Raw genomic sequence first — 72,089 nt, forward strand, 5'->3', positions numbered from 1 at the left:
AGATTACAACACAGAACATTTCATACATCTCAGAGTAATTGCAGCGGAAAAGAAATTTATTACAAACCATGTTCCGAGTAGTGAAGTACTACAGAGTTCCATCTACTCAATTATTCAAGTCTCATTGTTCAGCAGAAGCATTAAAAGATAACTAGCGAAATAACGTGACGCATCGATAAAGCTCGTACGAATGCGTCACTCAGCGGGAGGGTGATTAGCACCAGCTGAAGGGCCATCCCACTCAACAGACCAACCCGGAGGCAAGGTACACGGCCAAGTAAGACTTGCAAACAGATCCTCAAAGTTAGTACCTGAAAACAATGCCACAAGCAAGGCTGAGTATACTAATACTCAGCAAGACTGACCCGTCACCGGATATAACATGGTCCGATAACTAGACATGTAAGGCTTTTGGTTGGTGGGGTTTGTTTTGCCAAAAACACCACTAAATGCTAATCCTTAGTTTCGTATTTTATTTATCCATATTCCAGTGGGATTAACCATTCTAAGTTTGCATCTAACTCTACACAAACATGGTAGAACAACCATTTAATCAACCAGCAGTATTATCATCATTAGGTTCCACTTGTTACTCTATGTGACCGAAATCATTAAGCAATCTCATGCCGTGAGAGGCGGACGATTCCGAATCGAATTTCAACCTGGCCAGGGAAACCTAGACCACACGCATGGGGATCGACTTCGCTCCCGCCCACGCTACTCTTCCCCTTTCTTTCCAGTCCGTGGATCCGAAACACCCTCCCCGACTACAGAGTCCGACCACTCTGCACCCGTACGTCGTGACAAAAATATAAACCCTACTTCTATCAGGAGGGTGCGAGATCGTTCCACTCGCCGGTCCAATCAGGTACTTAAGCTTACCGATTACCATATTTCTCGGTATGTGGCTAGTACTTTCAAACGCTTAACGAAATGAGCCACACACCGCGACCTTAGCCATTTTTGACTACACCAGTGGGGTATCACAACTACACAACCCCGCCCGTTGTCCTTATATTTCAGCAGGAATTAAAGCCAGTACAAAACCTATTTGCTCGCGAGAGGCAGGAAACCACTCGACTTCTACCGTACCTATTTAGCATGGCAACTAGTCGATAAAAAGATCTGGTAGCATACATAGGTTCCTAGGGATCATGCATCTAAGGTTTTCGATCAACTCCTAGAAAACTTAAATGCAGAAAACAAAATATTACAAAACATTAATAAATAGATAGCTGAAAGATAATTCGGAAAATATTGGGATTATGCTCCGCGGCTTGCCTTCTTGGGCACTGTCAGGCAGAAAAGCTTCTGGGGCTTGGCCCAGGTCTTGAGACAAGTTAGCACAATTCAGATTGACCTCCTGATCCACACGAGAGTCCGCGGGCACCAGCTCGTAGTCACCGTCCGCGAGATTAACCGTTTCTATATGCAATGCAAGATTATGAGTTACTCATGGATAACGATTTCTTTCCTTCACGATAAAGTTGTGTTTCAACAAGTTAAATTTAGTGATGATTGCACTTTTTATTTCATGGGCAGTCGTTTATAGAGTAGTCAACATAACTACGTTTCTTCATGAATGAGTGGGGGTTTTGGTCTCCATTTTTAATTTCAACACATCGCATGCTTTTATTATTTCTTAACAACACATCTACTAAAGAGCTAGTGATGAAACACTAAAGTAACTCAGATCCAAACTTGAACATTCATGGTAGAAATTCAGCATCTATCATAGAGCACAAACTATAACTATTCATGCAAAAGGATTACTCTAGTTTCTTCATCTTTTTGTACAGAATGTTCAACATGGGTTCTGGTGCTAAAAATTTTATGGGAGAAACCTCAAAGCATATACTCAGCACTGAAATTTTTCCAGATTTTATACGCTTATACAGCAGAGGTGATAAAAAGAATAAAAACAGCAAGCCATTAACAAAGATTAATTCTACAGAAAGTTTTACTAAGGATTTGGTTCTCAAATTTTTACCAGAGACTATTCATGAGCTAAACATACTCCAGAAAACTTTTCAAGATTTAACTCAGGATGATAAATTAGTTATGCAGTTAACTTAGCATTAGTTAGCATAAATTTCTCAAGGTGCATTTGATCATAAATGCATATGAAATTTTTATTACACATAGACCATACTCTAAACAAGATCATGCCCAAAAATCATGATCAGAAACATTGTGGATTACTCAGAACAAAAATAGTAAATCTAGCCCTAAGATGCTAAACATGATTATTCAGAAAAGCAAAACTCAGTAACTGCAGCTCAAAATTTTTAGACAGGAACTCAGGGCTAAAAAGAGACTCCAGAAATAAATATAGATTTGTCTGAGCACAAGAACTATATATGAAAAATTAAGTTGATTAAACAAGCATAAATCATGGTATATAGCAATTGAACTCTAATAAAACTGAAATTTAGGTATTAGCAGGGATTCAGTGGCACATGCATGCAGTAAAAATTTCAGATCAAGTTCTTGTGCATATTTTCCAGAATTAAATCGAGAATGTTGACAACAGATTAGAGAATCTTGATTGTTCCAATATGATAACTGTTTTGGTTGGGTGCCGTCTTTTTACTGTGACCTTAAAATTCCATTAGTGATAGCATATCCAAAAATCAAGGTCATTTGATGAGCAGAACTTCATGAACATGCATAAGGTGGTTTTCTTATTCTTTTTCCCCGATTAAAATTGGTTGGGTTTCTGCTGATGTGAATGTTACAAAATTTGTAGATTTTGTCACAAGGATTCCAGATCAGTTGAGTTTACATTTTTCCAATTTTTCTGTGATTTGTTTCATATTTTAGAAGTTCACTGATATACACTGAAATACTTGCAGAAACACCCTTGAACGAAAAAAAAGAATTTAGAACCGGGTCCTTCGCCGGCCTTCTCCGCCGTGGCATCTTGCCGGTGGTGTTCTGCGATGCAGGGCTTACCGGGGCTGCCACGGGGAGGCGCGTGGGAGAGGAGGGATTGAGGAACACCTACCCTGGTCGACGTTCGAGTGTTTGGTGCACGGGTTCGAGCTCGTCGGCGTCAATGGCGGGGTGGTTGTTCGGTCCGCCGGCGCTGGAGGTGAAGGAGAGCTCGGGGTAGGGGAACAAGGCGCGCACGAGCACCGCGTGAGCTTGTGGATGCTTCTGGGGTAGCTGTCGTGCTCGATCTCCCTCGGAGCTGGCCGGTCCGCGGTGAGCCTGAGCTCGCCGGCGGCGGCGCAAAAGGGGAACGGCGTCGGGAGTAGGTTTGGGTTCGATTCCGCGCGCGTGGAGCTTAACTAGGAGGTGGCGAAGCTGTTGCGGTGGTCGGAGGGGGCAATGTAGGGCTGGGTTAGCCGGTCCGCGCGAGCTGGATCTCGGCGGCCATGGCGGAGTGGCGGGAGGAGGAAGAAGGAGGAGAAGGGGCGCGACGGTGGAGTTCTGGGGGTCTTTATAGGCCAAGGAGATCCTGGGTGAGGGATGTGGCGTCTGGGGGCGGTCGATTTGGCCCTGGGCGACTCGGCGGCGAGCGGGCAGAGCAGGCAGCGGCGCTGCGCCGGCCGGGGTGTCGTGGCGGCTCGGGAAGACGTCTGGGACGCGTGTGCGCGCGAGGAGGTGCCAGGGGGCGGGCCAGGTGGCGCTGAGAGGTTTCCCCGGGTCCATTTGGCCGCGGGCGCGCGGTGGACGAAGTCCACCGGCGGCGTACGGCGGGCGGCGGGAAAACAGAGCACTGGGAGAGAGAGAGGTGAAGGTGAGGGCCTATTTGGGATTTCTGAAATTCCAGGGACCTTTCGGTAAACAAAAATTTTCTCCTACTTGGAGGGCTCAAATGGAAAAGTGTTGAATACCACTTTTGCATAACTTTTCAAGATCTACAACTTTCGTGTTATGCAATTTTTCATTTGAAACTCACATTTTGAACTATTGGTACAGTTGCATATTTGCACAAAAGGACTTTAGTTTTATTCAGTTTTTGACTTGATTTTGGCTGAAGTTCAATTGAGCACATGTTAATTGAAACACCTCTCATGAGCCAACTAAAATTTTGTGCACATTTTTTAATTAAATTTTGAGTAGCTTTTCACTCCTTTTTTTCTTTTTCCTTTAATTTCCTTTGTATGATTTGTCTTTTATTTGACCCTTTCTCTTTGAATTAATTTCTCAAATTTTTCTTTTAACTTTAACTAAGGTACATTGATTGTATTTAAATGTACTGACACCTGAGGTGTCACAACCTACCCCCCTTAAAAGAATCTCGTCCCGAGATTGGATGATTGAATTGAGGTAGGGGAATGGTATACCTGAGGTGGAGCTAAGAAAACCCGGATAATGTTGATTAAGATAATCTTCCGTCTCCCAGGTGGCTTCTTCTTCAGTGTGATGAGACCACTGAATTTTATACATTTTGACCACCTTTCGACGAGTACCTCTCTCCTTTTGATCCAGAATCCTGAGTGGATATTCGGTATAAGAGAGATCGGGCTCCACTAAAATTTCTTGTTGCTCAATGATTTTAGTAGGAACTCAAACACACTTCTTGAGTTGGGATATGTGGAAAACATTATGGACGGCCGCGAGTCGGGAAGGAAGTCGCAAACGATAAGCCACGGGTCCACATTCTTCAATGATTTCATATGGCCCGACATAGCGAGGTGCTAGCTTACCCCTGACTCCGAAACGTTGAACGCCTCGAGTTGGGGACACTCGTAAATAGACGTGGTTACCAACCATGAACTTCAAAGGATCCCTTCTTTTATCGAAATAACTCTTTTGCCGAGACTGGGCTGCTCGGAGATTTGCTTGTACTATTTTTACTTTCTCTTCAGCCTCGACCACTAATTCAGGTCCAAAGATTTGACGTTCTCCAGTCTGGGACCAACTCAAAGGGGTTCGACACCGTCGACCATACAAGACCTCAAATGGTGCCATCTTCAGACTAGCCTGATAGCTATTGTTATAAGAAAACTCAGCCAAGGATAAACATTTGTCCCAGTTCTTGTCATAATGGATGACACATGCTCGAAGCATATCCTCAAGAATTTGATTCACCCTTTCGGTCTGTCCGTCAGTCTGTGGATGGTAAGCTGAGCTTCGAATTAATTTAGTTCCGAGAGCCTCTTGGAGTTGCTCCCAAAACCTTGCCACAAACTGAGGACCACGATCCGATATAATGGTTTTGGGTATACCGTGTAGGCAGACAATCCGATCAATATAAATTTCAGCATATTTCTTGGCTCGATATTCAGTATGCACTGGAATAAAATGAGCGGTCTTTGTGAGCCTATCAACAATGACCCATATGGAATCATGATGCTGAGAAGTATTTGGTAAGCCCACTATGAAGTCCATGCTGATATCTTCCCATTTCCAAGACGGAATTGGCAGCGGTTGGAGAGTTCCAGCAACCTTCAAGTGACTAGCTTTCACTCTCTGACAGGTGTCACACTCTGCGACATATTTGGCAATCTCTCTCTTCATGCGAGTCCACCAAAAATTTTGTTCTAGATCTTGGTACATCTTGGTGCTACCCGGATGAATAGAGAATTTAGAGAGATGTGCTTCGTCCAGGATTTGTTTCCGCAGCTCATGATTCTTGGGAATGACTAGGCGATCCTCGAACCACAAAATTCCTTTATGGTCCACTCGGAAACACTTGTATTTATGTTCACCTTCTGCTACTTGCTGCTTGATGATACCAACACTTTTGTCATGTAATTGTGCCATGATGACCTTGTCATAAAGTGTCGGTTCCACTGAAATATGATTCAAAGAGCCCTGAGGGATGATTTCCAATTTCAGCTTTTGCATTTCAGCACACAATGTGTCATTATACGACTCCACTGAAAGGCAATTGCAGTGAACCTTGCGACTGAGTGCATCGGCTACAACATTAGCCTTGCCCGGATGATAATGAACTTCCAGGTCATAATCTTTGATTAATTCCAGCCATCTTCGTTGCCTCATATTCAGCTCACTTTGAGTGAAAATGTATTTGAGACTCTTATGGTCGGTATAGATATTGCAATGAGTACCCATAAGATAATGTCTCCAAAGCTTGAGAGCATGAATAACTGCGGCTAGCTCAAGATCATGAGTGGGATAATTTAGCTCGTGTGGCCGAAGAGCGCGGGAAGCATAGGCTATAACCCGATTGTCTTGCATTAGAACACAACCAAGACCAGTACCTGAAGCATCACAATAAACGTTGTAGGGTTTATTGTTGTCAGGTTGAGCCAAGACTGGTGCAGTGGTTAGATGTGCTCTCAATGTATGGAATGCTTCATCGCACTTCGCATTCCATTTAAACTTGACATCCTTCCTTAGTAGCTCTGTCATGGGCTTAGCAATTCTGGAGAAGTCCGGAATAAATCTGCGGTAATACCCCGCTAAGCCGAGAAAACTGCGGATCTGATGAACTGAAGTAGGAGGTTTCCAGTCCATCACTTCTTGCACTTTGCTGGGATCAACTGAGATGCCTTCACTAGAAATAGTGTGACCCAGAAATTTGACTGTGTCTAGCCAGAACTCACACTTGGAGAATTTTGCATACAGCTTATGATCTCTGAGACGTTGAAGAACAATGCGCAGATGTTGCTCATGTTCTGCCTCATTCTTGGAATAGATCAGAATGTCGTCAATAAAAACTATGACAAACTTGTCAAGTTCCGGCATGAATACCGAGTTCATGAGATACATAAAATAAGCTGGCACATTGGTGAGACCGAAAGACATAACCAAGTACTCATAGAGACCATATCTGGTTGAGAAGGCGGTCTTGGGAATATCACAAGGCCGTATTTTAATTTGATGATACCCCGAACGAATATCAATCTTGGAGAAAATCTTTGCTCCAGCCAACTGATCAAACAATACATCAATGCGGGGAAGTGGATATTTATTTTTGATGGTCACCGCATTGAGAGGCCGGTAGTCAACACACAACCTCAGACTGTCATCCTTCTTCTTTACGAACAATGCTGGACAACCCCAAGGTGAAGCACTTGGGCGAATATAACCCTTGTCCAGAAGTTCTTGCAGCTGGATCTTTAATTCAGCTAATTCTTTAGGCGGCATTTGGTACGGCCTTTTTGAAATGGGAGCTGTACCAGGCTGAAGTTCAATGACAAATTCAATATTCCGGTCTAGCGGCATACCAGGTAAATCGTCCGGAAACACATCTGCATATTCACGGACCACCGGAATATCTTCGAGACGAATATCTTTCATGGCATAGGCACAAGAGTTGTTGCATTGGTGATGAGGTAAATATAGAACCGAATGACCATGAGTGGGAGAATTTATTTCAACGGCTCGGGAAGAGATATCTAACATTACCCCATGTCTTTTCATCCAATCCATCCCCAGAATAATGTCCATACCTTCTAGTGGCAACAAGATTAAAGTGGTAGGAACAATTTTACTACCCAAACTAAGTGGCGCATTATGAACGATTTGGTTTGATGCGACTTTACCACCCGGAGTAGATATCATGAACGACCCTTTCGTGTGGCAGAAATCTAACCCAACCCTTGCTCCAAATTTAGAACTAATGAAGCTATGAGATGCACCAGAATCGAATAAGATAACAGTGGGGTGTTGGTTTATAGAGAATGTACCCGACATGATTGGTGCTCCTTCAGGGAGGTCAGCAAGGTTGGTGAAGTTAAGTCGGCCCTGCCTGACTTGAATGGTTTGCCTCTTGCCCTTGTTCTGATCATTTCTGCGAGAAGCCTGCCCTTGAGTTTGTCCCGCCTGGGGGCACATCTTGGCAAAGTGATCCGGACTCCCGCATCTGAAACAGCGGTTATTATTATCGGGGCGAGCGGCTGGCTGAGCATTCGGCCTAGGGCCGTTCTGCTGCTGCTGAGGTGCAAATCGAGCTTGCTGAGAAAACCGAATCGAGTCTGCTGCTGCTGCTGTTGAGGAGGCCGAATAATCCAACGCCCTGGCTGAGGGGCCTTCTGAGAGGGTGCAGGTGGGTTATTTTGCACAATACGATACCTCGGTGCAGAGGCACTCGAGGGTCCAGCAGGTGCCTTGCGCTTCTTTTCAGCGCGGTGAGCAGAAATAAGATCCTCCTGGGAGATAGCCATATTCACCAATTCATTGAAAGTGTCCGCACGGACAAGATTTAGTCTTTCCTGTAACTTGGTGCTAAGGCCTCGACGGAAGCGTTCACGCTTCTTAGCGTCGGTATCTGCATGATGTCCAGCATACTGACACAATTGATGGAATACTTGGGCATACTGCACCACGGTACGAGTGCCCTGAGTTAAGGCCAAGAACTCGTTGAGCTTACGGTCAAGAAGCCCAGCTGGAATATGATGATCTCGAAAAGCCAATTTGAACTCATTCCAATTCACCACATGATCAGCCGGTAGCATCTTGTGGTAATGATCCCACCACATACGAGCTGATCCGCGAAGCTACTGCGCGGCGTAGCGAGTCTTGTTTGCTTCGGAACAAGGAGTAGTCAATAGCGAAAACTTGGACTCGATTGTGCGAATCTAAGCGTCCACGTCCAGAGGCTCATCCGCTTTATTGAACAGCGGAGGCTGAGTGCTGAGGAAATCTTGGTAGCTCACCTCTTGTGCGTGATGAGCATGATGCCCACCCCGCGGTTGTTGCTGAGCTTGAACCAGCTGCCGCAAAATTTCCGTCTGGGCGGCCAGAACCTCCGCGATACCCACTGGTGGAGGAGGTGGAGGTGGATCGCCATTCCCCCCGGCTCCAAAACCACTAGGGGTGCCTCGAGTTGATCCAACCATCTGAAATGTGAGTACTTTTGCATTAGGCTCAACATTATCATCATTTCAAACGGAATGTACAACTCAAATGACATGGAAGTAATGGGAATTGCTTAAATCATGTGGTGCAGCAAAACCAGTGATACGAAAACGCTCATAACTGGAGTTCTGTACATGATATAAACTTGAAATTTTTACAAGAGATAGACAATTTCATGAGCTACAACTTTGGTAGTCATCATAAAGTCAGATTTCCAGAGTAAGTTAGTCGAAAAACTCATTTACTCCTCCTCTGGTCTTTCTGTTTTTCAGAAAACAGAGCTTCTATAAATGGCGATTATCTCCCGTGTTACTGATCTGTTTGGGCTGAAGTTTTGCGAGTATTTCCACGATGAAATTTGGAACAACTTTGGTATTCAACTCAGGAGCTAAATCCGAAAGGAAAAGAGGATAAAATTCGAACTTGCTGCTGCCTTCAGCTTTTCACAGATCACTGATAATTCACATTAGTAGCATTAGGGATTCATTACATCCATCATCCTCTCATTTCTACTTGGTTACTCCTAACCTTAGTACTAAGGGGTCACTCAACTCTAAGTTAGCCTAGTAGCCATGATCCAAAAGTAGGCTACACTAAGAGGAGTCTACAAAAGCTAAGAAAACAGCGCCTCGGTCTACATGTTGACCGATGCCTCACTCGCCGCAGGAGTGTGAACTTCAACCGGTGCGGGCTGCGGCGCCTGGTCCTCGGAGTCCATCTCTGAAACGCCCTCGATCTCCTGGGGCTCTTCCTCCTCATCCACCTGCATCTCGTCGGGAGGTGCGTGAAGGGCATCCTGCGCGTGCTGTATCGCGTGGAGCTGCCCCTGGGCCTCGTCCAACTCAAGCTGCAGGTCGTGAAACTGGTCCTCCAAGAAGTTGATCGTAGCGTCACGATCCGACACCGTGTCCTGAAGCTCGTGAACCTGGCCGTGGAGCTGGGCGATAAGAGTAGCCCTGCTCTTGAGCTCGGTACTAGCCTCCTGAAGCTGCCCATCTCTCAGCTGGACCGCCAGGTGCAAGGCCTGAGCGTGGTCCACCAACTGAGCGACGGCGTAACTCTGGTAAGTGTGAAGTCTGTAAAGACCGTCCAAGCACATCGCTGCCGTCCGAAGTGCCCCGACCGGGTCAAGGGTAGCGACCACGTCCACGTGTGCCATCCGGTCGAGCCAAAGCGGGTCTGCCGGGTCAGGTGCAGGGAACAACCCGAACGCGGTCAGAACCACCTCCAGAGGGTGCGAAGAGCAAAAAGTGGTCATCGCCCTCATGGCAGTAAGCTCCCAAGTGTCCAGCAGGTAGTGACCGACCACCTGAGTCACGATCGGCTCCCACCCGTTGAGCGGGTGCTGCGGGATCACCATCATCACACTGCAGCGGCGAACTCCGTCCTCCACAAACTCGTGGCCATCGTAAACCGGTGGCTGGAGGTAACCGGCTGCACTCAAAAGCTCCCACAGACGGCGGGGAAACCCGTCCCAGTGCAGGCAAGCGGAGTGCACGTGTCCTTGCGCGTCAACGACCAGCAGCTCTTCCATCTGTCCCAACAAAAGACCGATGGATCAGCTGAGGGTAACAAGAACTACTAACTCTGGACAGTGAAAGAAATTGCCAAAACGATAGATAATTTGCTTCAAAAATTCTCAAAAATTCACACAAGACCCCTCTGATAATAAGGAACGATTCATCTAGTCATCACCAAGATCAATTCGGACTCGGCGGGGGTGATATGCTCAGGTATTCAGAGTGATGTCAACCAGGAAAACTGAGTGTCCAGAGAGGGTGTATTTTGACCATAACTATAAAAACAGATGTCACAAAAATTTCAAATTTTTATGGTAAGTTCATCACTTAGTTGTCGACAACTTTCATGTTGAACGATTTTTCGTTTGATCAACTTTTAAGGGTCGAAAATTTCCAGTTGTCTATACTGTTCCGAGTTATCAGTTTTATACAGTGTTGATCTAAAATCATAAATACCAAGCTAGAAGGCTTCAAAATTTTTCAAATTTTTATAGAAGTTTGATAACTTAGGAAACATCGTTTCTTCTTACTACCCCAAGTTGATTTGAGTAACTTAACAGAAGGTTAAAATTCGTGGAAACCAAGTTGCAGACTTTCTGAATACCCCTTAGGATAGGGTTTTAGCTGATTTGCTTGTGATTTCTCCAAAGATTTCTTTGTTACCCTTTTGAGAATGAATGCAGAACCTATCCGTCCTCACCAAGGAAAAGAATTGTCAAGTAACCTTGGTCTTACGCAATGACTTTGGTGGCATACATATTACGTCTCTCACTATATAGTTACTCGCTATAACTAGATAGCCTAGGATTTGGTTTCGAGTTAGCGTACCTGCAGAAAATTGACAATATAAAAATTGAACCTCTCGTGCCAGCACTCACGAGAGCGTTCTCATACATTACCGGTTGCTATAGAACCGGCATCCATACAATTACCGCCGTATGGACAACGTTAGGCATACGTCATCGAAACAACGTATTGACTAAGTACCGTATTTGACGGGGAATTGAATTCCAATTTTGAACCATTACTCCCCATATAATCAACCGAAGTTGGTATATGGGCAGCAGCTCAAGTAGGCCACTGCTTGAGCTCCAGCGTTCGGCTCGCATCACCGACGGGAAGGTTAGACTCCCTCAGCTGACTGAGTATGCATACCTCCGCGGTGACGATGTAGTTGCAGAATTTATCTTGCAGAATTTAAATACTGAAAAGTAAGGTGCTGGAAGTTAGCCATACAACATAAGCCACCTAATTGTACCCATAAAATCCCCTAGGGCTTTATGTCCTAGACTTGTCCTTGGACATCCTAGACTCTTTCAAAGAAAACTTTAGTAGTTTTGAAGTCGAGTTTTAATTTGTTGTTTCGAAAACTGAGGCTGCCATCTCTGGTAGGCTGTCTGCAAGCTCTGATTCCAGCTGTGGCGGAACCACCCAAAACTACTGGGCCCGGGTGCACTGATCTTTGTTGCTAAGCAACTCTGACCCAAATTGGCACTTCACCGGTAGTTCCTCGAGTGAAGCCTCGATAAAAGCCACGCTATTCCAGGATCAGCAGACAACACTCACACGAAGGTGAGCCCAAAGATTTCAACACAGAACATTTTATACATCTCAGAGTAATTGCAGTGGAAAAGAAATTTATTACAAACCATGTTCCAAGTAGTGAAGTACTACAGAGTTCCATCTACTCAATTATTCAAGTCTCATTGTTCAGCAGAAGCATTAAAAGATAACTAGCGAAATAACGTGACACAGCGATAAAGCTCGTACGAATGTGTCACTCAGCGGGAGGGTGATTAGCACCAGCTGAAGGGCCATCCCACTCAACAGACCAACCCGGAGGCAAGGTACACGGCCAAGTAAGACTTGCAAACAGATCCTCAAAGTTAGTACCTGAAAACAATGCCACAAGCAAGGCTGAGTATACTAATACTCAGCAAGACTGACCCGTCACCGGATATAACATGGTCCGATAACTAGACATGTAAGGCTTTTGGTTGGTGGGGTTTGTTTTGCCAAAAACACCACTAAATGCTAATCCTTAGTTTCGTATTTTATTTATCCATATTCCAGTGGGATTAACCATTCTAAGTTTGCATCTAACTCTACACAAACATGGTAGAACAACCATTTAATCAACCAGCAGTATTATCATCATTAGGTTCCACTTGTTACTCTATGTGACCGAAATCATTAAGCAATCTCATGCCGTGAGAGGCGGACGATTCCGAATCGAATTTCAACCTGGCCAGGGAAACCTAGACCACACGCATGGGGATCGACTTCGCTCCCGCCCACGCTACTCTTCCCCTTTCTTTCCAGTCCGTGGATCCGAAACACCCTCCCCGACTACAGAGTCCGACCACTCTGCACCCGTACGTCGTGACAAAAATATAAACCCTACTTCTATCAGGAGGGTGCGAGATCGTTCCACTCGCCGGTCCAATCAGGTACTTAAGCTTACCGATTACCATATTTCTCGGTATGTGGCTAGTACTTTCAAACGCTTAACAAAATGAGCCACACACCGCGACCTTAGCCATTTTTGACTACACCAGCGGGGTATCACAACTACACAACCCCGCCCGTTGTCCTTATATTTCAGCAGGAATTAAAGCCAGTACAAAACCTATTTGCTCGCGAGAGGCAAGAAACCACTCGACTTCTACCGTACCTATTTAGCATGGCAACTAGTCGATAAAAAGATCTGGTAGCATACATAGGTTCCTAGGGATCATGCATCTAAGCTTTTCGATCAACTCCTAGAAAACTTAAATGTAGAAAACAAAATATTACAAAACATTAATAAATAGATAGCTGAAAGATAATTCGGAAAATATTGGAATTATGCTCCGGGGCTTGCCTTCTTGGGCACTGTCAGGCAGAAAAGCTTCTAGGGCTTGGCCCAGGTCTTGAGACAAGTTAGCACAATTCAGATTGACCTCCTGATCCACACGAGAGTCCGCGGGCACCAGCTCGTAGTCACCGTCCGCGAGATTAACCGTTTCTATATGCAATGCAAGATTATGAGTTACTCATGGATAACGATTTCTTTCCTTCACGATAAAGTTGTGTTTCAACAAGTTAAATTTAGTGATGATTGCACTTTTTATTTCATGGGCAGTCGTTTATAGAGTAGTCAACATAACTACGTTTCTTCATGAATGAGTGGGGGTTTTGGTCTCCATTTTTAATTTCAACACATCGCATGCTTTCATTATTTCTTAACAACACATCTACTAAAGAGCTAGTGATGAAACACTAAAGTAACTCAGATCCAAACTTGAACATTCATGGTAGAAATTCAGCATCTATCATAGAGCACAAACTATAACTATTCATGCAAAAGGATTACTCTAGTTGCTTCATCTTTTTGTACAGAATGTTCAACATGGGTTCTGGTGCTACAAATTTTATGGGAGCAACTTCAAAGCATATACTCAGCACTGAACTTTTTCCAGATTTTATACGCTTATACAGCAGAGGTGATAAAAAGAATAAAAACAGCAAGCCATTAACAAAGATTAATTCTACAGAAAGTTTTACTAAGGATTTGGTTCTCAAATATTTACCAGAGACTGCTCATGAGCTAAACATACTCCAGAAAAATTTTCAAGATTTAACTCAGGATGATAAATTAGTTATGCAGTTAACTTAGCATGAGTTAGCATAAATTTCTCAAGGTGCATTTGATCAGAACTGCATATGACCTTTTTATTACAGATAGAACATACTCTAAACAAGATCATGCCCAAAAATCATGATCAGAAACATTGTGGATTACTTAGAACAAAAATAGTAAATCTAGCCCTAAGATGCTAAACATGATTATTCAGCAAAGCAAAACTCAGTAACTGCAGCTCAAAATTTTTAGACAGGAACACAGGGCTAAAAAGAGACTCCAGAAATAAATATAGATTTTTCTGAGCATAAGAACTATATATGAAGAATTAAGTTGATAAAACAAGCATAAATCAGGTATATAGCAATTGAACTCTAATAAATATGAAATTTAGGGATTGGCAGGGATTCAGTGGCACATGCATGACGTAAAAATTTCAGAGCAAGTTCATGTGCATATTTTCCAGAATTAAATTGAGAATGTTAACAACAGATTAGAGAATCTTGATTGTTCCAATATGATAACTGTTTTGGTTGGGTACTGTTTTTACTGTGACCTTAAAATTCCATTAGTGATAGCATATCCAAAAATCAAGGTCATTTGATGAGCAGAACTTCATGAACATGCATAAGGTGGTTTTCTTATTCTTTTTCCCCGCTTAAAATTGGTTGGGTTTCTGCAGATGTGAATGTTACAAAATTTGTAGATTTTGTCACAAGGATTCCAGATCAGTTGGGTTTACATTTTTCCGATTTTTCTGTGATTTGTTTCATATTTTAGAAGTTCACTGATATACACTGAAATACTTGCAGAAACACCCTTGAACGAAAAAAAGAATTTACAACCGGGTCCTTCGCCGCCTTCTCCGCCGTGGCATCTTGCCGGTGGTGTTCTGCGATGCAGGGCTTACCGGGGCTGCCACGGGGAGGCGCGTGGGAGAGGAGGGATTGAGGAACACCTACCCTGGTCGACGTTTGAGTGTTTGGTGCACGGGTTCGAGCTCGTCGGCGTCAATGGCGGGGTGGTTGTTCGGTCCGCCGGCGCTGGAGGTGAAGGAGAGCTCGGGGTAGGGGAACAAGGTGCGCACGAGCACCGCGTGAGCTTGTGGATGCTTCTGGGGTAGCTGTCGTGCTCGATCTCCCTCGGAGCTGGCCGGTCCGCAGTGAGCCTGAGCTCGCCGGCGGCGGCGCAAAAGGGGAACGGCGTCGGGAGTAGGTTTGGGTTCAATTCCGCGCGCGTGGAGCTTAACTAGGAGGTGGCGAAGCTGCTACGGTGGTCGGAGGGGGCAATGTAGGGCTGGGTTAGCCGGTCCGCGCGAGCTGGATCTCGGCGGCCATGGCGGAGTGGCGGGAGGAGGAAGAAGGAGGAGAAGGGGTGCGACGGTGGAGTTCTGGGGGTCTTTATAGGCCAAGGAGCTCCTGGGTGAGGGATGTGGCGTCTGGGGGCGGTCGATTTGGCCCTGGGCGACTCGGTGGCGAGCGGGCGGAGGAGGCAGCGGCGCTGCGCCGGTCGGGGTGTCGTGGCGGCTCAGGAAGACGTCTGGGACGCGTGTGCGCGCGAGGAGGTGCCAGGGGGCGGGCCAGGTGGCACTGAGAGGTTTCCCCGGGTCCATTTGGCCGCGGGCGCGCGGTGGACGAAGTCCACTGGCGGCGTACGGCGGGCGGCGGGAAAACAGAGCACCGGGAGAGAGAGAGAGAGAGAGAGAGAGGTGAAGGTGAGGGCCTATTTGGGATTTCTGAAATTCCAAGGACCTTTCGGTAAAAAAAAATTTCTCCTACTTGGAGGGCTCAAATGGAAAAGTGTTGAATACCACTTTTGCATAACTTTTCAAGATCTACAACTTTTGTGTTATGCAATTTTTCATTTGAAACTCACATTTTGAACTATTGGTACAGTTGCATATTTGCACAAAAGGACTTTTAGTTTTATTCAGTTTTTGACTTGATTTTTGCTGAAGTTCAATTGAGCACGTGTCAATTGAAACACCTCTCATGAGCCAACTAAAATTTTGTGCACATTTTTGAATTAAATTTTGAGTAGCTTTTCACTCTCTTTTTTCTTTTTCCTTTAATTTCCTTTGTATGATTTCTCTTTTATTTGACCCTTTCTCTTTGAATTAATTTCTCAAATTTTTCTTTTAACTTTAACTAAGGTACATTGATTGTATTTAAATGTACTGACACCTGAGGTGTCACATTCTTAGTGAAGAGGTACTTGAGTGCGGCATGGTCTGTATAGACGATGACCTTGGTACCCACTAAATAGGACCTAAACTTGTCGATAGCAAAGACAACTACGAGGAGCTCTTTTTTTGTTGTGGTATAATTGAGATGAGCTCCAGTGAGTGTCTTGCTTGCGTACGCGATCGCGTGATGCTTTTTATCCTTGGTTTGACCAAGTACGGCCCCCACCGCATAGTCACTAGCATCACACATGATCTCGAATGGGAACTTCCAATCTGGGGGTTGAATGATTGGAGCTGAGATGAGTGCCTTTTTGAGAGTGTCAAAGGCTTTATGGCACTCATCTGTGAATTGGAAATGAACATCCTTGGCTAGGAGACTTGTGAGGGGTCTAGCGATCTGGGAGAAGTTCGCGATGAACCTTCGATAGAACCCGGCATGGCCAAGGAAGCTTCCGATTCCTTTCACATTGATGGGAGGCGGAAGTTGTTCAATGACTTCAATCTTCACCTTATCCACTTCTATCCCTCTTTCGGACACTAAGTGTCCTAAAACGATGCCTTCACGGACCATGAACTGACATTTCTCCCAGTTGAGGATCAGGTCCTTCTCTTGGAATTTCTGCAAGACTCTGTCTAAATTTTCTAGACAATGATAGAAAGTTGTTCCATAGACCGAGAAGACATCCATGAAAATTTCCATAATTTCTTCGATCATGTCGGAGAAAATGGACATCATGCACCTTAGGAATGACGCGGGTGCGTTACATAGCCCAAACGACATTCGTCGGTAGGCATATGTTCCATAAGGGCATGTGAACGTAGTCTTGCTTTGATCTTCGGGGTGGATGGGTATTTGATGGTAACCAAAATAATCATCAAGGAAATAGAAGTAGGAATTCTTTGCCAACCGCTCTAACATCTCATCGATGAAAGGTAGTGGGAAATGATCCTTCTTAGTGGCCTTGTTGAGTTTTCTATAATCTATACACATCCTCCATCCCGTGACGGTTTGTTGGGGAATTAGCTCGTTCTTGCTATTTTCCACCACCGTCATGCCTCCTTTCTTGGGCTTACCCACTCACTATCCGGAACATGATAGATAATTCCGGTATCTAGGAGTTTGAGAAACTCTTTCTTTACCACCTCCCTCATAGCATTGTTCAACCTTCTTTGGGGCTCCCTAGAAGATGCTATTGCGGGATCCAATGGGATTCAGTGGGTGCAGAGGGCAGGACTGATGCCCTTGAGGTCTTGTAGGGTATAACCTAGGACTGATCGATGCTTCTCCAAAACAGTGATGAGCTTATTCATCTCCTCTTCTGAGAGTTTGTCGCTAATGATTACAGGAGACTCTACATCGCTATTTAGAAAGGCGTATCTAAGCCTGGAAGGTAAAGGCTTTAGCTCAATCGGAGGTCGTAATGGTTTCTCAGTCGCGAGCAGTTCAGAAGTTTCACCGGAGTCTTCTTCTGCATTGCTGACTTCTTCCGGCATTTCCTTGAAATCCCCCTCGAGGTCCGAGTCAAAAGGCTCGAAGGTGGAAGTGGCCATTATTTCCTCGATTGGCTCTGGAATAGGGAGATCTTCCACTGAGCATGTTAATGCTCGATCCACAGGGATGTGGAACGTGTCCTTCCCTAACTTGATGTTTATACATCCGTCCACTACAAAAAATCTATTAATCCATGATGATTAAATTTCGTCACAGATCACTAAAAAACCGTCATAAAACGGTATCTATGACGATCTCAAATTTCATCATGTATTGAGCGTCATAGATTACACCTCGTGACATTTCTTAAATTTTCGTCACGAATTGCTTGATCCATAACGTTTTGAAATCGTCATAAAATATCCCTGGGCCCCCGAAGCTCAACCCAAGCCCATTTTCTATGACGAAAATAAACATCACAAACAGCATAATTTTCGTCATGAATTGAATTGCCATGTCACACATTGATGACATGGATGATGACGTGGCTATTGACACAGTGATGACATGGATGACAATGATGACGTGTAAATTGACGTGGACAATGACATGGGAAGTGGTGCTAACATGGCAGGTGACATGGCGATCGACGTGGCAAATGATGTGGCTGGTGACATCAGCACCACAGCCCATTTGTGAATGGGCCCAATTCTGCGTGGACCACTAAGTTGGGCCTAATTTCAACTCAACATTAATTACCAAGAAACAAGATTCAGATTTATACACGAGCCATATAAAAAAATAGCCCACATAATCAGTTTCAAAATTAGAATGCTGTTACATCATACACCTCAAGTTTTCCGGCATCACATCACATCACACATCAAACAACAGATCAAGTTTTAATCTAGCATCAAGTTTTGCATTGAGCTCAGCTTGCTTCTTGTTCGTCTCTCTTGATCCTCCCAAAAAAAGATTAAGAAGTATTCAGCTGGAATCTTCCAATAAATCCAAGACCTGAAAAACATTGCTACAAAATCACTAATTAGAAAAGGGACTATATCAAGCATGAATATTTTATGCAGATCTTGTTTTAACCACATTCACCTAGACTTTAGAGATAATGCAATCACGACCACTAGGATGGTAAAGTGGTTAAATCTGTGCATCCTACCTTGCTTGTCCTGTATCTTGAACCCAAAGGTGTTTGATAAACTAGAATCTGGATAAAAGGTAGATCTTCCTATATCTAGTGCCTCAGATGCCACCTTTGTTGATCATTCACTGAGAAAATATATGCAAGGTAAATTAGACATGGAAAAGACACAAAAACCATCAGAATGTAAGATTGGGATGGAAGAGCAATACTGACATTCTGGAGTCATCAGCATTAAGAGACTGAAATCAAGGATCACATAACAGTAGAAGATGTCCTACAACATGAAAGAGAAAGAAAATCAGACAGTAGTAAGACTAGCAGCGCACAGTAGGTTTCATCTAGAATATGAACCAGCAGCAGCAAAGTTTCTTAGATGATATTAATAAACAAGAACTATTAGCTCTTCCCAAAAATAGTTGGATAACCAAACTGGGACTTTTTTCAGCAAGTGATATTAATCAATCTGAGATGAACCACATCTCATTAGCTGATGGCAATGGAATCACAAGCAAAATCACAATAACAGTCTTTATCTGCAATATTGCACTAGCTTTATCATAGTATCACTAACTTTAAAAGAAAGTAATTATTGCAATTTCCAGGCAACAAAATTTCCAACTGAAACTTTCAGAATACATATGTGATTAAAAGAGGGTTCAGTTTGTGATTTAAATTAACATGAACAGAGAAAAGATAGCTAGGCCAGTTTAATTAGAACTCATTTTATTTATCATCAAGTGAGCTAAGCAAGCAGTACTTTTAAGTTTATATAAATCACTTGTTCACAAGAAACAAATGAGGGGAAATTAATCCAATACACGAGATTTGGTAAAATTAACTGGATATTACAAGTTCGGTTGCAACAATGCATCACTAATTTAATTTCTGAATCAAGTACTGAACTATGAGATGCATGAAAATCTACCGTATGCATTCACTGGATTTACAATTTCAGCAAGAAAACTTGTGCCACGGAGCTTTAGAAACATCCTTAAAGAGTGCCTTAAGGGGATGTCCTATCAAGAAGTCAAAGTTGAGATCTTCGGAGAAATGGAAGTTCAGACGGATTTTAACATCATTGTGCCAAAATGGCACATCGGTGATTATCCCGTAGCTGCTCGTAAGAGAACCTGAAGGTCTCTTGAGCTGTCTGTCTATCGGAGTGAGTTTGTAATTGCCTAGAAAGGCTAAGGCAAACTCATCTGACATGAGATTAGCTCCAACAGCGGGACTATAAAGAGCGTCCACATTTTGATCTTGGAGACGACAACAGAATGATCAGGAGGGAGAGTTTAGATAGATTGGAGATAAGGATGATTCTCTTCCTGCAGCCATTCGTTGCTGATCAATGTTGTCAACTCTTGAATCGTCTCTCAGAGAAAATTCTCCTCTAAGGGATCCATAGGAGTGACAGGACTTGGTGGTCGCTTCTGGCAGAAGTATCTTGAGGTGTTGCCGAAATCTTCAAAGACATCCGGCTCGATACCTCGGAGAAACTCCGGAGGTAGAGGGCCTTCCTCCTCCGACATTTCGGATTTATGTTCAGGGGCAGTCTCATAGATCGAAACTACTGATTGGCTTTCAGAGTGTTCCGATTCGATTTCTGAAGGCTCCGCTTGACGCATCTCGGGCTTTGTGGGGACTGTCTCATGGATACAAATGAAAGAGGTTCTGTCCAGGATTTTGTCGAGGACTTCCCTACTCTCGATTGGGGTAAGATGAGCGAAAGATCCTCCGGAGGTAAGATCGAGATGGTGTGCAGACTCCTTGTCAAGATCAGCATAAAAATGCTGGAGCAATAAATGCTCGGGTAATGACAAGTCTGGGCCTGATTTTACACAGAGGTGTGAATCCCGCTTCCTCATGAAGACAGGACTCAAGCAGGACATGAACAACTCCCTCACCGCCATCGGATGGGAGAATTTGCCGATATTATTGAGCCAGGTTCGCAACTCTTAACCATGGAGTTTCTTATTTCTCTTGCCGTTGAAGAAACTGGTGCTAAAACTAAAGTTTATTTCCATCTCTTCAATGAACAATTCGTAATGAAACTAAAAGACTTTAGCATCGTGTTGGGTTTTTATAAAAGATGCGTCCTTGACCCCAACGAGCTTGCTAAGAAACATCGTTATGACCGAAACTCATGGTGGAGTGCATTATCAAATGAACCTGTGAGTAGCAAGAATAGCTTAGTCTCCATCCATAATACTACCCTGAGGTTCCTAGCCAAGTGGCTCGCCATGGTCGTGCACCCTCATGCAGACCTTCGCCTCTGTAGCTTGCCCGAGTTGCAGTACTTCTACGCCATGGCAAAGCAGATCCGTTGCTCTCCAGTCAGAACCATGCTCGCTCACTGGCAGAAGATGATCTCCGGCAAAAGCCCCATCGATATGACTGTTGGTATTTTGCAACGCCACGAATAAAATCCACAAGCGCACGGATACCGCTGTAGCTTTCACTCAAGAGTATTCCAATGTATCATATCAACTGAGGAACGTGAGTACGCTATCTACGGGTTCAGGCTCATCCAAGGACACACACGCTAGTGTGGGAAAGATAGAAGAGAGGACTTTCTATATCTAGAATCTATGCTTAGAAGAAGATATCACATCGCCGTTATACTTCGAGCTAAAGGTATCGACTGGCTTATACAAGCCGATAGCTCCAATATGATGCTCTATCCAATATCCGAACACAGAGGATTACTAGGGCTTGAACAAGACTGTCACCACCTGTCGGCTACCTCTACAAACCGTGGGACTATCAGACAACTGAGTGGTATAGTCCAGCCTAGACACTACGTCTATGCCTTTCCCTACTAACCTTAGCCCTGGCCAAGACTACCCTTTTCTATCCGGGGTTTTAAGCTAAGATCAAATGCTACTCGCTAGCATACACATCAACTAATATAAGGTAGAGATGATAACTTGCGATCTAAACTCTAATTCCAAATAAATAAACAAAGAAAGTCTCGAACACTTGCAACCGAATAAGCATCCATCGAGGTACAAGCGGAGAAGAGTGCCGACAGACCCGGCACTTCCCCCGACTCCTCCTCACTCTCCTCTTCTTCTACACCTCCTAGTCTACCTAAGTATCTAGGATGAAGGCCTCAAGCTCCAAGGGAGAAAGGTGAGTTGAGAGGGTGTGATGTGTGTGTGTTGTTTCTCTCCCCCCCCCTTTGTATTTATAGGAGGGAGCCACGGCCAAGGGGAGTCCATTCTGCAGCCGATCCTTGGCGAACCGACTTAAGCATCCAATCAGCTTTCTCCACGTGTCCAGTTTAAGTTGATGGGGCCCACGGGCAGGGCGGCCGACTAGCTAGTCGGCCGGCCTCCCAATGGGCCCACTGACCTTCCCTTTTGGTCCATCGGTTCCTTGCCTGGCCCACTTGTCATTGGCACGGGTTTTAACTTTTATAATGTCGGTTTCTTGCTCTGGTGGTCCCTCTACTCCATATTCTGACACATGTCGCATCTTGATTCACTGGAACGTCATGTCTTGGATCAAACCACACCATTGTACTGCAAAATCAGCTAGAAATCACCTGCACACATTCTAGAACATCATCTATAAAATTCGTTAGTAAATAAATCTATTCTAGCATTTATTCCACATTTTGGTTCCTTTTTGTGCAGGAGTTGATGGTCTAAATTGGTCGTTAGTGACCGTCAACAATGACCTCCCTGATCACTCGCATTGCGAGGTACATCGGTGTGATGGACAATGCCGAGGTCACTTTCATGCCAGAAACCGAGGCATTCAGGTACGAGGTCGGCCTCGAGCACTTTGTGCAAGGGCACATGATGCGCGAAGGGCCCGGAAACTCGATCTTTATGTGTTACCCCCGGTACGATAGGGAGATCGAGCTTCCATGCCCGAGATTATCTCTCTACTCGGTGAAAAGCCTAATCTTGTAGATGGAGAAGAAGGACCCTGCGCAGCGGAGTGTTGCAGGTCCACAGACGCGAAGCAGAACCCGGCTGAACCAACAAGCTGGAGCAGGACCATCACATCAAGCACCCCCCGGCCCCCACTACTATGCAGCCCGGACCATCTACTCAGAACATGAGCTTCGAGGAGGCATATGAATACTACGCCTATGGCAACCCGAGCTCGTTCCAGGCCGGCAGTAGTGGGTATGCCGGTGATCAGGGACCCTACTACCCCCCAGGTATGCATTCATCTTATGGTCCACAGGTGGGTCCTTCGGCATCGGCACGCTTCAACTATGAGGACCCGATCATGCGTAGCATCTCCGACATCTCGAGCCAAATCACCACCCTTGGCACACAGCAGCAGCAGATGCAAGACACCATAGCACACAACACCAGGTGACCCAACAGAACTGGGGGTTGACTTTGGCGATGCAGTACGACGTCTCCAACATCTTCATCCACCTGGGGCTGGACCATCAACCGTCTCAGCCGTACTATCAGCCCCATTAGCACCAGCAAGGAGGTAATGATGATGAGAGGAGAATCAGGACTCCGATGAGGAGGACTGAGCTTCTTCGAAGCTTGGGGGGTTCGTACCGCCAAGTAAGTCACCACATCCCGACCATTTTCAGTAACCATGCCATAATAAATAAATTCTCATATATAAAAAAAATCTCTCTCATGTTAGAATAAATATATGAGTGGAAATCCGTGTAAGCTCTTGCTTTGGAAATGATGAACAGTTGCTCTGTTCATGCCTCGTATGTGCCTCGTTTACAGCTTTTTACTCTCCTAGTACATGAGCTAGTTGGCGCATTTTTGTTCCACTAATAAAATGGTTGAGTGGAGGCATGAGTTTAATTTCCGAAGTCTAAGCTGTTGCGAGATTCGAGATAGCCCAATCCAGATTTAAAACTGCTTGCTCTAGTAGAGAACCTCTCGGAATCTTTCGAAAATTAATATATATATATAGGACACCGCCAGTACGTATGGAATACTTATTCCGCACCCGAGCCAAACCTCTGGCGCCCACCCGAGCGCGCGGCTCGCGGCCGCCTGGCTCGCGTACGTTTTCCTCTGCGCCAGCGGCTAGTGCGGTTCCTTGGTGCCGCGTGACCGAGCGTCCCGCTCTAGTTTTTTTTCTGCTGCGTCCGCACGTTCTGCTGCGGTTTTTTGGGCGCTGCTGCGTCCACACGTTCTGCTGCAGTTTTTTGGGCGCGTCATTGTATTAGTTTTACGCGATTTTTTCACTATTAAAAAACGTAGGTCAGGGCTCTGACGGCCTAGGACCCAAGGTACGGTGCGTTGCACAGTGGTAGAAAGAGACGGTAAACATGCATAATTATTCTTTCCCTTATAAGTGCTATTTATCGCTTGAGGGCGTCAAAACTACGCACTAATCAACTAACTAAATGAGCTAAATATATGAATAAAATAAAATAAGGATTAGTAGCTAGAAATTTTGAACAAAGTATACATGAAAGAATTTATATATCATATGCACCGGGATGCCTTGGAAATCATATTACAGGCACACAAATGTATGTCTCGGAAAGATATAAACGATGACGCTAGCAAGATTTTTCTACATTTCCCTCAGAGATATTTCAGCTTTCACCAGCATCTGACATAACAGCGAGTTTGGATGTCTTCCATAATGCAAACAAATGTCAAACTTGCTTGTTATGACCAATCTGCTCTAATGTGATCCTGGTGCAGAGATTACTCGATGCTCTCACACCTGCAATGTGTCCTAAGCAAAGTAAAAGTCAGGAACCTTAAATCTGTAACAATACCGTGAATAAGATCCATGAACAATAGTGTTCACCAGCTGAACTGAAGATGTAAATTGTTTAAGTCAAACTACACAAATCCAAATGTACTTCCACGAACCAGAGATTGCTTAATTTAATGGTGAAAGTAAAATGGTTGGCAAATATGCCAACTTGAATACCCAATCTAGCTCAACATGATTAAATTGCTGTTGTGAGTTCTCATAGTCATCTGATATTTTCTTAACTGTGGAATATACTATTCTAAAAAAACTGTGGAATGTACTAGCATAATACATATACATAGCATTAAAACAAACAAAAGCACAACAGGCTCATAATCTATTCTGCCTAAAATAAATAGACATGGGTAGATGCAAATGTAATTGTGCTTAGTATATTGCAAATTGATCAAATTTTCAAAAAAAAAAAATCAGATGCATGTACATGCCTAGTTTTTCAGCCAGCATTCACTTCCACGGAATCGTCGGCTCACAGAAAATGATCAGCAAAGAATAATTGATCTATAAAAGAAGCCGACTAAAAGAATTGGCATTTAATCAGTTTGAGAAATCACATTTTCTATAACGAAGCATTCGTGGTACTGTATAAGTAGATTAATTTGGAACATTATTGGGTATTGGTAGTAAACCAGAGATACATCAATGATAGAGGCATTGAACTGCTAAAATTTTCCTTATTTATGTGCTAGTTAATTACAGGGATGATCCGATGGAAGCATAGTAGATGGCATAATGAATCTTAACCTGACAAAAATAAAGATTCTTTTTGCATCAACGGTACTGTTGGGGAAAAAGCATAGCTAAAACAGGAGATCCAGATTAAACTAGGAGGGGCCAACAGATCTGCTTATAAGAGGATAAAATCCAGTGCATGCAAGATTAAACACACAATCTTTTAAATGGGGAGCTCAAAAACACAACATCGGCAGAACCACCTCTTCATCGATGAATGATCGAAATGAACAGCTAGAAAATCTGTAAGTAAAAAAGTTTAGTTTCAAAGGTAATCCATTAGAAACAAAAAGTCTAAATCCAATTGCAGAAACTATTATTGGATAGCATAGTCGATGTATTTAGCTAATTCAAAATTCAAAACACTGTCAATATTATCTTGGGTTGAATGGATGGTCCTGGCACTCAGCAGCTCAAAAGAGGATGTTCTACAACTGTATTCAGATCAGAGCCTGCAGAGGTTGGGGGTGCTAGTTGCGTCTAGCTCCTAGGTTAGTGACGTGCGCCGGCAGCTGGACCTATTCCAAAAGAGCAAATCCCTAACACTACACTAGTAGTCAAGTAGCCATGAGAAATCGAGCAACATGGAATAGGATAGAGGAGGGAATGGAAGGGCTTCGAGCAGCAGGGAGGAAACCTTAGAAGAAATCGACAGCTTCAGGTGATGATGATGGAGCCAGGCGCCGCAACCCCGCAAGTTGACCTTGCCGTTTCAGACACTCGACGCTGAACCTGGCTGAGTGGGCCGTCGCCGGTGCCAGTGGGAGCGATGGACTGACGCTGATGATACACTGCCAAGAAAAGCGCATCAGACTAAGCTAATGCTCGATGCTTGCATGAATCGTCCAGATCCACCACGGGAATTGAGAAAAACAATTGATTTCAACTGAACGAATGGGAGACGAAAAATCATATGCCCCCTACCTCATCGATTTGCATAATAAGCAGAAGCGGCAGGCGCTCGTCCTCCTCCCTGCCGCCACTTTCGTCTGCGTCTTCTTGCAGGCGCAGTCGCCGCATGAGCTGCTTGGCGCCCGAGGCCCCGCGTTAGGAGGTGGATCTGCTCGAGGAAGGCATGGCGGAGGCCAGTTTGCCGACCCGCATGGGCGCGCGCACTGACCCTGTGGCCTGCCAGCTGGAGATCCTCTGCCCTACTGGCGAGGGAGATGGAGCAGGCGCAGCGAGCGCGCGCCGGTGCCGCGTCTTTGGCCTCGGCAGCCGCCTTGTTCTCCGGCGATCGGGCGGCACCGAGGGCGAGGTGGACGCAGCCGCCTTTTTCTCCGGCGATCGGGCGGCCCTGAGGTGGACGGCTTCGGCGGATCTTGGGGGCCGTCACCGCCGATCCAGAAAAGTGGAGAGAACCTGAATCAACGCACATGAGGAATCGAGTAAAGCGGTGAATAGGAGACAAATTGACGCACCAGAAGACAAACCGACGGGAGGCCGAGACGCGCCAGGATGGGGGTGGTACGGCGCCGGAGTTGGGGACGCGTCTCGTGGGTGAAGGAGCGCCGACGACAGGTTGATGCGGCGCCGCCAGGATCCGAACTGGGCGCCGGTATTGGGGTCGCGTCTGAAGGTGGGAGCGGCGAATTGGTGCTAGGATTGGGGGCACGAATCGGAGCTGGATGCCGGGATTGGGGGCGAGTCTGGGGAAGAAGGAATGGCGACGGCAGGGATTCGAGCTGGGCAGTTTTGGTGGTGCGGCATCGGGGTCTGGGCTCGGGTTCGGTGACGGTAGAGGTGGGGAGGTGGTGGGCCGGGGGGTTGGGGGAGCGAAGCCCCGGACCGGATGCGGAAGACCAGACGGGGAAAACCGGCAGATCAGGCGCGCAAGTGGCTTGGGTATGGAATAGTTTATTTCATACCTATTCAATAGAGCTACTATATATATATGGTTAAGGTTTCCCATATAGTTATAATGACCCATCCATAGCCTTTCATGTTATTTAAACCGAAATGAGCTATCTTGTGTTATCATGAGCTTTGCCGAATGGTGTGCCCGTCAAGGAAATGGAACTTGCCATCTGCCGATCGATTCCCTGCATATACCCATCGTTTGCTAGCCTCAAATGTCTGGTCTGTCAACCACCCATTCCGAGATTGACATCCACCGCCGGACATCCTTTCCCCCGCAATCATACACCCAAAAGCCTCCACCGTACACCCAATCATCCCATACAAGGTCTTCTCATCATGAAAACTTCAAAGTTATTAGAATCACATCAACAAAAGAGAGAGGGGATCATTCTCTAAAAAGAAAGATTTGAAAATGAGAGAAGAAAATCCCACTCTCCCAAAGAGTTGCAAACAAGGAGTTCAAATAAATGACGAAATTCCCTTTCCAAGCATGAATCCATCTCCCTTCATCCCTTGACATTCCACAAGATCGGAATTTGGTTAAGTTCCAATCCTTCATGGATCACCGTTTGCCTTGGCAATATGGGTAACCAAGGTATACGACACTCTCCCTACCTATAAACTCCACATATCAGCTTTAGAAGTAGGGAAAAAATGGTCGAAACTCCGACCCCATATGAGGATCATACACCTTGAGTGACTCGAGAGTACCATTGGGAAACCTGATCTTCTTTTGAATAATCTTGCAAAACTCTGAGCTAGGAACCTGAATGAGCAGCAGAAAATATTTCGGTGAAGGTTGTTCAGTCCTTCAACTGCTCAAGACCAAGGGATGAAAACAAATATGTCTCATCCTCCAGAACCTTAGGTGTGAGCCAACTTACTCATAGTACATACGGGACGAGTAATATGATGTGCACAAGGTACCTACAGGGTGTGAACATTGACGCAACTCCTGATCCACCGAGCCTCAGTTTGAGCTTTGCTCGAGGACGAGCAAAAGTTTAAGCTTGGGGGGGTGTTGACGGCCATTATTTCATGTTCTGACCGCAATCCCACACCCTGGAGTAATCACAAGCGTCGAGTCACAACGTTGGTGGAACGGAGGGCCAGCACAAGCCAGAGAGAGGCCGGCCGGCCTCCCTTAGGCTGGCCGGCCTGGCCTTGTCTGTGTTCGAGCTACGCAAGCTACACCGACTCTAGGGGAAGATCATGGACGTCCACGCAAAGACGGTGACCAAATGGCAACATCCCTAGACCGGCCGGCCTAGGGGAGGCCGGCCGGCCCCACCATGCAGCATCTAGCATCCCGGCTTCTCGTGGAAGTTAAGCTCAACTGTCACAACGATCTTCAACGGACGCCACATGCTTCACCTGCTTAGAACCGACCCTGGAAGGCTATAAATAGAGCACTCATCCCTTACTTGTAACACACACCTTGGAGCACATTCTCTCTTCACTTTCTAGAGTAGGATTAGTACTTTGGGAGTTAGAGTCGAGTCGAGCTTGCTCGGGATTCTAGAGTCCTCGGAAGTCTGGTAAAGCTCTTGTATCTTTCTTTCGAAGTTATTAATATAAGTTATCTTCTCTACTTTTTGAGTCAACTTTACTTTCCGCTTTCTTTTATCTTCTTGAGTCTAAGTGTTCAGCTCGAGCGCGGAAGTTGTGTCCTTTAGTTTAGACTAAGTTATCTCTCTGACCGTCGGGCTTGGTGTGTGGCGGTGCCAGGCCGGCCGGCCTAGGAGAGGCCGGTCGGCCTGGGTTTTTGCCCAATTTTGGTACATGTTCACCTAAAATCACAACTCATCCAAAACTTGTGGAACTTATTAAAATTAAATAAAATATAAATGGAACATAGTGTAAAGCTCGATTTATTTCCGAGAAGTTGACGGTCAGAATGTGAAATAATGGCCGTCAACAGGAGGATGGTTCAGAAGTTCCACAACATCCTTCCTTGTGATGGGCACTTCGGCCCAAATGCACTACTTCTTCCTTGGCTGATCTTCTAGTTGATAGATTTGATAGCCCTCCTTATTCTAGCTAAGCCTAATGCCGCGGCGCACTGACGATTCTTCAAGAGGGACAAGGGGATTAGAGACGGAAACAGTGGAAGGCAGCGACATCATTTCTTTGGATTGGAACTATTCTGAGGGAGCAACTTTGCTGGATCAGGAGTAGGATTTCCTTCAAACATAGTTTCATCACTAATGATATGATCAGACTCACCCCCAGCAGCGAAGTTGCTCACTAGCTCCATGGCCTTGAAATTCCTATCTGCAACAACTTCAGCCAAAAATAGAAGTAGAACAGTAGCCGGGCAAGGAACACAAGGACCCAAAGCCAGCTTAGCCTCTTCCTCACAACTGACGTATTCAAACTAATTAAGCAACCTTGGATCAACAAAAATTTCCTTGGTAATCACCGGAAGAGTGAGACGCTGGAAGGCTCTAGCTTCAATTAACTATAAGAGAAATGAGGGATCACTATGAACTTTGGCAGCGGAGTCAACAGAAGAATCAGTTGACGAGGCTGAATGCATGATATTGCAAATATCTTCCACTCTGAGTATGATGTCAGGACCAATAGCACGCAAATATTCAGCAGTTGAACCAGATTGATCAAAAGAGATTGTATCCTGAGGTTGATCAGGATGTTGGGGGAGGATGTTGTTCGCCACCTGTTCATCTTGCTCCACGTTAGGCCACATTGGCCAGCCATCTTGCTCATTTTGATCAGCCACAAAGTTCTACTCCCAAGCAGCATTATCATTAACATTCACCCCCTTTGTTTGCTATCAGTTGAGGAGGAAATAGCTCCTCATGCACCGCCTCCATCTGAGCCTGATTTAAACCCACATCGGCCTGAACACCCTGAGCAGCACCAACAAGATCATGTTGCCAATTCGGTTCCACATTGTTAGCCTGATTAACTTGGCCTTGTCCAGGATGCGGATTGCCCCCAACTGGGACATGATCTTCATCCCCGGGGAATGCATCGGGGAACTGGCCGTCAAGAATGAAGACCAGCACAGACCAAGATCGGCCATTTCCACCCAACACAGTACCATGAGAAATGACCACACTGTGAGGCACTCTTTCCATTGTGAGAATCAAACAATGTGCTGGCACAAGTGATAAGATCATGTTGCCAATTCGGTTCCACATTGTTAGCCTAATTAACTTGGCCTTGTTCAGGATGCGGATTGCCCCCAACTGGGACATGATCTTCATCCCCGGGGAATACATCGGGGAACTGGCCGTCAAGAATGAAGACCAGCACAGACCAAGATCGGCCATTTCTACCCAACACAGTACCATGAGAAATGACCACACTGTGAGGCACTCTTTCCGGTGTGAGAACCAAACAATGTGCTGGCACAAGTGATTTGTTGGGGCCTTCAAACCAGTTCAAGAGTCTACCGAAAGGGGCAACCGCAGCTTTGATGAAAGTAAGGTTCTAGGGAAATGACCACACTGTGAGGCACTCTTTCCGGTGTGAGAACCAAACAATGTGCTGGCACAAGTGATTTGTTGGGGCCTTCAAACCAGTTCAAGAGTTTACCGAAAGGGGCAACCGCAGCTTTGATGAAAGTAAGGTTCTGATAATCCAACGGAAAAGCCAAAAACATGATCCAACACCGCCTAATGTACAGGCAAGCTCTAAAATTCCTCGTCTCATCATGATGCTGCACGATCAGATGACCATGCCCAAATGGAATAGGGGAAGCATCAAGCAGTCACCCCCTCTGAAAGGGATTGTCCAACTGGAAAAGGCCCAGACCAAGCGGTGAAGGGAAGGCAGATACAACTCTCACCGGGAAATGCTCTTCGAAGAAGTCAGAGACGTCACGAAGAAGGTCTTGAACTTGCTCTTGAATCGGCTATGGCTCGAGGGTGATGATTGCATACTGCTCGTGAAGCCGTGGCGGCTCGCCGCCCAGCGCCACCCACGACCGCGCAGGCCGGAGCCAACCACGCTCGACATGCATCCCCATAGGGACATACTACATTGGATTGCAGGAGAAGTGGGCCATTGTGGATGGCTGGGAGGATTGTGACTGGTGATGTAGAGACGAAGATGTACTCGGCGACAACGATGGCAATGTCGACGATGAGAAATCCTGCCGAGGGTTACTGTTGTTGGAGAGGAAGGGATTGATGATTCTGCCAAGGGGGATGAAGTTGAAGAGGCAAAAGCATCCACAGATGCACTGGTCTCGAGGTTGGACTCTTCGTTCTCCTGGACCGTGTGAACGAAGGTAGCCTCTTCAGCTTCCGGGCTCGAGAATGGGCTGATCGGTTTTTTGGGCGCCCAAATAAGAGTGGGCCTGGACTTAGTAAAGCACCACTTCTGAGATTGTCCATAGTTAAAACAAGCCCAGCAGCAAATAGTGGAAGAACAGGAACGGGCCTAATGTCCAAAGGCCATGCATCTGAAACATCTGCCCTTCCAGGATTTATTACTTTCGATGAAAAACCCCCAGCAGACTCTGGAAATCCCTCTACATTTGAATAACATTGATGCTGGGGTCTCGAAGCAAGAGTATCATCAATATAGGGCACAAGTTCAAAGGCTCGATGAAAATTTAAAACTTGATTCAAATCCTCATCCAATCTTTTGAACACTTTTGCAACCAGGATAGAACAGTCTGAAGATTTACCCTTGCTATTTTTGAAAGAAAGATTGGAAATATTGGAAAGATAAGACTGAATCTGAACATCAAAATCACCAAAACGAATCGAAACAGATGGCTTGTGTTTAGGCTGAGGAGAATCTTGCACAAGTTTCTTAGCAAAGTACACTTTCTTCTGAAAACTTGAGTTCCTCAGCCTTTCTTTCCTTTTCTGACTCTTTGACATATATTTGATCCATTCTTTTTCTTGTTCAATATCCCAGAGATGTTTTTCTCTTTCCCAATGAGGAACACCATTGTTCCATAGATGGAAATAGACATCAAAAGAGGATCCAATAAAGCGACGAAGCTTGTAAACAAGAAAACACACTTTCTTGCAAGAGACAGAGAATATAAAATGTCTCGCTGAGATATTGCACGTGAAAACCAGCCGGAGATCCTCCCAAACATGCCGCAAGGGCGAAACTAACCGAAGATTTAGAGAAACGAAGATTCAGGATGATGAACTGAGGCCCCAAAAAGGTTCAGCTTGGAGGAAAGGTCCTCAGGAATCTCCATTGCGCGAGAGAAGAACTGAGGGGACCAAGAACTCAAACCTGAGGGAACACCAAGCACGGGCAAGCTTACACCGAGAGAGATCCATTGCGACGGACCATGCTTAGCTTCATCTAGAACTCCCTAAACTCTCTTGCTTTTTCTATTTTATAAAGGTTTTTTATTTGTGGGGACCTCCCCCATAGTTTTCCTTCGAATAAAAACAACGGTTATTACTAAATAATCATTGTTGATGACAACAATCAACAACAGTTCTATCTATAAATAACCGTTTAAAGCCAGAAAAAGATACATTAGTACCGGGCGGGAACCCCCCGGTTAGTACTGGTTTCCCGCCCGATACTGCTCCTCTGGTACTAAGTGCGCGTGCACTTAGTACCGATCACCACACCCGGTACTAAATGGCTAATTTAGTACCGATTGGTACCAACCGGTACTAAACTGCTGGCTACGCAGGTGTTGGGACCAATCTAGCTTGCGATCACAAATAGATGAAAACTAGAATAAACTGAACAGAACCAAAGGTGGGAAACTACGGAGAATTAAAGCACGAATGTAATTGCATTATATTCTAGGAAAATTCAACCGTTTTACAGTGTTGAGGTGGGGGTCTATTTATACCATCCACCTTATTACAACATTCCCAGAAGGCCCCTCTGCAAACTTCAGAGGTTCAAAGAGTACAAGAGGGGGTTTTTGGTCATTTCCCAGGTTGGAGTATTCGATTTGGACACTCCTACTCAAAGTCACGTATTCCACGTGGTCTTCCTTGTAATCTTCGATTTTGACCCTTGGCAGATGTATCTTCGGCAAGCTTCGGGGCATGGCTCTGAGTCTTGGTCTTGAACCTTCGCGTGGGTGATCGAAGGTGTAGTCTTCGAGGGACCTTCGACCAATCGACCGAAGGTTCTTTAGGCACAGCATCGAGACTTCAGCATTCAGCCTTCGACACTCAGAGGTCCATTTTCCGCCTCATTCTGCAAAATGAAACAGGCATGTATGGACCATGGGTTTTTGTCGCTAACCATAGGTAGAACTTTGGGGGGCACCTCCACTGGGGGGTGGATCCCCAACAGTAGCCCCTCATGGGCGAGGGCAGGCTTCGACTGGCCGAACCCCCAAGAAAATGATGGGTTGTCCATCTCCCCCGGAAACGTCTCCCCCGAAAGTCGGAGGTTTGCTCGAGTCGGAGGTTTGCTCGAGCCGAAGATTTTTCTGACATGTGTCACACTTTGATTTGGCGACGTTTGAACTTCTCCTCGATTTTACTGTTGCGGTGTACAGTGTTTTTTAAACCCCCTATAAAAGGAGGCCGAGGGGAGTTGTCGCTTTCACGCTCACGATTGTTGTGAACCTTTGCCCACTTGTCTAGTTTTGACACGCGGCAATTTCTGATTCGCCCCCTCCTTCGCAACCTGAAAGCGAGCAGTGCGATCGTGTTGGATCTTCGGCTGTTCTTGGCTAGCTTCTGTAAGTTTTTCTCATTTCGCTTATTTGGTTTTTGTGTTTTGAGGCTATTCGTTCTGTTTTTTTGGTTTTGAGATAGGCATGGCTCTGGTGAAGTTGACAGCTACGGACATTGAGTCTGATAAGCCGAAGGTTTCAGCTGAGGACAGGCCGCAACTAGCCAAAGGTGAAGAGGACATCTCGCAAGTTGACGCTGATCTGTCAGAATTGATGGGAAGCAGGGATAAGCCTCCGCCGACCTAAAGGTTTGGTCGATCGCTACTTTTCTAGCTACGCGTGGAAGGGATATTTCAAGACTGGTACATGTCGCGCCTCCGAAGGTGAGGAAACTCCGATCCTAAGGAGGGCGAGAGCGTAGTCTTTCATGATTATTTTGTTACTGGTCTGCTGTTTCTACTGAATCCTGTTTTGCTAGAAATTCTTGAGCGTTTTGGTTTGAGGATCCATCACCTGACCCCTAATGTTATCATGCAATTATCCAAGTTATTCTGGGCTGTTAAGACCTTCGAGGGGGCCGTGAATGCGGATGCCTTTTGTAGGCTTTATGAGATGCATCTGCAGACTCAGAAGGTGTCTTTTGATGATGATGATGATCAGGTATATTTCGCACAGAGCGGCTGTTGCTCGTTTCACCCTAGGCGGGCAAACAAGACTCAAAAGATCGAATGGATTGAGTTGTTCTACTGTTAGAAGAACAAGTGGGAGGATGACTAGGTGCAATATTAGTTCTACGCCAAGATCGCTTTTCCGCCATCCAATCCTTTGAGTAAACTTCCTTTTCCCCTTGCTGCGGAGGTTGAGCTATTCAACCATGTGATTTCAAGAGAACAGCGCCCGGCTATAAGGAGTGTTGTGCTGCTTTAGCTTCTGCCGCGGGGGTTATAAGTGGTCGTGATTTGATAGAGGAGTTTTTGGATGCTAATGTCTGGCCTTTGTCCAAAGGTTGGCTGCCGAGATCTTTCATAAAGATTGAAGTTGATGGGTTGACGGACAAACTTCCTTATCCTAAGTTTGGCCTGCAAAAACTCGCTGGTACGTCTGATGATTTTATCGTGGAAGAGGTTGAACGGGAAGCTGTGATGCTAGCTGGTCCCTACATTTCGAAGGAGCATGACTCCTTTGTTGAAGTTTGCTCAAACCAGATCAGAGTGAACCGTAGTTTAGTTGTGATGGGGGTCGTGTATGGTCCTCGTGAAGCTCCACGCGAGAAGAGAGGAAGAGGTTCAGGTGCATCGGCTTCTTCCTCTAAGGTGACTGATGAGCTGGCCTTGAAGAAGGCTAAAAAGTTTTTTTCTGAAGTTGGTGACGATCTCTCTATCAAGGTTATAGGTGCGAAAGCTTCGCGCTTGTTAGGGGTTACCAAGGTAGCAAGGTAACTACTGACAAACCTCCACGGCCACCTAGCTCCAGGACCGTCTTAGGCAAGACGGTGGAGCAGAAGAAAAAAGGTATTTACCTGAGTGATTACTCTTTTCATATTGCTAGAGAGGATATGGGCAGTGATGTTTTCATGAAGGAACTCTGTGAGACAGAAAGTAGCGTCCCTTTGCATCTGCATAGTAGGGAAAGAGTTCATCTTTACCTTGACCAGTTTGGTTTCTTACGTTGGCTCTGTGTTGCTGAGCCTTCAGAAGGGGTCCAACGGTCCTCTTCGAATGATTAATATACTTGATGATGAGAGCGATGAAGAGGCTCCGGAGGTTCTGTCGAAGGTTTCTGCTGAGGCCAAAGATGGCGAGGATGATGACGAGCTGGCTGAAGAGGGTGAGGAATGTTGAGTACTCTATCCTGCTTTTGATGAGTGAATTGTCAACCGTGCGGTGTGATCGTGCGCTTGGTCTTTGGATTGCAGGTACACGGGCGTCAAGTGTCGACGGGGAGCTGCCGTGGAGGTGCTGTGGCCGATGGACCGTGCGGTGGACGGCGGTGAAGGGCAGCCGGGACCGGAGCTTGGACTGGGCGGCAGCTGTGGCGTCCACTCCTGGATCGAGGGCGCAAGCGGCGACGGAAGGCGGGTTTCTTGGTTTGCGCCACAAAACCAAGGAGGCGGACGGCGGTTGAAGATGCCAAGTCGTGGAGGCATGGGCGTTAGTATCGGGACTGACGGAGGCGACGGGCGTCGACGGCGTCTAGGGCCTCGCTGCGAGCGAGGAGGTGACGGGCGTCGGGCGGCGTCTAGGGCCGTCAGAAGGCTGAGGCAGGAACTGCATCTAGGACCATGGTGTGGAGGCGGGAATCTTCCCGCGCGTGAGGTTTTGGCGATTTTCTCAAAACCGGCCACTTACCCGGGTTTCGCGGACCCTCCAAAACCGCGGACTGGATCTTCATCAAGACGGCGGCATCGTGGAAAAGACTTCGTTCCGAAGAAAGAACCTCGACCATCGGATGAGATCGTGTACAGGGGGTGCTGCAGGCCAACCGGTCTGACCGGTCCCTGGCACCGGTCTGACCGGTCCAGCGTACCGGTCTGACCGGTCCCGCGGGTATAAATACCCCTTCACTTGTGTTAGGTCAAGTGCGGCTTTTGTAATCTACTCGTGGACACCTCTGTTCTCCAGGCCGCTGCCCCTGTGTCTTCCTCCCTCTGTTCCTCTCTTTAGAGTAGATTTGTCCATGGATTTGTGAGACTTTGTATTGGATGTGATTGGGAAAGGAGGCCCCATCCTCCTTGTGCCCTCTGGACTTTTGATTCAATCCAACTCTGTCTCTCTTGTGCTTTTTGTGATGGATTTTCATTTCGATTTTGATGCACTTGATTGCGACGTTTCGTAGAGCTCTTTAGAGTGATTCCCGTGCTTCTAGTTGCGTGCCAAATCTTCTGGAATCACGAGCTCATCAGAATTGAAGTTCTTGAGTATTTGAGAAAACCCCAATCTCTTTTGATCTCCCCCACAATTCTCAAGATTCGTTGATCTTTAGGCCGAGATCTTTTGGGGATATGTTCACGGGGTAGGAGCGAAGCAATCCCCCAAGTTTCATCGATTTCCATGGTCGTTTGACCGAGATTCACCGTTTGAATCAAAGATTTCTAGGGTTTTCTGAGTGCCACCGATCAGAGCGGTAGGCAAGACCGGTCAGACTGGTCTGCTTGATTTTGAACAGACACGACCGGTCAGACTGGTTCAGCACACCAGTCAGACCGGTCCAGGCAGATCAGTTCTGCAGTTTTCGGTTTTGCTTCCGATTTGCTTCGTAGTTTCGCTCGCTCGTTCGAGGCCTTTTATGTTAGGTTAGCTTTTCAATAGCTACTCCAAACTTTGGTCAGAACGCTTGAGGGCTTGGGAGATTTTGGGACATAGGCCGACAATTCGAATTTCGAAGAAATTTTGATCGGCTCCCATTCACCCCCCCTCTGGTCGCCGGCTTCGGTCCTTCAATTGGTATCAGAGCAGGTTGAGGTTTTCAGTACCTTAACCGGTTAAAAAACCACTCGGCGACCATGGCGAGTCTTGGTAAGATCCCGGTGTTTTCCGGCGAGGACTATGCCTACTGGAAGGTTTGCATGAGAGCTTTCCTGCAGAGCATGGGAGCCGATGTCTGGGAGATTACCACGAACAGCTTTACGAGGTGCTTGCTGTTCGGACCACACCTCTCCAGGTGACCCAGCACGAGGCTAACGCCAAGGCCGTCAATGCCTTGTTCGCTGGCGTTTCTCGTGCGGAGTTTTCACGCGTCCAGGGTTTTCAGGAAGCCCACAAGATTTGGACGTGCCTTGTGAACTACCACGAGGGTACACCTCAGGTGAAGGCCAGACTGTTCGAGACTCACCGGCGTGAGTACGAGAACTTCACACAGGAGCCGGGTGAGAGCATTGACTTGATGTTCAGTCGTTTTCAGTCAATTGTGAACAAACTCAATGCGAACAGATCTGCTGGTGACCTTGAGTACACAGAGCACGAGAAGGCTCTCAAGTTGCTCTACGCACTTGACCATTCTGTGTGGGATCTCAAGGTGAACACGATCATTGAGTCTGCAGGCTATGAGACTCTGACCGTGAATGAGCTTTTCAGCAAGCTCAAGGCCACGGAGGTGGATAACCAGACACGAGCCAAGCTCAATGGTGCCCCTCCTTCCAAGAGCGTCGCTCTTGTGACTAGCCCAGGTGGATCGAGCTCTAATGCTAACCCTGCTCTTGGCTTTTCTCTTGCCTCTTTGCCTTCTGTTTCAGATGAGCAGCTGGAGACGCTGGGCGACGACGACTTGTGCCTCCTGATCAGCAAGTTCCAGCGCGTCTACCACAACAGGCAGAGGAAAAAGAACCCCGGGTGCTACAACTGCGGCGATCTAAACCACTTTGTCGCCGATTGTCCCAAGAAGTCCAGCGGTGGCCAGAACAACTCCTTCGACTACTACCGCCACCGTGACCACGACGAGGGAGGCTCCAACAAGGAGCGTCGGCGCCACAAGCACCGCAGTCGTGACCGGGGAGGACGCTTCGACAAGGAGTCGCTCAAGAAGCGCTTCCAGTACAAGGCCAAGAAGCGGGAGAAGGCCTTCCTGGCGCAGCTCAGTGACCTCGACAAGAGCTCTGACACCGACCGCTCTTCTTCGGCCTTTGCTTGGCGGCCGGTCGGCGCAAGAGCTTCTGCACCATGGCGGGCGAAGCCGATGGTGCTCGTGCGTCTTCAGGTGGACATGCTACACCGACGCACGCCGACTCTTCTCTTGGATCCGAGAGTGATTCAGAGGTAAACTCCACGATCGACCTGCTAGATACAGAGGTTAGGGAGTTGTACGCCGCTCTCGACAACCAGAAAAGGCTGCTTAAGGAAGCAGCTAGAGAGCATAGAAAGCTTAGGGCTGAGTTGGCTTGTGCTAGGGAGAAATCTAGTGAGGATGAGTGCGCTGGCTGCATATCTCACATGAATGATCTTGTTGCTCTTCGTGCCAAGCATGATGAGAACGTCGCGAACTTAGATGTTGCTAAGACTTCGCTTGCTGACGTGTCTCATGAGCTCGCTAAGGTCAAGCATGAACTAGAACTAGTTAAGGACGCTCCTATCGTTAGCGATGTGCTTGAATGTGATGAATGTCCTATCTTTAAGTCCAATCTAGCTTCGTTGCAGTCCAAATTTGCTACTGTTGTGTGCGAGCTAGAGGAGATGAAGTCTAGGCCAGTTCTGCTTGGTGCTTGTAAGGTTTGTCCCACGCTTAGGTCGGAGCTGGATGAGAAGAACGTCTTGATTAAGTATTTGGGGAAGACTAAGGTCGTGGAGTCTAGCCCACCTATTGACTGCTCTGTTTGCCCTAGTTTGATCTCTGATTTGGATAATCTTGCGGTAGAGAAAGCCAACTTGGAGAATGAGAATACATATCTTAGGGTGATTCTTAGTTGGGTTTCTGCTAGTGAGCCGCAGTTGGGCATGATGATTAAGCAGTTCAAGCGTGGTGATGGTTTTGGGGTCGGTTACACATACACGAAGTCAGACTTTGACAAGTTGTATGGTAAGATTGGCAAAGCTGCTGAAAACACTGCTAGCACGAGCATGCAGCCTTCGCTTATTGACCCCGCAGATGGTGTGCTTAAAGAACCACCGAAAGCACCTCCGCAGAAGCAGGTTTGGGTTCCAAAGCCCAATGCGCTGAGGAACTCCCTCGACACGCTCCCTGCTGCCACAGCCCAGGTTGCCCAGAAGAAGAGGGCTGCTCCTCCCCGTTCGCAGGCTAGGCCTCCACCTCCCAAGCGTGAGGTGAGGTACCACTGCGAGTTCTGTGACAGGGAAGGTCACCTGGAGGAGTTTTGCTTCAGGAGGAAGCGGGCTGTGAGGAGAGAGCAGGAGAGACGGAACGCGGACATGTACTCTGCTCGGGTGCATGGTCCTTCTCGGCGTGGTGATAGGCGAGATGCTAGGGCGTGCCGTGTAGGTGGAGGTCGGGGAGACGGTGGTGGTTACCGTGCTCCAGAGGGTGGTCGCTTTGCCGGTCGTGCTCCTGGTCGTTTTTAGTACGGCTATGGACCACGGGACCGAGGCTTTGGAGGAGGTTTTGAGGCTCCACGTCTTCCTCGCGGTAGTGCTCGTCAGTCACACGGTAGACGGGACAGGGGATACGCTTTACCTGACTTTGCTTACCCTTCTGTAGAGCAAATGACTCGTCACTGGTTTGCTTCTCACTTTGCTAACCCCAGTGTCGAGACGTTTGCTCCTCCTTTGTCTCGATGGTGATGCAGGTTGGAGGCCTGGAGAACAAGTGCACCATGGATCTTGGTCTTATGCAGGTTTGATCAAGACTTGATGGTTCTCCAAGGCTGATGGATAGCCCATGGTGGCGGTTGTATCCTATGTACATTTGAGTTTGCCCTTTGAGTTCTTTGTACATTGTCTGCTTGTGACATGTTGTAGATTCTTTATCTCATACTTGCTTTGCTTGCTAGGTCTGTACTTGTGCTATGGTGGACTAGCCACTCAGTATGCTAGTTTTTGTGGTTTTCATCCTGTCTTGACTCTTGCTAGCTCAGGGTGTGTGCTTTGTCCAGACCCCTCATGCTTTTGTAGCTTTTAATCCTTAGGTCTGGTTGCTAGCTCAAGTATCTTCTTCATATAGTCTTGCTGCCTTGGTTCATCTTGTTGAGTACCTTTAGAATATTCTAGGGATATCTTTTTTCTTGATATGTTCTAGAGTGTCTTTTGGTATACCCTTGCATGTGGCTTGACTAACACCTAACCATTTGCTTGAGTCTTGCTCTGGATCTTTGGTGTTTGCTATCTTCTTGTGTCCTAGCTTCTCTTGTGCTAGGTATCACTTGTTGAGGGGGAGCTCTACCTCAGGTGCTGATGATGATCCGGAGTTACTGCGCCGGCTACAGGCTCTGGCACCTTCTGCTTCGACTACCTCAGCTCAGGAGGACGATTCAGCACCACTACTTCCACTTCGATCGTTCACCTCTACAAGAACATGTTCGAGCAGAAGGTGGACCCGCTGAGGACGCAGGGGAGGTGACCTCGAGCTTGCTATGCTCTAGGTCCAGTGGGATCTTCATCAAGATGTCTAGGGAGTTCGAGATGAGCATGATGGCCAACTCCAATCAGCACATCTACGGCGCTTGATGAGGACTTGGACGTCGAGGTGGTGGACCAGAAGGAGTACAAGAGCATGATCAGCTCTCTCCTGTACCTGACGGCGACGCGATGGACATCCAGTTCGGCGTCTGCCTCTGTGCGCGGTATCAGGCTTCGCCGCGCACCTCCCACAGGCAGGTGGTGAAACGCATCTTCAGGTATCTGAAATTCACCCCTGAATTTGGTCTTTGGTATTCTGCGGATTCTTCTCTGGTTTTGGTGGGTTTTTCTGATGCCGATTTCGGTGGGTGTCGGTTGGATCGCAAGTCGACATCCGGCACTTGTCAATTTCTCGGTACATCTTTGGTGTCTTGGTCCTCTCGCAAGCAGGCTAGCGTAGCGCTTTCTTCCACAGAAGCTGAGTATGTTGCCGCTGCTAGCTGCTGCTCCCAGATACTTTGGATGAAACAAACCTTGCAGGATTATGGCTTGAGTTTCGGTAGGGTTCCTATCTTTATAGACAACATGTCAGCCATTAGCATTGCAAAGAACCATGTCCTACACTCCAGAACCAAGCACATAGACATCTGATTCCATTTCCTGCGAGACAATCATGAGAGAGGACACATAGACCTGATCCATGTCCCTTCAGAGAGGCAAACCGCAGATATCCTCACCAAACCGCTAGAGCAGGACACCTTTGCTCGCTTGCGAGGGGAGCTTGGGTTTTGTTACCCCTTTTGATTGCTGACTTTTTTTTGGTTAGCTTTGTAGATTTTATTTGCTTCTCTTTGTTTTCTAGGTTTGGTAGTTGCATTGTGCATATGCATTGTACATATTTGCATTTTGCATTGTCTCACATGCACTAGCATTCTTGTATACATTGCTAAGATCTTCTAGTGCCTGCTAGTGTGAGTTGATAAACTTGATCATATATAGCTTGCTCCACTTTGTATATGACATCATCTGAGTTAAGCTATTTTGATTTGAAAATCTGAAAACATGATCACCCTGTCTTGGCTACTAGCATGTTAGGGCGTGTTGATATGCTTTGCTATCTTATTCATGCTAGTGTGGCTTTTCGTTCAATAATTCATACTTGAAATGATCTAAATTTGATAAAATTGCTTGAACTGTTCTTGAAATGGATTGAAAAGATCCAGGTGGGATTGCTTGTCGCACTGATCGAGCATTCGGGACGGCTCACTTTGCACTTGTGAGAACCCGGGCAAGGCTGTGCATGACTGAAATGAGTGTCTTAAACTTCTGATTGTCTTTGGCATAGGCTTGGCCTCGTTGCTAAGTAAAGCATGACAAGCTTTCAACCCCTGGCATTAAGAATTGCTTGATATAAATTTGATCGAAAAAAGAATGTTTGCAACATGCTTTTGGCTGGTTTGGCTCACCTGTATGAGTATGAATAGCACTGCTTTTCTTTCCCTACTTGTTAGTGCTAGATCATGGGTGATGCTTTTATTTCTCCTAAAACTGAACTTGCCTAGCTCTAGACTGATTTGATATACCCTGTTGAGCTAGATGCAGGTCTTGTTTAGGGATGCACACATGCTTGTGAGTAGATGTTGCTCATATCATTGTATCCCTAAATGCTTTCACTTACACCTCCTGCATTGCATTCATTGCATAGCATCTGTTCAGGGGGAGTTTCAGCTTCAGGGGGAGCTTTAGGTCTTTTTAGACTTGATGTGTGCATGTGCCAACAAGGGAGAGAATTTTGAGAGAAGTGATCGAACAAGGGGGAGACTTGTTTGATTTTTGAAAAACTTGTTGTGCACAGGGCTTCAAGAGTGCATCGTTTTGGGAGAGTTACACTTTTGAGAGGCAAAAACTTTGCTTGGGGAGTTTCTGCTTTGTTTTTGGCTCCTGGTTTTCCTCGTTTTCCCTCTGCTTCTTGCATGACTGCATCGAGCGTTACCTCTGTCTTTGAGGAGTCATGTTTTTGGCTTTTGATCGATTGCGTCGAGCCTTTGCCCTTATCTTAGGGGATCGATTTTGCTTGAGTGAGTGACTGTTCCTGCCTTTCTGAGCCTTTTGTCACTTACTTGTGCTTCTTTATTCTTTTCTGGTTTCACTTCTCTTGGTTCGTTTGTGGTGTGTTGACAATGCACTCATCAAGGGGGAGATTGAGGAATGTTGAGTACTCTATCCTGCTTGTGATGAGTGAATTGTCAACCGTGCGGTGTGATCGTGCGCTTGGTCTTTGGATTGCAGGTACACGGGCGTCGAGTGTCGACGGGGAGCTGCCGTGGAGGTGCTGTGGCCGATGGACCGTGCGGTGGACGGCGGTGAAGGGCAGCCGGGACCGGAGCTTGGACCGGGCGGCAGCTGTGGCGTCCACTCCTGGATCGAGGGCGCAAGCGGCGACGGAAGGCGGGTTTCTTGGTTTGCGCCACAAAACCAAGGAAGCGGACGGTGGTTGAAGACGCCAAGTCGTGGAGGCACGGGCGTCGGTCTCGGGACTGATGGAGGCTACGGGCATCGACGGCGTCTAGGGCCTCGCTGCGAGCGAGGAGGTGACGGGCGTCGGGCGGCGTCTAGGGCCGTCAGAAGGCCGAGGCGGGAACGGCGTCTAGGGCCACGGCGTGGAGGCGGGAATCTTTCCGCGCGTGAGGTTTTGGCGGTTTTCTCAAAACCGGCCACTTACCCGGGTTTCGCGGACCCTGCAAAACCGCGGACTGGATCTTCATCAAGACGACGGCATCGTGGAGAAGATTTCGTTCCGAAGAAAGAACCTCGGCCGTCGGATGAGATCGTGTACAGGGGGTGCTGCAGGCCAACCGGTCTGACCGGTCCCTGGCACCGGTCTGACCGGTCCCGCGGGTATAAATACCCCTTCACTTGTGTTAGGTCAAGTGCGGCTTTTGTAATCTACTCGTGGACACCTCTGTTCTCCAGGCCGCCGCCCCTGTGTCTTCCTCCCTCTGTTCCTCTCTTTAGAGTAGATTTGTCCATGGATTTGTGAGACTTTGTATTGGATGTGATTGGGAAAGGAGGCCCCATCCTCCTTGTGCCCTCTGGGCTTTTGATTCAATCCAACTCTGTCTCTCTTGTGCTTTTTGTGACGGATTTTCGTTTCGATTTTGATGCACTTGATTGTGACGTTTCGTAGAGCTCTTTGGAGTGATTCCCGTGCTTCTAGCTACGTGCCAAATCTTCTGGAATCACGAGCTCATCAGAATTGAAGTTCTTGAGTATTTGAGAAAACCCCAATCCCTTTTGATCTCCTCCACAATTCTCAAGATTCGTTGATCTTTAGGCCGAGATCATTTGGGGATATGTTCACGGGGTAGGAGCGAAGCAATCCCCCAAGGTTCATCGATTTCCATGGTCATTTGACCGAGATTCACCGTTTGAATCAAAGATTTCCGGGGTTTTCTGGGTGCCACTGGTCCGGTAGGCAAGACCGGTCAGACCGGTCTGCTTGATTTTGAACAGACACGACCGGTCAGACCGGTTAAGTGCACCGGTCAGACCGGTCCAGGCAGATCAGTTCTGCAGTTTTTCGGTTTTGCTTCCGATTTGCTTCGTGGTTTCGCTCGCTCGTTCGAGGTCTTTTGCGTTAGGTTAGCTTTTCAATAGCTACTTCAAACTTTGGTCAGAACGCTTTAGGACTTGGGAGATTTTGGGACATAGGCCGACGATTCGAATTTCGAAGAAATTTTGATCGGCTCCCATTCACCTCCCTCTGGTCGCCGGCTTCGGTCCTTCAGAGGGAGCTATCGATTGCGAGGAGGAAGCCCCCTTTGTTGCATTCGATGATGCCCCAGGTAAAGAAGTTTCGGAAGAGCCGAGAGATATCCATCTCTCGATCCCTCCTGTTGATGAGGGAGCGGGGCGTAATGAAGTCCACAAGATGACTATTGCTCCTGTGGTCGAAGGTGAAGGCAAATTTTCAGAATTAGGTACTTCTTGATATTGACCCCTACCTTTGGTGTGCTATTGAAGTAGATGTTGCGACCATGGTTTCTGAACTGGGGGAGTTGATAGGGTTGGTCTTCGGGCGTGGGGACATCCGCCCCGAATGAGATGAGGGGTCGTTCAGCTCACCCCGAAGATGCTGAAAATTTTGACTCCGAAGGTGAGTGTGTTTGTTTGTGGCTCCCTCGTTTGCTGGGTTCTACATGTCGATCCTATGGTGTTTTTGTTTTTGTAGGTTTTGTGAAGAGCTTGAGTGAATATGGTACCGGACACCTTGGGAGGATTACGATGTCCTTGTGCTTGAAGGTGTGTGAAATTACTTTGTATGCGGCCTCGGTGTTCGAGAGAATTGAGACTGATGTGTTTAACTTTGTGCAGGCACTCTTGGCGAGTTGTGTTACCGTGAGTGGCGCAAGGAGCGATGAACACAGGTGTTTGGCCAAATCTGCCGAAGTCCTTCAGCTATCCGAGGAAAACAAGAATTTGAAAAAGGAAAACGAGGCTTTGAAGAATTTCGGATTTCTCTGAAGTCTCAAAATGAGCTTCTTCAGAAAAAAGTTGATGAGCAGGAAGATGTTGTCAAGAGAATGCAAGAGAAAATCGATTTGGACGAAGAAGTTCTTGATAACAGAGGTCCGTCAGCTTAAGGTGGATTTGGAGAAAAAGAATGATCTTATCTCGAAGCTGGAGAAAGAAGCTGAGGAGGACCGTGAGACTTGGGAGAATGCTTCCCGTGAGATCATGGCCAAGAGTGCTGCCATTCGAGAACAGTATGCGAAGGCTTTGGCCACATTTGGGGCCGAACCTTCGCCTTTCCCTGAGGAGGTTGATGGAGGGGCGTCAGGATTGTTGGATTGGCTATTGGGAGAGTTTGAGGCGCTTGGGATGCATGTTAAATTTGGAATGCATGTTACTTTATGAAAATCTGAATTACTAACCGATGATTTTTATTATTGCCTTGTATTTTAATACATGAAGGAACCTGAGATTGCCTGCTAGCAAGAAGAGCATGCGAGTTCAGAAACTGGACGAGAACGTGAGAAGCATGCTCATGGAGATAATCCAAGGACGTCTTGCTGAGAAGGACACCAAAGGATTCGGCAACGATCTGCTCGGGCTGATGCTGGAGGCCCGCGCTCTAGAGCAGGAAGGGCACCAGATGCTCACCACCCAGGAGATTGTGGACGAGTGCAAGACCTTCTTCTTCGCGGGGCAGGACACGACCTCGCACCTCCTCACCTGGACCATGTTCCTGCTGAGAAGGTACCCCGAGTGGCAAGAGAAGCTAAGGGAGGAGTGCTGAGAGAGTGCGGTGATGCGGTGCCGAATCCTGACACAGTCGCCAAGCTCAACCTTGTAAGTAAAACTCTAAATCTTTTCGAACAACTTTCAGTGCTCAAATGCAGTTTCCCAAATTGTACAATCAACTGCTCGATTCGACATTGATATCCTATCCTTTGCTGTTCAGGTTAACATGGTTCTTCTTGAATCGTTGAGGCTCTACAGCCCGGTGGTGTTCATACGAAGAGCTGCGGGTTCAGACATTCTGCTCGGCAGCATAAGGGTGCCCGAGGGAACCCTGCTCTCGATACCAATCGCGTTGCTGCATCGGGACAAAGGACGTCTGAGGCCATGACGCCGACGAGTTCAACCCTGCCAGGTTCGAGCACGGCGTGTCCAAGGCCGCCGCCAACCACCCCAACGCCCTGCTGTCCTTCTCCCAGGGGCCCAGGGCCTGCATTGGGCAGAACTTCGCGATGATCGAGGCGCGCATCGGGATCGCCATGATACTCCAGAGGTACTCCTTCGAGCTCTCGCCCAAGTATGTCCACGCGCCCAAGGAGGCCATCATCCTGATGCCCAGGTTCGGGCTCCCCATGATTCTGAGGAATCTTCACGAGTGAGTGAGATTGACCGTAGAAATACTGATGCGGTCACAAATGACATCTTTATTTGCTACACGGTTTGTATAACAAATAAACAGGACGCCTGCTTATGGCTGTTTTGGTATGTGGTGCTTTTGTAGTTGCTTTACAATAATGCAGAAGTTTCTGTTTGCTTTCTTATGCAGATTGTAATGAATAAACACCTTGTCACTTCGTCAGGGAGACTACCTGCGAGTAATAATAGTTTGTTTCCTATATGTATGTATGCCCATTTGCTTGCAGAATGGTAGCATTCGTATGTGCTTTTTCCTCTGTCGTTTATTCATTTTCTTTGTTTATTTAGATATATATATAGTGTTGTACCAATGTTATTCGAGTTAGCAGAAATTTTTGAAGATTTTTGTTTGCTAATTATATACTTCATATGATTTTTTCTGGAATGTTTTTCCACAAATTCATGAACACGATAATGATGATTGACTACAATAACTGAATGGTCAATATGGACTGCAGAAACTTTACTCCCTCTGGGTATAAATACTTGACGCATGACGCTTTGGCCAACATCACATTAAACTTTTAAAACTTTGATCAACAACAGTTTTTAAAATATTTAGTTTCAGAACATGAAAATTGTATGCCTGATTTCTCATAGAATAGTGGTCAAAACTAAATCGAATACCATAAAAGTCAGTGGTGTCAAGTATGTGTGACCAAAGGTAGTATAACCTATCTACATTGATAGCTGATAATTTTATTTGTGAGCACTTCAATTTTTTCCTAGAAAAATATAAACTCACACATGCATAGTTCTTAATATTGGAACTTCGATATCTTAGGCATCGCCAGCATGACATTCCTCCTAACATTTGTTATTACTAATTGGAGACTCCTATTGGAGCCTCCATCATTGTTAATCCTCATAGGGCATGGTACAAGAAATCAAAACATCTGATCATTAATATTGTGCACTCAATCATTATTGACAACAATAATCATTGTGGATCTCGTTTTTCAAAAAAAAACACCTCTGCCATATAAAAATACAATACAAAGTATGCATAGAATTTACACAATTAACCATTTTGAGTCAACATGAAAATAACATAAAGTACTACGACTTGAAGTAACCATTAAATTTGTAGTAAATTAACCATTTGGGTCAATATGAAAAATAACATAACGTAGCTACTAAAGTGTCGCGGAACCGCCCGAATTAAACCGACTCAAGTGCGCTAATCATCGTTGTAAAGCAACTCCGATCCAACTCACACAAACCTTGGCAGTTCCTCGAGTAAACTCTCGATAAAAACCACGTTAAACCTGGATGAACAACCAACAACTCACACGAAGGTGAGCCCAGAGATTACAACATATCGCATCTCATACATCAGAGTCTTGCAACGAAATTTAAAAATTATTACAAACCAGTTCGGAAATTAAGACAAGTACTACAGAAGTCTTATCTACAACAGTTCATCAGAGTTCATTTATTTCAGCGGAAGGATGAAAATACGATAGCTAATGATAATATGATGTCATGATGAAGCCCATACGAGACATCAATCTACAGACGTAGAGTCAACGTTGGCCGGGGAATCAACCCATTCCACATGCCAACCCGGAGGTATAGCACAAGGCCAAGCTAAACCAGCAAACGCATCCTCAAATGCATTACCTAAAAACAAAGCCACAAGCAAGGTTGAGTATACTAATACTCAGCAAGGCTTACCCGTTGATTGGATATACTTAGTCCACTTATCTAGACATGCAAGAATTTTTGACTTGAGGGGTTCGTTATGCCGAAAAAGCAACTAAAAGAGGCCCTTAATTTCAGATTTTAGGGTTCCATATTCTGGTTCAATTAACCATTCTAAGTGAGCAACTATCTCTAAACAATCATGGTGGAAAACATTAACCATCCATCAGTATTCATCATCATCATCATGTTCCACTTGTTACTCTATGTGGTAAAAGTGTTAAGCAGTCCCAAACCGTCAGAAGCGGATGATTCGAATCGAGTTTCTTAACCTTGCAAGGCAGATCTAACACACACACATGGGGAACGAAGTCACCCACGCAACTTTTCCTCTTTCTTCTCGTGTGGCAGGAGAGGCCCACCGCCCTCGACTACAAAGTACGAAGACTCTGCACCCACGCATTAGCTAGATGGAACCGAAGTAAAGACGGTGAGAGGTATGTCCCACACCACGGTCCGATCAGGTACTTAAGATTAGCGATTACCATATTTCTCGGCATGTGGTTAGTACGTTCAAACGCTTAACAAAGCTACCACACACTACGGCCTTAGCATCTTTTCACTACACTGATGGGGTCTCAACCATAAATAACATCCCATGACCCCACCCATCAACCTTATATTTTTGCAGTATATAGTAGAGGTCAGAACCTATCATCTCGCGAGTGGTAGGAAACCACTCGACTTTTACCGGCCCTAATTAGCAGAGCATCTAGTCGAGCTTAACCATGGGTAATCAGCATGTAGGAACCTAGAATCATGCATCTAAGGTTACAGTCAACTCCTGAAAACTTAAATACACATATAAATAAATTACAACATTGATTGCATATACTTGAAAATAATAGGTATTTAAAATGCACCAGGGCTTGCCTTTCTAAGCAAAGTTAGCCTTGGGCTCTTTCGAACATTGGTTCGGATCTCCAGCAACTTTAGTTAGATTAGACTAGCTTGAGCTTCACATAATTCATTCTTGGACTCCGGCGCCAATTTGTTCTTTCCATCGACAAGAATCGTAGCGTCTACACGAGATGCATATACATGAATTGTGTTTAGAGTCCATTTACTTTAGACATTTCACTATAAAGTTGTAATCTAATCAAATACAAGTTTTGGTTATGAATTTTCTTATTTACATATTCTTGGGTAGTTGTTTATAGAGTAGTAATTTACTTTACTTAACTCATAAAGCAAGGGTTTGTTGTTTTTCCATTTTATCAATGTGCAGAAATTGTATTTGTCCTAGTTAATAATAGAAAAACAATGTGATACTTATAACTGGAGTTATACATAGTTTCTGATGTTAAAATTTTTATACAAGGTACTTCTCTGAATAAAGTGCTTACCCTATAAATCTTAGCTCATTTGGTGCAGCAATTTTAATATGAAAAATAGAATAAACAGCCACAGCTAGAATCAAGTTCTATTTGTACAGAATTAATCATGCAAGTATGGGTTCTCAAAAGTTTACTGAGTAATCCCAATCTTGTATTGAGTCTACTATAAAAGTTTCAGATTTTTATTTTGCCATTTACAGAGCATAGGAAATAAGTAATGAGGCACCTACATTAGGCAAGTTTTATTTATTCAGACCAAAGTAAGCAAGTGCTGGCGTTCAAATTTTTACACAATGCACAAGACTTCAGATCAAACTTACAGTAAAATTTCTAGCTAATTTTATGAAGCAATTTAATCGTGAAAAATAAATTAAACAGTTTCTACTATAAACAAGATTCATTTATACAGGGCAAGGTATACAAGTTCTAGGGTTCAAATGTTTACTGAGTGTTTCAGATATGGTGAAAAGCATGCTGTGAGTTTTTCATTTTTTTTCCTAAGCAAGTACCAGTAACAATAATTTATGCAAACTTAAGTCATATATAGCAAGATTAAAAATCTACAGAGACTTCTAAGGTGTTTTTGAGTCTCAAATTTTTACCAGAGCCTACTCTAAACATGAACATGCTTCATTAAAAATATCAATATTTTTATCCAACAGAAAGTTTAGTATTGTAATTACTTGACCTAGTACATGCATAATTATTCGAGCTAGTTTTTATTAAGCAATAAATCCTAAACTTTATGTGTAGCATCTATATGTCTAGTACATGGTTCTGAGCAAGTCTCATAGGTAAATATACAGTATAACTACCGTAGGAAAATAAACAAGCTAAATATAAGAACAACATGAGCTAATAATATCTCTGTTTCAACTCAGTATTTGGCTCCCAAACTTTGCATGCAGGTTTATCTACTCAAGAATAAGTACTGGTATAAATTTCAGATTTTTCCAGTTACTACAACTGTATAACATGATATAGAGCCATTTCATAAGGATTAAATCATATATATAGCTAGGCAGTTCCAAAAATAACCAACTTGCGCATTAGGGTTCTTTTAGTACTCCTAGATCAGGGAAAAATTATTATGCAAAGTACTGTAGTAATTCATCCAGAAACTAAATGTGAAGTTCTCTACTAGATCTAACAAGAATCAAAGTTTCATCTAGTTATAGTGATCTTCTTGTTCTCAAACTTTTACACAAAGCTTATAATTCATATATGTAGCTACTGTACAAAACTTAGTACCAGTGCATGCCTAGAACTTGTGTAACAATTATGTGCTATTTAAACTAACATTAATCATAAATTAAAACAGAAGCAGAATTTGAATATATGCATGTAACAAAAGTTGTAGGTTTTGTTTCAAAGATTCCAAAACATTTTTGTTTGCATTTTTATGATTTTTCTATGATTTTATATATAATTTGCATGTTCGCGGCTTTGGATCTAAGTTGAGTTTTCAGGATTTACATATCAGTCCTCAGTTTTTTCCTTTAAGTCCCTAGAATGTTTTATTTTATCACAAATAAGTCCTTCTCCGGATTTGGGAGGGGAATAGGGAAAGGGTGGCCGGATTCCGGCAAACTGGGTCGCCGGCGGCGAGGGCCAAGTGGGGGAGGGGCAAGAGGAGGTTTGCGCGCACCTCTGGGTGTTCTCGGTAGGGGTTGGGACGGCCGGAGGCGGCTCGCCGGTGTGGAGCAAAGCACGGCGGCGGGGAAGATGGTGGTCGGCGATGCTCCGGCAAACTACAGCGGTTGAGATCTCGCCGTGGAGCTTCAGGAGGCCTTGGGGAAGAGGTTTTGTGGCCTAGCTCGGCTCATAAAGATTGTGTTATAGACGGTTTGTTTTTTGTTATAGATGGTTTGTTTTGTAGAACAATTTGTAACGATACCCCAAGGCGGCCCAATGCTACCCGTGAGCCCGTCGCTGCCCCGGCAGCCTCCCTTGGTGCCCTGACGGACCAGCTAACCCGCTGCCACCATGGCACACCAAGGCAAAGCCTGCTCCTGCCACCATCTTAGCATCCCAACGCATCCCACTTGCCCACCATCGTATCAGCACACCAACATGGCCTACTCGCCCGCAGCTGCCTCAGCGCTCCGATGCGGCCCACTCACCCACCGGCCCAGCCCTAGCATAGCGCCGACCACCGCCACCCCTATTGGGTCACGGGTGAACAAATCCAGCCACCGGACCGACAAAATTGACTCGGGCGGAGCCAAATCTACCACCCCGAGGCCGGCCGACCACTACCACCACCGGGAGAGACTGCCCCAACATATTAGAATTAAACTTAAATTGGTGAGATGGAACATGGCAATCTTGAGGGCATTGAACCTCTCAATTAGTTAGCGTAGATCTAGAATTTTGTTTCTTATTGATGATTATAAAAAGCTTGTTGACACTCCTTAAGGATCACTTTTCTACTCATTTGAATAACATTATTTGTTTGTTTCATATACCAACATGCAAGCCACTTGGCACCTCATATAACCCAATTTCCACATGTGCTTCATATTTTTTTTAGCTGCTGACATGGCAATTTCTTTTTAGGTTGCAAGAAATGGAAGAAGACCTCATTGAAAGAGGAAGAGGAATAGTACTGACAACTTTCAACTTGCTGTTGCGAGCAAAGTATTTCTTCTATGCTCATGGAGGCACATTGAACATGTAATATGGCTTGTTTGTGACTAGCAATGCCATAAGAGAAGTGGCTGACAGGCTCAATGTGGAACTAAAGGTCATGTCCGAAGACAGTTTCAAGCCTGACAGAGAGAAAGATGAGCTGACGTACGCTCTTGGGACACTGGAACACATAGGACGTGTCCCAGGCTTGGGTATAGTTCCAAGGAAGCATGGCTTCAGTGCTGACATCGATACTTATCGAAGCCGATCCAGAAGGAAGGCTGAACATGAAGAGAAGATGTGTGCCCTAGAAGAACGGATAGCTTCAATTGAAGGTGCAATGGCAGCTAGCCAACAACAACAAGAAGAAGCTAGATCAGCTGCTCATTTGGATAGCCCCCCCCCAGTTTATTCTGTCTGTGCAGCATTGCTCGCCTGCATTTGTTTGTGGACCTCTCTACTAATTTGAGCCGAGGCTTACTGCCGCTTGGCTTTCTCTCCCTCCTTTTCCTCTACTCTCCTGTTAACGAGGTTGATTACCATCTTACCGCGGAGGACTAGCTCGCAATGCCGTAGCAGCGCCGCTTCCATGAAGCATCCAGGCGGAGAACGAACCAAAATGGTTGCGGATAAGCCACAATGATTGCCTTTGGATGACATCACTATGAGGACCCCCTGCGAGCTTCTTTATCAGCAGAGGAAAAAGATCAAATTAGTTGCTTACGGGATTGCTGAAGTACCTATTCAAGGCGGGCAATTCATGGCATGATGATTCCTAAAGGATATGCTAGAGTCATGGTTGACCGAGTAGAGAAAGAATGGTAAGACCACAACCTCGAGATCCCTGGAGATGATGGAGAAGAGGAACTAGGATATGCCCTCCACACTTGGATCTATTGGAACAAGCGCTACATAAGATTTCCGACAAGCCCACCAAGGTCATCGATTGTTGCTAGAGGTCATCAACTAGATGTAGCTTGCACAATCCCTCCATAAATAGGTCAATGTCTTCTAACCACTCTTCAAGGTTGTCGAATGGTTCTGGATGGTCTAATCCATCCATGAAACTGTGAAAGTGCATCTAGGCCTCCTTATGGGTTTTGATGGTTGAATGACAACACTATTAAGGAACCAATGAGTTTGATGAGTTTTGGATAGGTCTCATTGCAAATAAGTATACCAAAACTATAATATCTCAAATTTAAGAAAGGGAAAGCTAATTCAAAATGGCGAAAGTGACAAAATTGCAAGGGCTATTTTATGGTCTCAATGATGGCTTGCTTTTATGAATGAATAAAAGATTGATATTTAGATCAAAAAGGATGAAATGTGATCAAGAGCTTAATATGTCAATAGAAGTGAAGATTCTTGGTTGGTTGGTCACAAATTGGTATATGGATTAATTGGTTGAACAAATGGAATTCAAAGGATAAAATGTTGATAATGTATTGGTATATTGATCAAGAAGAAAGAAATGTGGTCAAGGGCTTAATGTTTCAATTGAAGTGAAGATTCTTGATTACTTGATCATAAATTTGGTATATGGATCAATTTGTTAAGGAAATGGACTTCAATGAGTGCATATTGTGGTGCAAGGCTGTGTGTGATTTAAGATGGCAAGATAGTTAAGGGTTAGGAAGAACTTGGCTTTGAGAAACTAAGTGAGGGAGAAGGGCAAGCAAGGGGCTTCACGCCAATGAACCCATGCTAGGGTGAAGAAGCAAGTTAGTGCTAGCATTTATGGACCATTCGAGGCCATGGAGAGTCATAAGTTGCTAAGCATCAATCATTGTTGAATCATATGGATTTATGTGTCTTGAGGATGTTAAGTTGATTATTGATCATATATGATAAGAAACCTCAAGGCCCAAGCTCAAGAAGGATAATGCTCAAGAAAGAGGCAAAGGAAATGTTTGCAAACCCTCAAAGTGTGATATTGAAGAAAAGCGGTATGGTTAAGGTATTCAAGCTCAAGAGGATGTTATTGTGTTTATTATTTGATTTTGAGTATATGTAATGCCGTACTATCAACAGGGATGCGACGTTTGTTTACAGTCACTAATGACCTATTTTGACCGTCAACTCCTGCACAAAAATAAACCATAATGTGGAATAAATGCTAGGATAGATTTATTTACTAACGAATTCCACAGGTGATGTTCTAGAATGTGTGCAGGTGATTTCTAGCTAATTTTGCAGCATAATGGTGTGGTTTGATCCAAGACACAATGTTCCAGCGAATCAGGATGCGACACATGTCAGAATATGGAGTAGAGGGCCCACCAGAGCAAGAAACCGACATGATAAAAGCCAATACCCATTCCAATGAGAAGTGGGCCCAGGAAGGAACCCATGGACCAAAAGGGAAGGTCGGTGGGCCCACTGGGAGGCCGGCCGACTTGCCTGGTCGGCCGACCTGCCCGTGGGCCCCACCGACTTCAATTGGACACGTGGAGAAAGCTGAATGGATGACTATGTCAGTTTGGAGAGGATTAGCTGCGTATGAAGCTCCCCTCGGCCGTGGCTCCCTCCTATAAATATAGAGGGGGGGGAGGAGAAATGGAACACACACCACACCTGTAACACCCGGTTTATAAAAGGACATAAACCGAGCAATCATATACGTGCCAGGATCAAGTCACACGTATATACAACAGAATGAACAGTATATCACAGCACATATCACGTAAAAAGATATAATAAAGCGAGTACGAATGTTATTTATTACATTAATGACAAAATGTCTGATACAGAGTGTGCGGAAGCGTAAAACATATACGTAAACTCTCGACGAAGCTGGGCACCACAGGGACGTCGACTGGGAGACGAACGCCTAGAAGTCCTCGTACTCCTGGTAGCTCCGGGTGAACTCCTCCGCGTCGGCAGGAACTGAGCAGCAGTAGGGTGTCCCCAAAGAGAACAAGAGGAAAAGAGTAGAGTAGGCAAGAGTGAGTACACAACTTGTACTCAACAAGTATAACACAAACTATGAGGCTCTAAGGTTGGCTGACTCAACTGCATTAGCTTTTAAGTCTTGGCAAAATTTTATTAAAGCTAATTACTACAAGTTGATGATTTACCATAACCCAGTTACATAGTAATTAATCAAAATTAAATTATGATACTACTGAGAACCAAACCGAAACCACCAAGGTAACCCCACTAATCAAAAGGAGGATCCGGACCGCACATGACCGTGAGCACGGCTAGTATACCCGTTTTACACTTTGCAGGGGTTGCACATCTTTACCCACAAGTCGTGAGCTACGCTAGTTGTTCATCACACTTCCGTAGGTGAGATGGCTAGCAAACTCACTATGAGGCCGTTACAAAGAATCTCGTTGGTAAGGAGTAACCGCGAGGGTGGATCGGTGACTATGGAGTAGGTCTAGTGGGCGTCAAGACACAGAAGCACAGACGAGGCCACTCAGTACGAGGGCCATAGAAGCTTACCTCCCCTGCCCCGTAGGTAAGTTACTCCAAACCAAAAAGACGTAATTAGTAAGCCAAGACCGTCCCATTCCAGTCTTGTGGTTGCGCGGTTGTCCCAGGTTGTCGCTCTAATGACGTACGGTCCTTATGTAGAGTAGCTAGGACAAAACACAGTGCGAGCCCCCTAAACCAAGTTTCTAGAAAAACTAATTTTAACGAGACGTGAGCCACTCAAACGGGCCACTCCCAGAATTAAGTTGCATATACCATTAATCAAATTAATTAAAAAGAACCAAGTGTGTTATAGCGCGGCACCTAGCACAACTAACCCAAAATGCAACCCAAGGTGCATATATAAAGGATATAAAGTGGCTAGGAAAGTCCTTATAGGCATACAGTATTAAAATGCAGTATGAAATTGTATTTAAAGGTGATGGGTGTTGTTCATGTTATACTTGCCTTCCTCAAACTGCTCCTGCTGCTCAAACTGCTGTGAAGATGGTGGCTGCTCCAGGTACTGGTACTGGGGCTCCTCCGGTAGCTCAACGTCTACTCACGAACACATGGCCAGAAACAAGGCAACATCATAAACATACATGCAAACAAGAGTAAAAGCTAAGAAACAGTACAACAATACATAAAAATAGCGAACAAAACTAAGCTAGAACTATTCTACGCGTTACAACGATCGCGTGGACATAAAGAACTCCTAAAACGGAGCTAGAACGCGAAATCTAGGCCTAAAACAAGATCTAGGGGCTTTTCTGCAAGAAAAACTAAGTTTTCAGGGGTTTTCTGCAAAAACTAGGGACCTATACATAATTAAACCCTAGACTCAGGGGCTAACGCGCAAAAAGTCCAGGACTGGACTGCGAGTTCTAAAAGGGAAAAGTTCAGGGGTTAAAACGTTAAAAACAGGACCCACGTGCAAATACTTTTGCACGCAATTGGACGGTGGGTTATTTTGGAAAAACACAGGGGCTACTTTGCATAAACGCCAGCGCTGACCGGTACCTTCTCTGTTTGACTCTGGCGTGTTTGTTTCTGGGCCGCAGGATCTTGATCGGGCGGCCAGGGGGAAAGGGCGCGCGGGGCGGCGGTGCTCAGTCGCCGGTGAGCCATCCCGTGGCGGTGCTTCGCCGGCGACGGCCGATCTCGGCCATCCGGGCTCTATTTTGGGCCGGGTCTGGCCAGGGAGGAAGCCCACGGCATACGTAATCCACTGGGGTGGTTCACGCGGTGCTGCCGGGTGTGGAGCGCGGTGCGCGGTGGTGGGGGCGGCTCGACACAATAGAGCTTGCCGGCGTGCGGTGCTGGGCACAGGAATAGGGGCACAGGGCCTAGTGCACGTGCGGGTGCAAAAGAAAGGTGAGGCAAGGTTGGTGTGGTGCTGGGCTGTGCCGCAGAGGCATCGCCGCGGCGGAGCGGCGGCGGCGGAACGCCGGGGATGGCGTTCTGGCCACCAGGGTGGCCTACACGCCACTACAGAGTGCGCAAAAGGAAGAGAGGTGTCGGGAATTGCTCACCAAGACTCGGATTTGAGCAGTGTGGCAGTGTAGGGTGGTGGAGGTGGGGCAGAGCTCGCGGAGGAGTCGACGCAGGGGGTTTCTGGGCTCCTGGTCTCCATGGTTCGGCGCATGGTGGTCCTGCGAAGGAACCACGGTGGTCAGGGCGGTCCGAAATGCTCCGGCGGCGTGGAATCGCCATGGCGGTCCGAGCTCACCTGAGCTGCCCGCCATGCGATTCCCGGCGCTGTTGGGGTCGTGGTCGAAATCAACGGCTGCAGTGCTGCTCCTGAGCGCACGACAGAGCCACGGCGAGGTTCTGCAGGGTGGGGGTGTAGTGCAGCTGCAGGCCTACGGCGGCGCAGGGGCACGGCGCGGTGGAGCACAACGGAAAGTGAGGGGCAGGGGCTCTGGCCGGCGTTGGAGGCAAGGTGCAGTGTAGGGCGCAAGGCTGCATTTAAAGAAGGCCGTGCTGTGATCTCGGTGTGCGTGTTATGGAAGGCAATCGCAGGGATTGCGGCGGCGATGCGCGCGCGGACGAAGCGGATCGCGTACCAGCGTTGCGCGATCCGGACTCGAAGCGGCTTCTAGAAGGTGATGGCGAGGTTGACCAGTGGGCCCGCGGGGTCGGGAGGTCCAAGGGGCAGCGGGGTCGGGCAAGGCGGAGCGGAAGGTGCTCGGCGCGGGGAACTCGGGAGGAAGGAGAGGGATGGATCCGACACGCGGGCCCGGGCGAGCAGAGAGGGAACGCGCTGCGTGGGGGAGGCGACGGCCTGACGGGTGGGGCCAGCTTGGCAGAGAGAGGGAAGCGGGCGCGGCTGTGGGAGGAGCGGCGCCGACATGTGGGCCCTGTCGGTCAGCGACGTAAGACGCGGACGCGGTGTGGGCTGAGCACGCGGGCTGAGCGCGTTGCGCGGGGTTGGGCCAGAGGGCGATGCGCGAGCGGCGTCAGCCGGGGGGTTTGCTGGGCCGAGCGCAGAGGGGTGAGGGAGGGAGTGCGGGTTGGGCCGGACGCGGGAAAGGTGCAGGGCCGGGTGAGCGAGACGGGCCACGGGAAAGAGAGGAGGTCGGGCTGGGTGCTGGGTTTGGGTTTCTTTCTTTTCTTTTCCTTTCTTCTTTTTCAAACAAACTTAAAAATATGCACCAGCATGAATGCACAAACATGTTGAACCTAAAATAGATTTTAATTACTTTATGAAGTAAAAATAAATTATAAATGCAAGGCTAAGCAAATTAAATCCTAGAAAATTAAATAAAGCCAATTAAATTTATTATTAAATAGGAAATTTAAATTAGGGTGTTACAACACCCAACTCACCTTTCTTCCTTGGAGTTTGAGGCCTTCATCCTAGATGCTTAGGTAGACTAGGAGGTGTAGAAGAAGAGGAGGAGAGTGAGGAGGAGTCGGGGAAGTGCCGGGTCTGTCGGGACTCTTCTCCGCTTGTACCTCGACGGATGTTTATTCGGTTGTAAGTGTTCGAGACTTTCTTTGTTTATTTAGAATTAGAGTTTAGATCACAAGTTATCATCTTTGCCTTATATTAGTTGATGTGTATGCTAGCGAGTAGCATTTGACCTTAACTTAAGACCCCGGATAGAAAAGGGTAGTCTTGGCCAGGGCTAAGGTTAGTAGGGATAGGCGTAGACGTGGTGTCTAGGCTGGACTATGCCACTCAATTGTCTGATAGTCCCACGGTTTGTAGAGGTAGCCGGCAGATGGTGACAGCCCTATTCGAGCCCTAGTAATCCTCCATGTTCGGATATTAGATAGAGCACTATTACTGGAGCTATTGGCTTGTATAAGCCGGTCGCAACCAGTAGCTCGAAGTATAACGGGGACGTGATCTCTTCTTCTAGGCATAGATTCTAGATCTAGAAAGTCCTCTCTTCTGCCTTCTCTACACCGGCGTGTGTGTCCTTGGATGAGCCTGAACCCGTAAATAGCGTACTCACGTTCCTCAGTGGATATGATACACTGGAATACTCTTGGGTGAAAGCTACAGCGGTATCCAAGCACTTGCAAATTTTATTCGTGACGTTACAAAGTACCAACAAGCTTTCTGGCGCTGTTGCTGGGGAACGGTAGCTACATTATCTTCGGACTCAGTCGTCCTCGCATCTTATTTTTTCTTTTTCCTTGATTCTATCTCAACCACCGCTACCCATGGAGCAGCTATCCCTTTTACAGCTCTCTTCACCCAATAGCGAGTTACATGAGCCAGCACCGTCTGCTGACCCAATTCTGTCTACTAGCTAACTCGACTCAGGCTATATAGCATTTGTTCATAGAAATTTCTTTTCAGGAAGGGATTGTGAAAATCCCTACCATCATCTGTGCGAGTTCGAGCAAGTTTGTTCATGCAAGAAAATCTCGGGCCTGACACACGAAAATCTTAAATGGAAGTTGTTTCCTTTTTCCCTTTTGGGAGAGGCGAAGCAATGGTACATTCGTGTCATAGGCTATGTAAATGGAAGTTGGATTGAACTTCGGGACAAATTTTGTTCTGCATTCTTCCCGCTTCCACGAATATGTGCCTTACGAATGAAATTTTGACTTTTCGTCAGAACGATAAGGAATCAATCGGTGTAGCTTGGGCCAGATTTACCTTATTGGTAAAATCAGGCCCAAACTTGTCATTACCCGAGCATTTATTGCTCCAGCATTTTTATGCTGGACTTGACAAGGAGTCTGCACACCATCTCGATCTTACATCTGGAGGATCTTTCGCTCATCTTACCCCAGCCGAGAGTAGGGAATCCCTCGACAAAATCTTGGATAGAACCTCTTTCGTTTGTATCCACGAGCCAGTTCCCACAGAACCCGAGATGCGTCAAGCGGAACCTTCAAAAATTGAATCGAAACCCTCTGAAAGCCAATCAGTAGATTCGATCTATGAGACCGCCCCTGAACATAAATCCGAAACATCGGAGGAGGAAGACCCTCTACCTCCGGAGTTTCTCTAAAGTATCGAGCCGGATGTCTTTGAAGATTTCGGCAACACCTCAAGATACTTCTTTCAGAAGCGACCACCAAATCCTGTCACTCCCGCGCATCCCTTAGAGGAGTATTTTCTTCGGGAGACGATTCAAGAGTTGACGACATTGATCAGCAACGAGTGGTTGCAGGAAGGAGAATCATCTTTAACCCCAATCCATCTAAACTCTCCATCCTCATCATTCTGTTGCCGTCTCCAAGATCAAAATGTGGACGCTCTCTATAGTCCTGCTGTCGGAGCTAATCTCATATCAGATGAGTTTGCCTTAGTGTCGGTATCCTGACCCGGGGTTATGGTTCCCAACTAGTAAATGCTGCGTGTTTCCTTGTCCCAGATGTTGATGCAAGAGGCAATACAGTAACGCACGGGTTTATCCTAGTTCCGGCCGCGGGGCCGTATGTCCAGCAAGAGGGTGTGCGAAGGAACTGTATTATCTTGCACCCGGAGTGCTTGTAGTAGGGGGTACAAGCGAGGCGAGAGAGAGGGAGGCTCCCAAGTCTCTGCTAGAAGAGGAGTTGAGCATGGCGAGCAGCGATGTTGGGGCTGGAAGCGAGCGTATGTGCTTTGAGCGATGTAATGTCTAGAGAGCCGACCGACCCCCTTAAGGGAAGCCCGCCTCCTCCTTTTATAGACACAAGGAGAGACGGGTACATGTACAGGGGATTGCGGAAGTCATCGTTTCTCCCCGAGCTGTGGGGATACAACAGTCGGGTACTGTGGGGAGTACACTGTGGGCTATGGCGTCGGGCGTGGTGGTCGTCCTGGGCATCGTACTTGTCCTCGCGGAGATCGCGCCGGCGTCCCGCCAACCCCAGCAGGCGGCGTGGTCGTCGCTGTAGGGTGTACTGCCCTCCAGTTGCGGCGTGGTGGCGTTCCGTGGGTCCTGCAGGTCAGGGTCTCATGTTCTCCAGTGGTAACGGGGCACGTGGCGATCCCGGACCCCCCTGGACAAAGTATTGGCGTGCGCACTAAGGAGGTCCGAAGGTCGCGTGGAGGTCCTGGAATCCTCGAGGGGGGAGGTCCGGGCCTACGGCTGCTAGCGCTGGGCGTCCCTCTCCGAGGGGCTCGTGGCGACATCGGACCCCTTCCAGGGCAGGGGGCGGGTCCGGGGCCATACGTGTGATGAGGTGGAGTTCGGATGGCCGGAGTTGGCAGAATAGTAACGGAACTGTGCCGAGCTCGCTTTGTCTCGTGTCGCAGTTCCCACTGTGTTGCCACAGCATCCGGGATGGCGGAGCAGGGATCAGAGTTGGTGGATGGGACTCCGGTCACAGCCACTATGGGGAATGGCGGCCTAACGCCATCTGTCCTGGGCGCTGTGTAGGAGTGGTTGGCACTTAATGCCTCCGTACGACGGGCGGGTGAGCAGCAGGGCCGTTTGTCCCTTATGCCGAGGGGTGGCCTCGAGCGAGGCAGAAATGAGGTGCATTCTCGAGGTAGGTCCGCTACCCTCGAGCAAGGCGGAGATAATTTGCCTGCTCGAGGGTAGATTCGCTACCCTTGAGCGAGGCAGAGACGCGGGGCACAGTCGAGGGTCCCGATGGGAGCCCTCGAGCGAGGCGGAGATTGCTTCGCGGGTTCGAGAGGGGGTGCGAATGGGCCGCATGCTGGGCTTCTTTGAGTCCTTTACTTTCTTCTAGATTGGAAGGAGGCCGTGGGCCTTCGTGGGCCCAGTTGCCTAACATGTGTTTGGGTTTTTTAGGGTGATCTTAGTACCCCGATAAGGGTGTCCCTAATCGTGGTACCCGACAGTAGCCCCCGAGGCTTTGGTCGAGTCGAGGGATTCGGCCAAAGGGTATTTCGGCGATTTTCCCCCTTGAAGTAACCGGTTGGTGCTGTACACCCGCCAGGCGCACCTGGGTGCCAGCCCAGCGGATGTGACGACTCGTCGGTCGGGGTAGTGCGCCTGCGGGGAGAGTACTTCAAGGCGCGTGCCTTTTTTGGTTCATTCCGGGGACGAGACATTTTCGCGTGCTGAATGGGCCTGGGCGACGATGGCGCCTGCTGCTCAGCAGCTGGTGCTTTCATCGCGCTGTGCCACGCTCAGGGCCTCGATCCCGCTTTCCCTGGTCGCCTTGCGATGCGCCGTTAGAGGGCAGTCGGCCTGGGCCGATGCCGTGCCGCTTAGCGTCCAGGAACTCGGTTTTGCTTTGTTCGGTCGTGTCTCGGCGCGATAACCGAGGGCATCTTTTGCTCGTGGAGTGCCGCGTCGTCACGGGCTGCCCAAACCTTCGCCCTTCGACAAGCTTGAAGCTTGGCGCCCGACGCAGCTATAAATAGGGGTTGTGGGACTCCCTTTCTTCTCCAACTTCCCTGCTCTTACTTCCAGCATCGCCTAAGTCTCGTAATGTTTTTCTTTGCCTTTTGCGACCGGCCCCCAGATGGGGTGGCCTGGCGTTTTTAGGCTTTGATGCTAGAAGAATGCTTGCGAGCAGCGGGAGAAATCCGGAGAGGGCGTGTGCACCATCCCTTAGCTTCAGTGGGATCAGCAGAAGAACATCGGGCCCGTGGGGTCCTGCTTTTGTGATGTCCCCTAGCCTGAAGGGGGATGGAGATGCCTGACAATGGCATTAGTGCCAGGTTTGGTGGCAGTTCTTCGCATCATCCTCCCCAGCAACAAGGTTGCTCTCGGAGAGACAATGTGGAGGGTGCTGTCCGCCAGCACGACCCCCCGCATAGTCTTCGGTGGAGGAGATGCTAGAAGAAAGCTTGCGAGGAGAGCATCCCGTCGGACCCGTGCGGCCTGGGGGCTGTTCCTCGCATCCAAGCAGCCTGGCTGCCATGTCGGCCAAGAACTCGGTGCTCTTCACCAGCGCTCGCTCCTCCCCAAGACAGGGAAAATTGCCACGCAGGTGGCAACGTGTTTGTATTTTTCGACGGCTTCGCGCCGGTAACCCTTTGTAATCTTTATTTGCATCGAGCAATAAAGTCCCTTTCTCCTTTACGGGGAGGATGACCGAAGGTATAGGGGTATACAGAGGGTTTCAGTCCTCGAATATGTGTGAAGTTTTCTCTGTGGGGGCGTGTTATCGCCATAAATTAACAGGATTAATTTATGGGCCGAAAGCAAGATGGGCTTAAGGCAGAAGATTGAAGAAGGCTTATAAATTGGCTCCTGCATGAGCATTTGGGCCACATGGGCCATGTATCTTTAGATTTAGTTTAAAATTAGAGATAGAGTCCAATCGGGACAAGATTAGTTTAGATTGTTTCCCAAGTCTCCGGACTATAAATATGTACCCTATGTTATTCATGAAAGAGAGAATCATCACATCTCGCAAACAACAATCTCGGCGCATCGCCACCCCTAATCCTAGGGTTTCATCCAAGTAAGCGCCATGCTGCCCTGATCGCTCCTCGCGAACAGGGCAGCGTTGTTCTTGCTTTTACCTTGGTATTACTCGTACTAAAGCGTTTTTGATGGTGAGTAATACTAGTTATATTGATGTTCGTAGCATGACTTTTAGTAGATCTGTTGTGCTTTGTTGCTTATCATCTACGAATATCATGTTGTCTTTACGCGATCATGTCATCATCTTATACTAGCTCTTGTTGCATAGAGTTAGCTGCGTAAAGGCAACACCCTGCTTCTTTTATGTTTAGTTGATCTGATCTGTTACGGTTTGCTCTTTTCTAAAGAGTTGGCATAATATTTGTTAGATTAGGCCTTGCAAATGGGTTGGATGATCCGGTGGTGTACTAGATGCTTTATCTTAGCCTTAATAGGGATTGTTCCGGGAATTGGCTCTTGCTAGTTCTTAGGCCTCTGTTTTGGGTTATGGTTTAGTTATCTGTTGCGTTCATTAGGCCCAATCACGTGTAGGATGTTCCGATCTAACAGTGAAGCCTTTACTGTCGTGGATTAGATTAGTTAGATTTAATTGAAGCAGCTTTACAGTTATTCGCTTTATTTATCAATATCTGGATGCAAACAGATCCAATCTGACACCGGGACTCGATCGGCTCCTTAAAGCCGATGCAAGAGTCATCCCGGGGAGCCGACCACGGCTCGGACTTACGTTTCCACGTGTTTGTGTATGCAGGCTAATCGTTGCAAGCACGTTCGCACCTTCCTGATCGGGTATAGGTCAGGTGGCACGCCCTGCGTCTTCACAAGCCGCGGCGTGTGCTGGAATTGCAGGCCGTCGATGAGGGAGAAGTGCCTGCCAGCGCCCCGGCAACCTCCTGGCTCTTCGTGTTGCCTGTCGCTGCTCGCCGGTGGGTTTCGACCGACAACACATTCTGGCTCGCCCGGTGGGACCTTCATCAACAACAACGCCCACCACAGAGATGACAGGAGCTCAGGACCAAGCATCGGTTCTGCCGGTCACCAAACCTGTCACGTATGAAGAACTGACTCTGGAACACAAGCAAAAATATGATGAGGCCAAAGCTCAGTTCGAAGCCGATCTCATCGGCTCTTTTGAGAGGACCCGCAACCATGGCATCAGGTGGAAGGGGTTCTCACCAGAAGGCGCTCTCGACAACGTTGATCTGTCTGTGCCGTCAGAGGAGCGTACCAGGGCCCTACGCCAGGAGATGAATTACATGGTGGCTCACACGCTCCATCGGCACTCAGAAAGCCTGGTGAATGAGCTTGAGCGCGTGGCATATCGCGTTGTCCAGGAGGTAATCAAGAACCAGTACTCCCCATCGGGACCAACTCTGGGGAGTCACAAGGGGGAAGCTACATTGCAAACCAAGCCGCCAGTGACCTACTCGCTCGTGGCAGCAGTGCAGCAGAATTCGCCGATCTACGTCGTCCACAAGATCGGCGGTGATCCTGGAGAAGGCCAGTTCCTCACCGAGCCACCCAAGAAGATCCCGCACGGCTACACGTGCACATACATTCCTGACAGCGTCAGTCCAACACGCTCGGTGCAGTTGGTAAACCCAGGAGCTTCTGGAGCAGACGCGGAGAAACAAGCGTGGTTGGCAAAGTACGCTACCGGGCCGAATACTGAGCCATCGGCCCCAAGAGTTCTTAGTGTGGAGCAGGTCAGTGCAATACTGAGAGACCAGTTCGGCATCCTGCCCAAGAGAAAGGCGATCGGCTATTCCAAGCCATATCCAAATGACTACGACTTGATCCCGTTGCCTCCCAAGTATCGGCTTCATGAGTTCACCAAGTTCAGCGGGTCAGAAGGAGCCAGCTCCATAGAGCATGTGAGCCGATACTTAACACAGCTTGGGATGATCTCAGTATCGGATCCTCTGAGGGTCCGGTTCTTCGGCCAATCTCTTACAGGCCCGGCTTTTGGATGGTACGCGTCATTGGCTCCAGATTCAATTCGAACTTGGAGGCAGCTGGAAGATCAGTTCCATACCCAGTATCACTCAGAGGCTGCTGAAGCTGGGATTGCCGACCTCGCCCAAGTTAGGCAGAAGCGAGGAGAGACTGTGTCGGAATACATACAGCGCTTCAGAGAAGTCAAGAACCAATTCTACTCATCGCGCATCACAGAGAAGGAGACAGTCGATTTGGCTGTTATGGGACTCGCTAAGCCGATCAAGGATCTGGCTTTTCAGTTGGAATTCACCTCTCTGGCACACATGGTGCAGAAGCTTATGGCATATGAGCTTTACCATCCTGAGCTGTACCAGGACAAGTTCAAGCGCCATGTAAACATGGCCCAGGCGGATGAATCTGATGACTCTGGTGAGGAGCAAGAAGTGGCCGTGGCAGAGTGGACTCGGGGGGGCAAACCCTATCCCGTGCAAGTGGGTCAAACAGCAGGGGCTTGTGAAGGGCTTCGACTTCGATGTGACCAAAGCAGAGTAGATATTTGATCTACTCCTCAGGGAAAAACAGCTGAAGCTCCCAGAGAATCACAAGCTACCAACCGCACAAGAGCTGCAGGGAAGGCTGTACTGCAAATGGCACCACTCGTTCACTCATGCCACGAGTGAATGTAAGGAGCTGCGTCGTCAGATCCAATCGGCTATCGAGCAAGTCCGACTAATTCTGGCTCAACACACAATGAAGGTCAACACGAAGCCCTTCCCACAAGCCAACGTGGTAGAGTTGTCAGACTTCACTCCTACGAGCCAGAATTTTTCATTCCAGATCAACATGGCGGGGCCTGTACGCCGTCGTGACGAGCAAAGGAGAGAGGCCGTTTCTGGCAAACGGCCCCAGGATCAAAATGAGCCAGGGCGACAGCATATTACTGAAGAGCAAGTGCGTTACATCCACAATCAGCTTCTAGCTTCCGATCGGCTTCTGGAAAAATATGAATATCAGCACAAGTTGCGTCGCCAATATCAATCGGAAAAAGAGGAGTACGAGTACCGCACAGGGAGGACGCTGGGAAGGCGCCAGGCTATATGCGACTAATGGCATTGCCCGTTCTTCAGGTACTGCTGGAATTCCGGCATGAGCCGATTGCCCACTATAGATGATTGTCTGGAGTGCAGGCCTCGGACACGCCAGTCAGGCAATACTTCGGTGTTTCGACGCTTGGGGCCCAAAGTGTGTCACAATGAACATGTTGAGCGGTCGACCAGGGGTGATTCCGAGCCAGAAGAAGAAGACAAGTACCATCGCCCACGGTGGTGTCCTGACGGGCTTAATCGCTCGCAGAAGCGCAGAGTGCAGCGCTTGCGCAATCTAGAAGAGGCAGAAGCAAAGTACCTTGACGTGCTGAGGAAGGCGCGTCCGGATCTCGCGGAACAAGTCAAACACCCACGAAGGGAGGAAAGGCGCCCTCCAAGAAAAGAGTGGCGCCCCAAGCAGACAAAAGCCGATGAGAAGCCATCGGCTGATGTGAACATGGTGTTCGTGCTCCCATCAGAGTTCCGGGCACCCCAACCGGAGGATTTTCTTGTTGCACAGTTGGATCTTGGCCCCCAGCCGACCATCTTCGAGAAGCCAAAGGAAAAAAGCTACAAACATTTGAAGGGGCTGTATCTCAAGGGCTTCATCAATGGTAAACCCGTTAACAGGATGCTGGTTGACACCGGTGCTGCAGTCAACCTGATGCCATATTCAGTGCTGCGCCGGTTGGGGCGTTCTTCTGCCGACCTAATCAAGACCAATGTGATGCTCAATGACTTCAACAGACAACCATCAGAGGTAATGGGGGTTCTTAATGTGGAGTTGACATTGGGCCGCAAGACGATCCCGACTTCGTTCTTCATCGTCAACAGTAAGAGTACATACACGGTATTGCTCGGGAGGGATTGGATTCACGCCAACTGTTGTATCCCTTCCACAATGCATCAGTATCTTGTCCAATGGGATGGCGATGAAGTGGAGGTGGTCCTGCAGATGACTCCAGCGAGGTCTCGCTCACAGACATGAATGCCTGGGATGCGGAAGGGCAAGAGCCGATCTCAGGGATCGTCCTGGAAGATTGTGATCGGATCGAAGCGACAAAAAATGGACTGAGGCTGGTCTTATCCACTGGCCTCACAGAGTAGACGCATCCTGGCATGCTACGGGGTGTAATAGAGTTAGAGAGGCCGGTCCTAACGACCGGCCCCAAAAAATAGAAAAATCCTATTTGGGGTCGAAATTGTTACATCATGTACATACGATGGCCTGCTCTGGCAGTTGGCCACTCATTGAGTATTTGGTTTTGAATGATAATGGGAGTATAGAGACGGCCAACCCATGCGGTTGGCCAAATAATTTTTCTTGTCATCTCCCTGTGTTTGCCGCTGATCTTGTGGATAACAAAGACTCGCCTGCGTTCGCAGCTGGTTTTTCAGACGACGGCAAGCTGGGATACGGGTTCACATCAGCTGATGATTTGGAAGAGGTTGACATCGGTCCTGGGGATAAGCCACGGCCGACATTTATCAGCAAAAAGTTGGATCCGGTCTTGCGTGAGGAGATGATTGCACTGCTGAAAGTGTACCGGGATTGTTTCGCATGGGACTACACTGAGATGCCCGGTCTAGACAGAAGCATCGTCGAGCATCGGCTCCCGCTCAAGAAAGGGTTTCGGCTGTTTCAGCAACAAGCACGTCAGATCAAGGCCGAAGTCCTAGAAGAAGTCAAGAAAGAAGTGGAGAAGATGTTGGATACTGGGTTCATCAGGCCGTGCCGGTATGTAGAATGGATCTCTAGCGTGGTACCGGTACAAAAGAAGGATGGCCGGTGGCGTGTCTGCGTCGATTTTAGAGATCTCAACAGAGCGACGCCAAAGGACGAATACCCGATGCCTGTTGCAGAGACATTGATCAACGCAGCTGCTGGCCACAAAATAATGAGTTTTATGGACAGTAATGCCGGCTACAACCAGATCTTCATGGCCCCAGAAGACGTAAACAAGACCGCGTTCAGAGTACCAGGCGCGGTCGGCTTGTTCGAGTACTTGGTTATGACCTTTGGACTGAAAAATGCCGATGCAATGTACCAACGTGCCATGAATTACATTTTTCATGATCTCATCGGCAAACTGGTAGAAATTTATATTGATGATGTCGTGGTCAAATCCAAATCAGCTAGGGGGCACCTAGAAGATCTGCGTCAAGTCTTGGAGCGGACTCGAAGGTTTGGGCTCAAAATGAACCCAAAGAAATGTGCCTTTGGAGTATCAGCCGGTCAATTTTTGGGATTCCTGGTGCACGAACGGGGAATCGAGATGGGCCTGAAGAGTCAAGAAGCTGTAAAAACGATGAAGCCGCCTACCACGAAGAAAGAGTTGCAGAAGCTCATCGGTAAAATTAACTTTGTCAGACGATTTATTTCTAATCTGTCTGGGCGCATTGAACCGTTCATGGGTTTAGTGAAGATCAAATCCGATGATGAGTTTCGCTGGGGGGCAGAAGAGCAGCAAGCTTTCGATGAAATCAAAGAATATTTGTCAAAGCCTCCAGTGTTGGTTCCTCCTCAGCAAGATAGGTCGTTCTATGTGTACCTATCCGTGGGTGACACTTCTCCATCAGGATGACTGCCCCATGCACCAATAATTTGGTGGAATATGAAGCCGTTCGCAAAGGGATGGAACTGCTCCTCAAAGCTGGTGCAGAAGCGGTGGAAATTTTTGGAGATTCGAAGCTGGTGATTTCTCAGCTCACAGAAGAATATAGATGTGAGAGCGAGGGTCTTTTTCCGATATGGATGCAGTGCCGTGAGTTGATGTCAGAATTCAGGTACATCAATTTCCACTAGATATGCATGACTCTGAACAATGAAGCCAATGATTTGGCACAGATGGCTTCTGGGTACAAGGAAACACCCGATGGAGTCGATGTAGAAGTTCAGTTTCTAGAACCCGGAGACTGGAGAGCCGATATCTTCAATTACTTGAAGGATTCGGCTCGGGGGGCACCCAGAAGGATAAGACTCAAGGCCATGAAGTATGTTCTGATAGGGGATGACATGTTCTACAGGACCTTGGAAGGACTACTGCTTAAATGTCTGGGACCTTCAGAGTCAAATCGGCTCTTGCATGAGGTTCATGAAGGAGCTTGCGGTACTCATCAATCGTCTCATAAGATGAAGTGGTTGATTAGGCAATCAGGTTATTACTGGCCCACTATGCTTGAAGATTGCTTCAAATATTACAAAGGATGTCAGGCATGTCAGAGGTTTGGCAAAATTCAGATAGTGACAGCATCAGTAATGAATCCTATCATCAAACCGTGGCCATTCAGAGGTTGGGCCATTGTTGACGTTCACTAACGCCCCCGATTTGTATACCGCAAGCGCACGGTTCGTGGTAGCTTTTCCCTTAGAGTATTCCCCCAAGGTTTATCAATCCGTGGATCGACAATGAACTTACTAGGGTTTTCCATCTAATCTAACGGATCTATCCTAACATGAAGCATTAATTGCATATAAAAGGTGAACCTTTGATAGATATGAGTGATGTATGAAGGTTGATCTCATCCATGAACATCGGTAAGGATAAAGCATGACCGAAGGCATGACTAAACCTATCACACGCATTCTAGTTGTAGTTCTAGCTAAACGAGTAAGCTCAACATGCATCTCATCCAAAGCCTCTTTAAATCAAAACCTCCAATCCGATCGCTCGATACCCAACCTACTCTGTGGAGACGGCCTGTCACGACACCCCCCTTTTCAACGGGATACCCTGAAGCAAGTCGAACCCCCTTTGGGTAGATCCGGTATGAACTCCTAGCCACCATAGCTACATGAACACCCCATGCAATCTATCTCGAGAATAGATCTAGGAATAAGCGCACCCAAAGCAAGAACAAAATCGAAAGAGGAGAGACATGATCGCTAAATAGATCGGATGACATGAAGACATTACTCACATAATAGATTCGTTTGGATCGCCACCACCGCGTATACACCATTGATGACTCCAACTAGCTCATGAACTCCACCATGACACAACCACGCAGGGAGGCCATGGCGGCTAGGGATGGCCTAAGCCATCTCCTAAACAACTTTGAAGACTTGCGGCGGCCGTCGTCTCCCTCCGGTCTTGGCCCTAGGTTTTCGTCGAGTTCTGGTTGGATGGATGCTTCGAGTTGAATAAGGTGCGAGCTATTTATAAGCCGAGGAAGCCACCGGTCGAAGGGGAAGGCAAACCGCCTCAGAAAAGGGCTGGGCCGGCCGACCCCATGGGCCTAGGCCAGCCGGCCTACCCCTTTTCGGGCTCGCCTCGGTCTCATTTTTGGCGTGTAGACTCCTCGCATCTTCTAGAGTTTCTGTCCTTCACGATTGCACCCCTTTGGACGTTGTTATCTTGGAGATATCTTCGAGGAAAGGATAGGATAGGGAATCCTTCCTTAAATCTTCATTTGCTTTGCTTAATCCCGAAGTATCTTGATCTCATCTTCGTGGGCTTGGTCCTTTGGGCTCTCTTGGAGGATGGATGTGCATGAATGTGCTTCGAATCAACATGGGCTTTGGTCCTTCCTTTGGGCTTTGGCCTTCGTCTTTCTCCGTGTTAGCGCTCGATCACGGGCCTCGTCATTTCATGCTCCAAAATAGGCCAAAAACCTGCAAAAATGAAGTTCCTCCAAAATATATGTGCATATGTGAAAATGACCAATAATTAGGCCGGGGTTAGGATGGTTAGTGATTTTGATATTGAATTCATGCCATTATCAAGGATAAACAAGGGATAAAATGGGTACTTAAGGAGCGCCAACATTCCCCCCATGCTTAAACCTTGCTCGTCCTCGAGTAAGTCTAGGAGCTTTACTTATAAAGAAATCAGCGTTGCCCCTCAATGTCCTCTCTGCACTTAGTCATGCATAACAAGACATATTGCTCTCTCAAGTATTTAGCATTTAAGTTCATGTTGTGACCGGCTACTTCTTCATTATGGAAGATAGACTAGCAATTAAAGAACAAGCCACAATAATAAATAAATGCAATGCTCTCAAACTTAAGCGAACTTCAAACCTTTACCTTGTTTCATCGTGAAGAGTTTTCAAAAGAATGCATATCAAACATAAGTGAGGTTCTCTTGCAAAATATCATGGAAATACTCATCTCATCAAGTCACTCAAGCCTACATTAGATTGTTTTCAACCTATTCTACTCATATATAAAAGTGGAAGGCTTATGTGGAGCTTGGTAGGTAAAAACAATCCTAGCAAAACATTATATCTGAAATATTGTCAAACTAAGAGAGAGATCTAATGGGATTACCGAGACTAGTCAAAAAGGCCATTGGAAAATAATGTTGGAGAGGGGGAAAGATGAAACTCACACATTTAGATAGGTGGACATGTGCAAGTGGCAAATGGATGATCCCGAGACACAAATGAAGTTCTCGTTATCGGATTGCACATGGTTGGAAGATTTGAGTATGGAATAATTCTTCAAAGTAACTTGGAAAATTAATGAAACCAAAAAGAACTAAGGAGCATTTTATTCTTCTCTTATTTTTCTTTTCTTTTCTCCCCTTTTTTTCATTTTTCTTTTTTTTCTTTCTTTTTTCTCCTTAGAACTTTTGATAACATAGAATACTTACCCAGCCATCCCCCCATGC

At 46.9% G+C, this 72,089-nt stretch overlaps 2 long non-coding RNA genes and 1 pseudogene across 3 annotated transcripts; 1 reads left to right on the forward strand and 2 right to left on the reverse strand.

The window, feature by feature from the left end:
- Positions 1–18,340: 18,340 nt before the first annotated feature.
- Positions 18,341–18,818, reverse strand: LOC120710581. Its single transcript, XR_005689940.1, has 2 exons — positions 18,715–18,818; positions 18,341–18,557 (listed from the first exon to the last, which is right to left on the reverse strand). It is a non-coding gene; the product is annotated as an uncharacterized LOC120710581 (long non-coding RNA).
- A 5,291-nt stretch (positions 18,819–24,109) lies between these two features.
- On the reverse strand, positions 24,110–26,930 carry LOC120706848. 2 transcript variants are annotated; one of them, XR_005688465.1, is made up of 4 exons: positions 26,598–26,930; positions 26,089–26,526; positions 25,802–25,955; positions 24,110–24,390 (listed from the first exon to the last, which is right to left on the reverse strand). It is a non-coding gene; the product is annotated as an uncharacterized LOC120706848 (long non-coding RNA). The 2 variants fall into 2 exon arrangements; XR_005688464.1 differs by having other exon boundaries at positions 26,586–26,916.
- A 17,791-nt stretch (positions 26,931–44,721) lies between these two features.
- On the forward strand, positions 44,722–46,634 carry LOC120709771 (annotated as a pseudogene).
- The last annotated feature ends 25,455 nt before the right edge of the window (positions 46,635–72,089 follow it).

Source organism: Panicum virgatum, chromosome 5K (assembly GCF_016808335.1).
Source record: "Panicum virgatum strain AP13 chromosome 5K, P.virgatum_v5, whole genome shotgun sequence".
NCBI lineage: Eukaryota > Viridiplantae > Streptophyta > Magnoliopsida > Poales > Poaceae > Panicum > Panicum virgatum.